Genomic DNA, 71,477 nt, shown 5'->3' on the forward strand with positions numbered 1-71,477 from the left:
TTGAAAAAAGCTTTGAGCATGATTAAGTGGCTGAGGATGGATGCATCAGGGTCTGAATAACATTCGACTGCTTCTCAGGAGTAAGGCTCTCAGGGGTGTCTGTCAGCAGGGGAATCCTGCCAAGGGTAACCTGCAACCAAATACCTTGATTATCTGTCACTTGGAGACAAAAGCAGCAACAAGAAAAATAGGAAATGTAAAAATGTGAAATGGGCTTGTCACTGCTGTCATCATACTCTGATAGGGGAAAGGAAGAAAAGCTCCAAGCAATGATGGCTTCAGGGAAAGCAGTACCTGGAATTCACTGTGGCGTGAGCTGGACCCGGCCACTTAGGATCGGGGACACAGTCCTCCATTCAGGCACTCAGAAGAGTATTGAATCAATTTGGCCTTGCTGGTGCTGTTCATTAGGGGATGCTCTCCTTTTCGGGCTGGAAAATCTTTGCTTCTGCTCGCAGGCTGTGGATTACTGCATGGGACCATTTCCCTTTGTTTCCACCCTGGTGTTTGCAAGACAGTCAAGGGTGGGGACACAGAACCTGTTTGCATCCAGTCTGCTGAGAAAAAAAGATAGAGAAATGGCCACCAACTTTCATTTTTCTGGGAAGAGACCGTTTTGCTTTTCTTTGCAATGCTGCTTGGAAAGAAAGCACATTTCTGTTAATAGCGCTGAGCAGCAATGTTGTCCTGCTGGATAAATGCACCTGGCTGAGTTAAGTCTCTCGCTGCCTTTGGGATGTGACAGATTCTTCTCACTCTGGCCAAGCTAGCTGGGGCCTCAGCCACCAGCTCTTCAAGGTCTGGCGCTGAGTTTGCTGAATGACATCCCCAGAGACCCCGACAGAAGGCGAATGCAGCTAAGTTAGCTTATACTGCAGCTAACCCATTCGTGTAACACGGTAATGTGTGAGCCTCGTGGCATGCTGGTGGCCCGGAAACGATCGTCGCAGTGATTCATCAATGAATTGGCACGTGAGTGCATCTCTCCCAGTGGGAGAGGCTTGGGTGTAAAAAGGTTTTCCGCACACGTTCACCCTTGAAACAGGCTGAGGAAGCTATCACTCTCTTTGACAGGCTTCAGTCTGGTGATGGAGACCTTACCCCCGTGTGGCCCTACTGAGGCTGCTCAGAAGCGGGATGGCTTATCCATGGTTGCGACTTTTCAGATCAGCGGGCAACAAAGAAGTTTGAATGAGTAACTGAGTCATTTGAGTCATTAAGCGTCTCTTACTGTCTTACCATAACTGGACTGTTACCCTTTAAAAGGGACTTTAAAGGTCATGTGGGCACTTTGCAACGTCACCGCTTAACAGGTCTCAGCTTTTGCTTGAAGACTGCAAGAGATGGGGAGCTCACCACCTAATGAGGCAGCCCCTGGGGGACTGGGGTTGCTCTAATTCAGGGGTTGGCAAACCGTTCTGCACTAAATCCGTTAGGCTTAGTAGGCCATTCGGTCTCTGCAGTAAATAGTCCATTCTGCTCTTCTGGCGTGAGAGCACTGTGGGCAAGACACGAAGGAACAGGCAGGCGACAGTCCAGCAGAACCTGGCTGACAGAAGTAATCAGCGGGCAGATTTCACGGATCGTTGCTCTTCTAAGTGCCATGCTCCCTGGTGGTCTAGATCAACCTTGTGGGGCCACACCTAAGAGTGGACAAAACCAGCTCCAATAAGGAATCCCTTCAGCTTTAGGATGTTGGTGACACCTTCTTCACAAGTTATCTCTTTCCTTGTCTCCAGTTGTCTGTCCTCAGGGGTCCTGAGCAAGTGTCTCCCTCCTTCTAAGTAGGGTGGCTTCAATGATCTCATTTTCATAACCACTCTAATATGGGTGTTGCAAAGGAAGAGTTCAGACTCCAAAGCCTCCTATCTACACAGAAATGATGCTAGAGACCTCTTGGTTTCATTTTACCTGTCCTTTGTGTAATCCGCTCCCCCACCCCACCCCAACACACACACACAGGCCCTGTCTCTCCCCCAGGCTGCCCTGTTCACAGAATGCAGATGATTCTGATCAGCCCCCTTGCTGACCAGGGGGCTGGCGTTTTCTTCCTTTGAGGCTAGAGACGCTAACACAGTCGGGACGAGGACCGCGGGAGGCAGGCATGCTTGGTGAACTGTTGGGAATCAGGTAAAATTATTAGGGATTCTCAGGACCAGACCACCCAGGAGGAAGGCCCAGGTTCAAGTTATGGGGTCTGCCAGGTATCAGCATTGAAGCTGAGGGCCCATCTTGACCAAACTCCCTTGTATGTGACAAGGGCCATTGAAACAGGTCGTGGAAGGCTCTGGAAAACCACAGAGTGCTGTGAATAACTGGGAAGTCATTAACAAGCAGAGATACCCATTCTTTTTATTTTATTTTATTTTTAAAGACTTTATGTATTTACTTGAGAAAGAGAGAGAGAGCATGAGCAGGGGAGGGGCAGAGGCACGGGCAGAGGCACGAGCAGAGGGATTGAGTCCCGCGTCCCTGAGATCACGACCTGAAGTCAGACACCTAACTGACTGAGCCGCCCACCCGCCCCAATACCCATTTTTTTTTTAAATGGTACATAATAATTTTTATTGGCTTTAAAGATTTTGAAATGCAATTTTATTCATAAGAAAATTTTATTTTTTTAATTTTTTTTTATTTTTTTTCAGCATAACAGTATTCATTATTTTTGCACCACACCCAGTGCTCCATGCAATCCGTGCCCTCTACAATACCCACCACCTGGTGCCCCCAACCTCCCACCCCCCACCCCTTCAAAATTCTCAGATCGTTTTTCAGAGTCCATAGTCTCTCATGGTTCACCTCCCCTTCCAATTTCCCTCAACTCCCTTCTCCTCTCCATCTCCCCTTGTCCTCCATGCTATTTGTTATGCTCCACAAATAAGTGAAACCATATGATAATTGACTCTCTCTGCTTGACTTATTTCACTCAGCATAATCTCTTCCAGTCCCGTCCATGTTGCTACAAAACTTGGGGATTCATCCTTTCTTTTTTTTTTTTTTTTTTTTTTACAGCTTTATAAACATATATTTTTATCCCCAGGGGTACAGGTCTGCGAATCGCCAGGTTTACACACTTCACAGCACTCACCATAGCACATACCCTCCCCGATATCCATAACCCCACCCCCTCTCCCAACCCCCTCCCCCCATCAACCCTCAGTTTGTTTTGTGAGATTAAGAGTCACTTATGGTTTGTCTCCCTCCCAATCCCATCTTGTTTCATTTACTCTTCTCCTACCCCCTCGACCCCCCATGTTGCATCTCCTCTCCCTCATATCAGGGAGATCATATGATAGTTGTCTTTCTCCGATTGACTTATTTCGCTAAGCATGATACCCTCTAGTTCCATCCACGTCGTCGCAAATGGCAAGATTTCATTTCTTTTGATGGCTGCATAGTATTCCATTGTGTATATATACCACATCTTCTTTATCCATTCGTCTGTAGATGGACATCTAGGTTCTTTCCATAGTTTGGCTATTGTAGACATTGCTGCTATAAACATTCGGGTGAACGTGCCCCTTCGGATCACTATGTTTGTATCTTTAGGGTAAATACCCAGCAGTGCAATTGCTGGGTCATAGGGTAGTTCTATTTTCAACATTTTGAGGAACCTCCATGCTGTTTTCCAGAGTGGTTGCACCAGCTTGCATTCCCACCAACAGTGTAGGAGGGTTCCCCTTTCTCCGCATCCTCGCCAGCATCTGTCATTTCCTGACTTGTTAATTTTAGCCATTCTGACTGGTGTGAGGTGATATCTCATGGTGGTTTTGATTTGTATTTCCCTGATGCCGAGTGATATGGAGCACTTTTTCATGTGTCTGTTGGCCATCTGGATGTCTTCTTTGCAGAAGTGTCTGTTCATGTCCTCTGCCCATTTCTTGATTGGATTATTTGTTCTTTGGGTGTTGAGTTTGCTAAGTTCTTTATAGATTTTGGACACTAGCCCTTTATCTGATATGTCATTTGCAAATATCTTCTCCCATTCTGTCAGTTGTCTTTTGGTTTTGTTCACTGTTTCCTTTGCTGTGCAAAAGCTTTTGATCTTGATAAAATCCCAAAAGTTCATTTTTGCCCTTGCTTCCCTTGCCTTTGGTGATGTTCCTAGGAAGATGTTGCTGCGGCTGAGGTCGAAGAGGTTGCTGCCTGTGTTCTCCTCGAGGATTTCGATGGATTCCTTTCTCACATTGAGATCCTTCATCCATTTTGAGTCTATTTTCGTGTGTGGTGTAAGGAAATGATCCAATTTCATTTTTCTGCATGTGGCTGTCCAATTTTCCCAACACCATTTATTGAAGAGGCTGTCTTTGTTCCATTGGACATTCTTTCCTGCTTTGTCGAAGATGAGTTGACCATAGAGTTGAGGGTCCATTTCTGGGCTCTCTATTCTGTTCCATTGATCTATGTGTCTGCTTTTGTGCCAGTACCATGCTGTCTTGATGATGACAGCTTTGTAATAGAGCTTGAAGTCCGGAATTGTGATGCCACCAACTTTGGCTTTCTTTTTCAATATTCCTTTGGCTATTCGAGGTCTTTTCTGGTTCCATATAAATTTTAGGATTATTTGTTCCATTTCTTTGAAAAAAATGGATGGTACTTTGATAGGAATTGCATTAAGTGTGTAGATTGCTTTAGGTAGCATAGACATTTTCACAATATTTATTCTTCCAATCCAGGAGCATGGAACATTTTTCCATTTCTTTGTGTCTTCCTCAATTTCTTTCATGAGTACTTTATAGTTTTCTGAGTATAGATTCTTAGTCTCTTTGGTTAGGTTTATTCCTAGGTATCTTATAGTTTTGGGTGCAATTGTAAATGGGATGGACTCCTTAATTTCTCTTTCTTCTGTCTTGTTGTTGGTGTAGAGAAATGCAACTGATTTCTGTGCATTGATTTTATATCCTGACACTTTACTGAATTCCTGTACAAGTTCTAGCAGTTTTGGAGTGGAGTCTTTTGGGTTTTCCACATAGAGTATCATATCATCTGCGAAGAGTGATAGTTTGACTTCTTCTTTGCCGATTTGGATGCCTTTAATTTCCTTTTGTTGTCTGATTGCTGAGGCTAGGACTTCTAGTACTATGTTGAATAGCAGTGGTGATAACGGACATCCCTGCCGTGTTCCTGACCTTAGCGGAAAAGCTTTCAGTTTTTCTCCATTGAGAATGATATTTGCGGTGAGTTTTTCATAGATGGCTTTGATAATATTGAGGTATGTGCCGTCTATCCCTACACTTTGAAGAGTTTTGATCAGGAAGGGATGCTGTACTTTGTCAAATGCTTTTTCAGCGTCTATGGAGAGTATCATATGGTTCTTGTTCTTTCTTTTATTAATGTGTTGTATCACATTGATTGATTTGCGGATGTTGAACTAGCCTTGCAGCCCTGGAATAAATCCCACTTGGTCGTGGTGAATAATCCTTTTAACGTACTGTTGAATCCTATTGGCTAGTATTTTGGCGAGAATTTTTGCATCTGTGTTCATCAAGGATATTGGTCTGTAGTTCTCTTTTTTGTTGGGATCCTTGTCTGGTTTTGGGATCAAGGTGATGCTGGCCTCATAAAATGAGTTTGGAAGTTTTCCTTCTATTGTTATTTTTTGGAACAGTTTCAGGAGAATAGGAATTAGTTCTTCTTTAAATGTTTGGTAGAATTCCCCCGGGAAGCCGTCTGGCCCTGGGCTTTTGTTTGTTTGGAGATTTTTGATGACTGTTTCAATCTCCTTACTGGTTATGGGTCTGTTCAGGCTTTCTATTTCTTCCTGGTTCAGTTGTGGTAGTTTATATGTCTCTAGGAATGCATCCATTTCTTCCAGATTGTCAAATTTGTTGGCGTAGAGTTGCTCATAGTATGTTCTTATAATTGTCTGTATTTCTTTGGTGTTCGTTCCCAATACCCATTTTTAAAGAGATATGCTTCTGGCTTTTCCCGAACGATTTTGGAGGAGTTCCTTCCTCCCTCCCTCCCAGACTCCACTCCCCCCACCCCCACATCAAATGCTTACTGGGCTGGACTACACATGGTTGCTCCCCACGAGTTACAGTGAGGTTTGACTTTCCTCAGTGGGCCGTACGTTTCAGTATTTGGGATGCCCCCACAGTTCCCTGCACGTGGAACATTCCCCTACCCATTGCCTTCCACTGGGCTGACTCCCACTCATCTTGGAAAATCTCTACCAGGAAGTCCTCCCCAACCTCTGAAATCTGGGGAAGAGCCCCTCTTACCACCACGCAGCCCACAGGTGCCATAGCACTGACCCCGGGTCCTGCCACACACCCCGCTGACTGCTGTCTCTCCCCATGAGACTGTGAGTGACGTGAGGGCGGGCAGCAGCAAGTTCAGGGCTGAACGCCTGGAGGCAAGAGGCGGGTTGGGTAGTAAGTAAGTGCTCAATACACATTTATCAGATGAATGAGTGCCCAGAGGAATGAATAAGGTGTGGGGAAAAACCTGAGTGCTGGTGAACTAGTCAGGCCTCCCACGTGTACAATGTACCTAGTCCAGGTGACCAAGTCCTGTCTCACACATGGTGAGCCTTGTGGTGGACTATGTCCCTCGCGATGGCCTTGCCAAGTGCTGAGGTTGGCATGTATTATGACTCTCTTGTCCCTGAGACCGGAGATCAGGCACAGCCGGTCATCTGGCCGCCTGCAGGCTGGGCACTGTCCTCTAGCTCCTAGCCTGCTGTCTGTCCCAACTTGCCACCGAAGAGACCACCCCAGTAGATGGCCTTGCCTGCACCTCCAGGGAGGGGACCGGCACTAACAGAGGCCGGTCCTGTCTTCTGCTTTCCTGTCTTGGGTCTCTCTCAGCTCCAGCCCAAGCAGGCTGCTGTTTGCAACTCTGTGCTTCTCCCATTTACATGCTGGATCAGCTCGTTCCTGCTCTCCACCACCTAACACTCACGTCTGGAGACCCCATTCAGATGCCACCTCCTCTATGAGCCCACAGAGTCCCTGCAACAGATAGAGTGGCTTTGGTCTATGCCACCCAAAGTATCACTTGGCAAAACTTATAAGATAGAGCTTATCACTTCAAAACAAAATGGAGGGCCTAATGACAACGACAGCTATCGTCTGTTGAGAGCCGAAGGCAGAGGCTTAACCACTGAGCCACCCAGGTGCCCCCTCAGTTTGTTTCCTATGATTTAGAGTCTCTTACAGTTTATCTCCCTCTCTTATTTCGTCTTGTTTTATTTTTCCCTCCCTTCCTCTATGCCCCTGTTTTGTTTCTTAAATTCCACATATGAATGAAATCGTATGATAATTGTCTTTCTCTGATCGAGTTATCTCGCTTAGTGTAACACCCACTAGTTCCATCCACGTCATTGTAAATGGCAAGATTTCATTTTCTGGTGGCTGAGTAATAGTCCATTGTATATATCCACCACTTCTTCTTTATCCATCCATCTGTCAATGTCAATGGACATCTGGGCTCTTTCCATAGTTTGGCCATTGTGGTCATTGTGGCTACAAACACTGGGGTGCACATGCCCCTTCGGATTCCTGCATTGGTGTCTTTGGCCTGAATACCCAGTAATGCAATGGCTGGGTCCTAGTGCAGCTCTAATCTCAATGTTTTGAGGACCCTCCATACTGTTTTCCAGAGTGGCCACACCAGCTCACATTCCCACCCACAGTGTAGGGAGGTTCCCCTCTCTCCGCATCCTGGCCGACACCTGTCCTTTCCTGACTTGCTGACTTCAGCCATTCTGACCTGCGTGAGGTGTTATCTCATTACGGTTTTGATTTGTGTGTCCCTGACAAGCTCTCCGGTTACTGAAGATGTGAAGTAACTAAAGGAGCATCCGACATACTACAGACAGTTGAAAAGGCCCAAATGTGAACCCCAGGCTGCAAGGCCCCAAACGCAGAAACAGGAAGGCACCCTAAGGCACGTTATAGGGTCCCCAGGGCAAGCTGGGGGACGCGGGAGTTGGGGTGGGGAGGCATCGCCAGGGGCTGGGGAAGGAAGGTGGTGGTTTGATCAGGACAAGGCAGTTGCCCCAACCTCTTGTTTTCAGAAAGTAGGAGGAGCTCAGAGCAGGGAGATGAGGGACCTGCGCTTCCATGACGAAGAGACAGTCGTCGCTGGAGCAGAATGTCTAGGAAGGAGGGAGGGAGGGAAACCAAGGAAGGAGGAGGCTCCTCCTTCACTCGCGTCCTCAGGTCCCCATGTATGCCACGTGGGTGGGAGGGTGTCACACACACCTACGCGTCCACAACCACACTCGCCGCGCTCCCGCCCGGGCCGGACCCGTCTCCACGCGCCTGTGGGCGCCGGGCCTCAACCGGCCACGCCGCCACCTGCTGCTGCGTCCCCAGTGAGGGAGGAGCATCTCTGCGCCTCCCCTATCCGCTCCCGCAGCCTCCCAATCCTCCCCGGCGGGGCTGAGGCCAAGTCTTTCCCCGGGGCCCCCTCCCCAGCGCTGAGGGGGAGGCGGAGGGAGGAGCTCCGGCCCCAGCCGCCCGCCCTCCCCCTCCCTCCCTCCCGCCGCTCCCCCTCCCCTCCCTTCCCCTCGGTTGCCGCAGCCCGGTTAGTCGCGCGCGTCAGCGTGGGCTCCCCGGAGCGAGTCGCTAGGTAACGGGACTGGCTCCGCAGACCCGCGGCCCAGGGAAGCCCGCGCGCGCTGTCAGCAGCCGCGCCGCGGGGCGCGGGCGAGGGCGCACGGACCCTCCCCTGGCGGGGCTGCAGACCCCGACCCTCACGCGGCCCCCTCCCAGGATGCCTTAACCCGCTCGGATCGCCACCGCCCAGGTGCCCCTCCCTCGCAGGGACCCCGACCCCGCCGGCCCCCTCCTCCTCCCCACCAGCCGGTGCGCACCGCTCTGCGCGCAGCCGGGTGGGCGCCCCACCGCCGTGGTCGCCCTCGCCGCCGGTAAGCTGGGCTCGCGGGGCGGGGGCCGGGACTGGGGCAGGGAGTGGGGGACGCGCGCGGAGCCCGGCACCTCCCGCGACCGCGGCCGCCGACCGGCCATGTGCTAAAGTTTCTGGGGCTCGGCGCCCCGCCTGGCTTGCAGCGCTGGGCTCAGCGGCGCGGTAGGTGGGGCGGCGCGGTCCTGCCCGGAGCCCGCCGCCCCCGGCCCCCGCGGGGTGCAGCTCTGCGCGCTCTCACGTTCTCTTTCTCTCTTTCCCTCCGCGCTGCCTCCCCGAGGTCCTCCTGCCGAGCCCCTGCGCGGGGCATGAGGAGCCCCGGGGCGCCGCCCGGAGACGACCCGGCTGCGCGCACACCTCGCCAGCGGTGGACGGGGACATGAGCGGCGCGCACGGGGTTCGGCGCCCGGCGGCCAGCCCCAGCCGGCGGCGGCCAGCGGGTCGGCGCTGCCCGGGAGAATGAGGCAGGAGCCCGCGGCAGCCTCCTCCTTCACCACCTTCTCCTTCTCCTCTTCGCCTTCCTTCGGCTACGGCGCCCGGGCCCCGGCCGGGCTGTGGCTCTGCTGCGTGCCCCGCGCGCCCCCCGCCCGCCTCCGGATGCGCTGCTGGGTAAGCCAGGCCCTCCGCCTCGGGAACAAAGCCCCTTCACCCGGCCAGGAGGCCTCCTCCGAGCCCCCTGCTCGGCCCCCACCGAGAGCCTGGAAGCCTGCGGGGCTCCCGATTGAACCCCTCCATTTCCTGTATCCCCAAACCCTGCCTGGGAGGCTAAACCTCCCAGGCGCCTTCGAGACCCGGGGCTTTCCTCTGCCACTGCCATCGGGGAGGCAGATGCGGGCTTGACACGCAGGCGGGAGACCTGTTTGGTCCAGATAAGGATATATGCATCTTGGCTCAGACTGGTCTGTGGGGTGGGGGAGATTCATTTGTGCAAGGAGACGACTCATATATAGTGACTACGTAATGGGTGTCCAAGCTGTGCTGGGTAGCGTGCCTGAAAACACCCAGGGAAGTAGGTCCCCCTTCTAACATGGCTCAGATTTGGAAACTGAGGCCCAGAGAGGTTGAATGACTTAATCAAGGTCACAAGGCCAGAGTGCGAGAGACCAGGATTGGAAACCAGGGTCTTCTTTCCACCAAGCTGACCCCTTTGTAACAAACACACTTGTCCCAATTCTACGAACTGCCTCCTGGAATCATTGCATATGTGTGCAAGCACCTGTGCCGGGGAGGATCTGCTAGGGGGAAATAAATTGCCCGTAGCATGTATTCTTCTTGTCCTTCCTCTCTACCATGTCTGCTAAGCCCTCATGTGAATTGTAAGCACAAGATTACTTCTCTTAGTTAAGGGGGGAGGTTAACATGGTCCCCTGGGTGCTCCCTTTCCTGCCATCCTATTTCTCTCAGGCCTCTTCAGGGATGCAAAGGGCAGAGTTGGGGTCCTCTTCCCAGCCCCTCCTAGGCTCTGTCTGCTGGCATGTGCTTAGCCCCAGAATCCATGTCCTAAACCTTTCCGTGGGGTGAGGGCTAATCCAGGCCACCTGCCCCTGGTTGTGTAAATCTTAGAGATGGTTACTTCGCAAGCACAGGGGGACTGAGCCCAGAGGGCCCCCATTTAGGAACCGACCCTGTCGGAAACATCATCTTGGCTCATACTTGCCCAGCGGTCCCTGTCAGCCCACTGCACACTTGCTAGCCCAGAAAAAAGGGGGAGGGGCTTGATGTAGACATGGGGCCTTCTGCTGGTGCCCATTTCTCCAGCTTGCAGCATTTCAAGCAAACTGGTCTGAGTGTCTCGTTTACTTGATCGAGTGTCCAAGTGCTGGGCTTGGCAGTTGTCTCCACGACATGTCTAGTGTTGGTATTGGTGCAGGGAGAGCCCTTAGCAGGAAGGGCCTCAGTTTCCTGACTCCCGGAGCCGGACTGGATGACCTCTTGGTTCCTTTCCAACTAAATAATCCTGGGATTGGGAGGAGAGTGGGTTGCTGGCCTGAGCCGGGGTGCGTGAGTTCATCAGACACATGCATTTGGACTAACAGCTCTGCCCTGAATATGCTGTTGATTTCCAAGAAGAAGCCATGGTTGAAGGGGGGAACTGCAAGATTTAGCTTCCACCCCAAGGAGGGTGAGGCTGAGCAGTGCCCTGGTGGATGGATTATTTATTGGTCTAAAGCATGGTGGCTGTAAATTGTCCCAAGGTGCCAGACTGGGGTTATGGGGTTAGGCTTTTCATTGGGGGAAATGACATTGGCCCCTAGGAACTGATCAAATACAGTGCATCAATTAGAGGTCTAGCTGGCTAGAAATTGGCAAGCTGGTGAGCCTGCCAGTCCCTTCTGGAAAGAATCCATCATAGTTGAATAGGTAAAGACTGCTCAGCTTAAACAATTAACCCTGTAAATAAAGTGGTTTTTAGAAATCTCTCCCCACCATGTTTGCCGGTTATATCAGTGGCAGGTACAACCCACCCAAGCCGGGACCCAGAGGGACTATGACAAAAAGTTGGCCACAGGAATGTTTAGACCCTGACTTGTTCTTTGCCTGTCGCAGCTAAATCCATCAACTTGACCTATGGGCCCTTAATGGGGTTGTCATAGGTCTTTTAAGATGTGGATTAATGAACCTTTTAAAGTGTTACTGAATCCCAAGTGAGATGGGCATGTCTCACCTTTTTCCCAGAAACTAAGCTCCCCGCGGGTTTTGTGACTGCTTGAAATTCACAAAACCAGAGCGAAGCTTTCATTTTGACAAGCTCGGAGGGTCTGGAAACAGCAAGTGATGCATCCCATGTGGGCATATTAATCTAATCTCCCCGCATCGTGGGTGCCGTGCTTCAGCTTGTCATGGCTAACCTGCCCAGTTTGGTGTAAAAACGAATGCAGAGAAACAATCTTTGTTGAATTACTTTTTGAAAATGGTAATTATGAAAAGACACTTTTTATGTCATAGATCATACGACTGATATCCAAAGCCAGATTACACGGTAAAACATTACTTCTGTGCCTGATAATCTAGTTTTTAGATTTCCCCTTCTTTTAGTTCTTTAGTTCTTTCCCCTTCTTTTGCCTCTCCCACCCCGAGCATGAGAATGTGTAATCAAGAATAAAACCTCCCTTTTCAGTTTTGGGTTTGTCTTAAACCCATCTCTTTTTGGAAGATCTCTAAGGCTGGGCTCATGGGTACCGTACATACAGTGGCCTCATGTACAAATACATTTGGGGTGCCTTCAGTTTCTTTTGGGAGGGCAGGACGGACTCGTATCACAAAGGCAAAAGAACAATGAGGTGTTACCTTGTTGGCATTCTGTCTCTGAACCGGGAGCCTAGATATGAAGCCTTGCTTAGAGCTGAGATGCCCGGCATCCCGGGAACCTAGGGGGTGCCAGGACTTTGTGTAACATTAAGGATGTGCGAAGGTACTTAATGGATTTGTCAATGAAAGGAACATCCCCAGAGGTAAGGAAGTGTGGGATTTGTCCCTGACTCTGTTGTTCCTTGGCTCTGGGACTTTGGACAAGTTATTCCTGTTCTCTAGGCATCTGTGGGTGTACCTGCGGCAAGTGTACCTGTGTTCCTGTGTCTGTGTGTGTGCCTGCACTTGTCTGTGTGTGTGTGTGTGTGTGTTAGAAAAGGTGATCTCTCCAAATCTAAGTGTCAGGAGTCCTTGGCTGGGGATACAGCTGGTTATTAATAGCTCGAGGATGCTCCCTATTGTAAGGTTACATAACATTTCCAATTAGACATCTGTATAAACAGTAAGGCAAACCAGTCGTTATAAAACATTCCCTTTAGTACCCTAAACAGGGACTCTCCCCTGAACGTGTGATGATGGGGCTTTCATTCTAAAGGCTATTATGCTGGCATCCCTGCACAGTGGAGAATTGGCACGCATCGGAGAGGGCTGGAGTGAGCCGTGACCCTTTCTAGGGTCCGTGTGGCCGGAGCCGCAGGAGCCTGTATGTAATTTGGGTCATTGGGGTAGGAAGAGCATGACGTTCTGTGTGTGTAACTTGAGGTCCTGGGGAAGCTGAGGCTCTGCCTCTGTCTCAGGCTGTTCCTGGAAGGTAAGGAGAAGAAGTATGTAATTACTGTTTGCCATTGTTTTGCAAATGGGAAGTACTTTAATTAGAGCCTAGAACTCAGCCGAAGCTGAAAGCTGGTGAGAAGTTTGGAGGTTTGGCAGTGGTGTTTTTGCTGGGTTCTCTGTGCGGGCTTCCCTGTAACACTTGAAGCAGGCTGGTGTCCGAGGTCAGGCTCCCTAGCAGAGCCGCAGTCCCTGGCAGATACGGAGGGGACAGCGGCGAGGAAGGGAACCAGCAGTCCTCAAACACACTTTGTCTTGTCTGCAGAGGAGATGTCACCAACCGCCCATTCTAGATGAGGAGCCTGGGGCTCGAGAGAGTGTCCCCTGGAGCGTGGTGCTCAGACCCGCGCAGTTAGTGAATTGGCAGAACCACAGAGGATTTAGAATTAAGTCACCCGTGCCACACCTCATTGCCACCATCCCTGCAATGTGCCTGGCAACCAGATTGTGTCCTTTCATCCCAAATTTCTCAACAGCACCGTGGCACCAAGAGAATAGGCAGGGGATTCTATGTGGGTGACCTGTGGGGCTGATCTGACTATCCTGAGAATTTTGAATTCGCTGGGGGTTTTGTAAGGATGTTGGATTTCTTTTAACTCCTGTGTCAGATGTATTAGATTCTGGACGTGTTCAGAAAGACGCCAAAGTTTCCCCCAAAAGGGTTAGTGTTGGTAGTTCTTCCGAGGAGGCTAAAATAACTTCTCCAGGTCCTGTGTCACCCTGGTGTTCTGTGGGATGTGAGCCCACCCTGGCACGTGGGACGTTTCGGGAGGCGTTGCCAGCCTACACCTCCGAGAAGGACCTCACAATTGAAGTTATGTAACAGAAGCTTCCCAAAGGAGCATGCCTGCACCTCCAAGATGCTGCACGGGTTAATCCTCCCTAAACAACGAGCTGGGAGGAAAGAGGAGGAACATAGACCAGAATCTCAAGGTTTAGCTGCAGCTTTTAAGAATGTCCAGGACTGGGGCACCTGGGTGGCTCAGTCGGTGAAGCATCTGCCTTCCGCTCAGGCCATATCTCCGGGTCCTGGGATCCAGCTCGAGTCAGACTCCCTGCTCAGTGGGGAGTCTGCTTCTCCCTCTCTCTGTCTCTCCCCCACCCCGGCTCTTTCTCTTTCTCTCTCAAATAAATGCATAAAATCTTAAAAAAAAAAAAAAGAATTTCCAGGACTTGGAGGAAATGCAGGTTTTGAAGAACGTTTCAAGCTACCGCCTAGAGATGCCATCACCACGGGCTCTTCCAGGGGCCATCGGAGTCCATGTGCCTTCGTTGAGCTCCTGCTGTTCTTTGCCGATCAGCCTGCAGATCTGGACAAGCAGCATCCAAACCTAGAACAGGAGATTCCAGACACACAGTTTACAGCCAGTAAGGGAGTCCCCGAAGTCACCTGTCCCTCCATTCTTTTTTTTTTTTTAAGATTTTATTTATTTATTTGGCAGACAGAGATCACAAGTAGGCAGAGAGACAGGCAGAGAGAGAGGAGGAAGCAGGCTCCCTGCTAAGCAGAGAGCCCGATGGAGGGCTCGATCCCAGGACCCTGGGATCATGACCTGAGCCGAAGGCAGAGGCTTAACCCACTGAGCCACCCAGGCGCTCCTGTCCCTCCATTCTTGTGACGACACTCAGGCTGGTTCTCCTTGCCGGCGGCTTAAAATCCTGTGGCCTCCAATGCTGGCCTTGCCGTGTCCTGCGAGCGAAGTCTTAACAAACCAAACCCTCCCTCTACCTCGCCTAGATTCCTAAACTGCTTATCTGCCAGAGCTTTAAGTTCCGTGATAGGTGATTAACGAGAAAAAGCGGACAGAAAGCGTTGGAAAACTCAACTGTGATTCATCTGTCATCTGCGAGATACCGAAACATCTTCCTGGCCGGCCCAATTTTTTGATTCGGTGAATTAGAAAGAACATTGCACGGCTCCCGTGAGACCCATTGAGTGCACCTTTTGCCCCCGAACCTTGAGAGAACAGATGCCCAGGCTTTGCAGCTCCGGGCCAGATTTCTAGTACATATGGCCGTTAAGTGGCAGGAAATGCAAAAGTGGCCGTACAGAGGTATCGGGCGTAAGGCAAGAGGGCACCGACGTTTGTGATCTGTGGTTTTGATGAACGGTATTTAGGACACGATCGTAGAAATGATTTAATGTCTGCTTACAGCCCCAAGAGTCCTGGCATACATTCACTAAAGGATTTTAGAAGTTTTCGTGCCGTCTGTGCGTGTGGCTTACGATGAGCGTGGACAAGAGGGGTGCTGTACGCGGGGCTAAACCTCCCCCTTCATAGGCTCTCCTGGTGGGCAGAGGGTGGTGCGTCTCCAAATTTGCGAGGCTTTGTGCACGGGAGGCTCAACATAGCCCTTGTTGGTTCCTGTTCTTGATAATCTGTGATGAGCCGACGTGTGCCCCACTCAGCATCCTGAAGCAGACCAGCAAATAGGGAATGTCCACGACCTTGGTCACCCCAGTGTCTCAGCCTCTACCTGCTCATGTCGTCCCAGATCCTGGCCAACACACTGCTCCATTCCGCCACGGGTAAACCGTCCTAGTTCCTAGTGGCCTTGACGTGACCCCCAAAGGATCCTCGATTCCTTTTAATTCAGGAAGCGGATGATAACAGCAATTGGTATCGGCGTCATGATCAATATTGACAAGTCTTCTATTTTTTGATAAAATGAATGTGGCTTGAGAGCACAATGCGCAGCTGAAGATGATTTATGAATGCGTACAGCTAACTTGCTGAGAGGGCTTTATCGAGTACTTCGAGAAAAGTAAGCCTGGCCGTTGCAATGTGAAGTCTAACGAGAGAAATGGAAGTCTGCACCCCATATCCGCCCCCCAGAAAGCAGGTGGGGAACAGTACACCTGGCTTCTAGAAGGGACTGTCGAGACCGTCCTCGGTCCGTTTGGCTGACAGTATTGACGTTGCCTGGGTCAGTCCCGAAATTCCCTCTAGAGGAGGCAGTGTCCCTGCTTGTCCACAGGCCTGCCCCAGGACATGGCTGTGGGCTGGGATGGCGGCTCCATCCATGGGCGCAGGCTGGTGCCATCTCCTCCTGGCATCGGGTGTGCCTGCCCCCGCTCCTGCCTGAGCCCTGGGAGCCGCCCCCTCACTCCGCCGTCCCGTGGGTGCTGTCCGCGGTTCATCACAAACACGCTGAGCCCCAGCTCTCGGTGCGGCTGGGCTGGGGGCTGTGCTGGGAGACAGCGGGCAGCGGCAGAGTGTCCATTACCTGCTCCTGCTCCCTGAGGCCTGGGATGCTGCCCCCTAGCCCCGCCCTTCAGAAGTCCATTCAAAATCTGGGAGACGTGGCTGATGCAGCGGAGCAAAGAGCCCAGCGGGGAGAGCCTCGGGGGGAGTTAGGCACCTGTCCCTCAGGCCTGCATTCTCTCTGTCTCACCTGGGTTCCTGGGGCAAGCCTCTGCCACACTCTGTCCTCGCCCCAAGCTTCCTGGGCCGTCAGGTGGAAGGACTGGGTCGTGCAAGGTTTATCCCCAGTGTGGTCCGGGCGACCACTTCCATGAACGTGCCTGGGAGCTTACTAAAATACAGGTGCCCTGAGCCCCTTTGCAGACCTGTTGTATCAGAACCAGGTATATTTTTAACACCTGCCCTGTAATTCCTCTCTCAGGCATGACGAGATTCCAGACCAACGGGTTCTCACGGCTGGCTGATCACTAATGACCCTTCCTGCTGCAGAATCCCCAGAATAAGGCACCCCCCCACCAGGCTGGCCACTCTCATCGGCTCCACCCAGGCCCCCCTCCTCTCTCCCAGCCACTCTTCCCGGCTTCCCTCCTGCCCTCTACAGTTTGCTTTCCAGTGGGTCTCACCGCCCTCCTCTGTTCAGAGCTCTCAGGGGCTTGCTGTCTCCCCAAAAGCAGTGGCCAGCGGCTTTGGGAAGGTGCCAGGCCCTGCACGCACTGGTCCTGGGTCTCTCTCCTGCCTCCCGCCCCTTGCTTCTGCCCTTCAAGCCACACTGGCTTCTGTGCCATTCCTGAAACTGTGCAGCTGCCCAGCGTTCCCTCTGGCCTGTGGGGGCCAGGGACTGACGAGGCTGGATGCTCCGAGGGCAGTGAACGGTGCTTTCTGAAACCCCATTCGGGGGAATACACTTAAGTGGGCTGGGGCAGAGCTCAGTTTCCGGGCCCTCCACCAGATACATGTTGTTTTAGGTGAAGCCCTTTAACCGGGCACTGTAGTTTAGGGTGACTTATCCCTGGACGGGGTTATCAAAGTGGATCTAGAAATCTCTTTCAGAAGAACTTTCTAGAAATAGGCCAGATCTCTCCTGACCTTGGGCTTCACAATTTCCTCAGCTGCCATTAATCCTAGTGGTCCTGCTGTCCTCCCTGTTCTGCCTTCCACAAATGCTCCCAGAACCCCAGCTATGTCCAGGCACTGTTCTGGGCCCCAGGATGTTCTGAAGGAACGATGGTTCTAGAGGAGCAGAGTCTGTCTGGTTTCCTGTCTGACTCCTGCTCTGGCTTTCCTACAGATGGGACAGTGAGGCCCAGACATTATTCCTCGGGCCCTTATCTTCTCCCACCAGGGAAGAGAAGCTCTGGCCTTTTTATCAGGAGCGGCCCTCCTGGGTTTAAGCACAGCAAACCTCACTCAGAAATAATGATTGCACGGTGAGTAGGAGGGAGAGAGGGACCACCTTGTGCATTTGCCTCCACAGCCAGCTGAGTGAGTGACTGGGTGCAGTTATGTAAGATATAAGGAGTCTCGCAGGTGGGATAAGTGATTAATACAGGGCCCTGGTTCAGGTCCCCGTGAAGCCAGCCTGCCCCGCTGTATATCAACATGGAAAAGGCCGAGAGCATTCAGACTCTTCCTGGCGCCGCTCATTGCAGATGCTTCTCCTCGAATCTTACAGGAGGAGGAATTTTCACTGTCACCGCTGGTGTTCTTGCCGATCCCTGTCACAGTAACATTGACCAAACCTCTACTGATAGTAGACGAGTTGTCCCTTGTCTTCGACAGACTCCTGAGATCCTTGGGAAACGTGTTATGTAACCCCCGTAGCTCATTACAGTGGTTGCTGTGAGCGAGCAGGCAGAGGTGGGAAGGGTGGGTTTGGATGCGGGACGTGGGGCCATCTGATGTCAGCCTTGAGAGACGGGCCGCAACTTGTCAGGCAGAGATGAGGGGGGCAGGGCATCCCAGGGCATTGCAGTATGAGCAGACGTGCAGAGGCTGGACCGCTTGGGATGGGTGAACAGGGGGGCATATGGCTGGCTGTAGGGTCAGGCCGCAGAAGCAGGTGCTTCCGTCTTGGCCTGATCGGATTGGGTCTTGGATGCCAACAGAAGGAGCGTTCCATGTCTTATAGGCGATGGGGAGCCATGGAAGGTGTTTGAGTGAGGGTGCAGGTTTGACAAAGCTAGCTGGTGGTCCTATTTCATGCTCCCTCCGTAACTTCTGTATCACAGTGAAGATGTAGAAGGCGCTCACGGGGACACACGGTGTGAATGTAAGCATGACTGTCTGGGGACAGTCTGGGAGTGACCTCCAGACCTCTTCCCTTGTGCTCCACTTGCTTGCAGTTCCTGAGTGTTTTTCCGGGCACTGCTGCCCAGACCCCAGCTCTGCCGACCCTGTGGGGGCTCGGAGGGAAGGGGAGGGAGCTGCTGGCTCAGGCACTTGCTGCGCAGACATGGTGGACTCTGGCCAACAGGAAATGGAGCGGGCAGTGTCCCAGCTGATTCCAGTGATCCCAGCCTGATTCACCGAGCCGTGGGTCTCCCTGCGCCTCTGCAAGCACGTTCAGGCTGCTCCTGGCCTCAAATAATGCTCCTAGACCTACATCCACAGCTGAGAGAATCCAGGGCACGCATCCGCCGGCTACCTTCCCCAAGCGTCCCCCCAGCAGCGGGCTTAATGGGTGGGAGATGAAGTCAGTGTCAGGAGCCAAAGCCTGGACTGCTCTTTGCCCGTTTGCTTTGAGATCACCGTGCTTGGTCGGGCACTGACCTCTGCAGAGTGGACAGGGTAGCTGGGACACAAGGAAGAAGGTTCTAGGGGTCACTGGTGCTTATCCCACCTCTGTCTTCCACCTCCACCTTCTCATTGTTACAGGGCGGAGGAAGAGAAGGAAGAAAAGCATGGTCCACAGGCCAGTGGGTAAATTCTTAACTGTTTCTGGGTAGTTGGGACCTGGCCAAGAGCCTTTCCTCGGTCCAGGCTGACTGCCAGATCATGCCAAGGGCAAAGCATCCCGGGCAGGGAGAGGAGCTGCTGTGGGCTGGAGAGCTCACTGCCCCAGAATGTGGGCCCAGCAAGGGAATGCTCCTCCACCCTCACACTGGCCCCATTTATAGGTGAGCAAACCAAGGCCCAGAGAGGGGAGGCCACTGATCCAAGGTTGTACAGTGGGCTTGTCTCCGAGCAGGGCATCAAATCATTCTGGAGTCAGTGATCTTTGAGGCTGGCCAATGCCCAGTGTTGGCAGGCGTCCACGTGGCGGTGGACAGTTTGTACTCATACTGCCTTGCTGCCAACCAGGCACGGAGGACATGGCTTCCTCCTCGTTCCTCTGCCTGTCCTCTTGGAAGCCAGCGCCGGAGCCAGGGTCCTGGGCAACCAGCATTGGAGGGGGCTGGGCACCCTGCCTACATCTCCGGCCCTTTCTTCACTCCTTTGGTTTCTGGAAGCTTGTGTGGATGTTTAATGCAAGAAAAGGGGAATAAGGGAGCAAATTAGAATGCTTCTCAGGGTCTGGGCAGAGAAAGAAATGAGGCTGAGATCTCCGGAGCTCTGGGTATCATGAAAAGCCCCATCAAATGTCCCAGGAAAGCCTTTCATATTGGTTCTCCAAGCCCCATGGAAGTCCACGGCATAGCACAAACCACTCTTTGGCCTCCGCATCCATGCCCCTTGTCTCCTCAAAGCTGTATGTTCCCTGGATCCCCAGCACCGGGGACAGAGCTGGCTCAGCGCAGGCTGCTCCCGGCATCTCAGTGGCTGCATGAGGGGTGCCACGTGGGAAGGGCTTTGTCCATTGCCAACCCTGGCTCCTCTGGCTGCTTCTCGCCTTTGTCAAGAGGGTTCCTCCAGATGTGAGTGTGAAGCCGATGACAGTCTTGCTGGCTGCCCCCAACACAGTAAAACCTTCCAGGCTTTAGTAGATAGATCTAGAAATACAGTTCCTGCCCCTAAACTGTGTCTGTCACCGTCCCGCCGAGCATGGCAGGATTGTTTGCACACTTCCCCAGGTTATTACCCCCAAACTCAGGAGGTACTTGCATTAGGTGAGTAATCTCGGGAGGCGCGCACGTTACTGCAACTGGGGACAAAAGAAATCTGCCTGCCGGCCCATTTCGTAGACGTCCCCCCCTTACTGACTCTTGATGAAAGCGGGGAGCGGAGTTGTGACAGGTGGCAGGGTGCTGCTGATGAAGACTCTAGGAGCGCCTGACCTCAGTCCCTCTTGTTTTTCTGGTCAAGGACCGAGCACCTCACAGACTGGAGTGACCTTTCTTCGGGGACATTGTGGTGATGGTGATGGCCACTGCCCGGGGCATGCACTTTTATTTGAAGCTGTTCTCAGGGTCAGACTGTGGGCGATCTCACTCACCATGCGATTCTGCATGATTTGCAATCATCATTTTGCGTTGGTCTTTCTGAGTCCCGTTCTTTCTTATGGACGATGGCCAGGGTGATAACAGCGAGTGATAATCTCAGCTTTTATATACTGGATGCTTCCTCTGGGTGGAGATTGTGCTAAATAAGGGCTTTCCGGGTATCCCTGCATTGGATCTGAGCAATAGCACAGTAGAGTAGTTGCTCTTATTCCCATTTTACAAACGTGCAAGCTAAAGATTCAGAGAGTATTTCTTGCTGCATGTAAAATATTTTCAAATAGTGGCTTCAACCACTGGTCACCCTTTATTTTGCTCATGAGTCCAGTGGCTGCCTGGGCTCAGGTAGGTGGTTCTTGTGGGAGGCCTCACGGGGGATTGCATTCAGACTGGGGCTGGGACTGGAATCATCTGGAAGGCTTCCTCACTCACATGTCTGCCCCCTGCCCCCCTGGGGGGGGGGGCTCTGGGAAGATCCACACAGCCTGGGGGCATGGAGAGGCTCCTTGATCTCTGTGTGGCCTGTCTGTGGGGTCTTTCCTGCCTGGCTGTGGCCAGATGAGCCCGACTTCCTATGTCATGGCACAGGCTCCAATGCACATGTTCTGGGAAAGAGCAACCTAGGGGGTCTGTCTGTACCTCCTTCCATGGCCCAGCCTCCCGAATCACACAGTGTCCCTTCTGGCATACTCTGCTCCTTAGAAGCAAGTTCTTGCAGCTCTCACCTTGCGGGGAGGGCAGTGGCACTCAGTCTCCAGATGGAGGATCATCAGGGTGTTTTCACCGAGTTCTTTCTTTTTTTTTTTTTTTAAATATTTTTATTCTTATTTATTTGACAGACAGAGATCACAAGTAGGCAGAGAGAGAGAGAGAGAGAGAGGAGGAACAGGCTCCCCGCTGAGCAGAGAGCCCAATGCGGGGCTCGATCCCAGGACCCTGAGATCATGACCTGAGCTGAAGGCAGAGGCTTTAACCCACTGAGCCACCCAGGTGCCCCTCACCGATTTATTTCTAAGCGGGCACAGAGCACATGGTTGGGTTGCACTGGTAGGCAATGGCAGTAGAGTGGGCTGTGACTCTGGAGGTTGGAGCACATCTTGTCACCCTCAGACATAAACACCTTGACCACCTGGCCCTGGCGGAAACCCCTGCACTTCTCCTGTTCACCTGCCGGACACCCTCCCTGAAGAAACAGGCAAGAGTATGTAAGAGCACAGGTGTCTCCTCCTTTGGTTCAAAGAGGCACTAGTACAGACCCTACAGCAGCCCCTCCCATCCCCTCCACTTCTCCCCTCCCCTCCCATCCTCTCCATCTCCTTGCCCTTCACCAGGCCTGTGAGCTCACTTTCTTGTGCCTTAGCCTCTGTGGGCCCCTTCCTCCACAAAAAAGTATTGAAAATTATTATCTTATGACTGAGTTGATATAAAGATGAGTATTTTAATAGTATGTGTTCAAACATTTTCTTCTAACTAAAATTACTTTTAGATGGCAGGATTGCTTAAACCTCCTCTCCCTGCCTCCTCTCTCTCCCCTTCCCCCACCCCCCCTACCCACTTTCTTCCTCTTCCCCTGTCTCCTCCCACTCCTCTCTCTGCCTGTCCTCCCCACCCTGCACTATTTCAGTCTTTATCCTGGTCCCCACTACACAGGGCCCTCTCCCCTCCCGGACTATGAACCCCAGGTTCCTGTCTGTGTCTGTTAAGCTGGTTTCCACACTGGGCATGGAGTGTCCTCCCTCTGGGCCTCTTCTGTCCTGGCCCTTTCCTAGGGGGTGGACCCTCCTTGTGGGAAGGGACTTCAGCAGAGGCATCTCTATCTGGTTTCTGGCTTGTCTCTGAAAGCTGAACCCAGGGAGCACCTCCCTTTTTTCCCTGCAGCTCAAGAGAGAAGTCTTGCCCCCCCCACCCGGCTTCTGCAGCCATGCAGGGTGGCCAGCCTCAGAGGCCCCCGGCCAGCTTGTAATGAGCCTCCCATCCATCTAGAAGCTTTACTGAGCTCCTGTGCCAGCAAGACCTCCCGGGTTTCTATCCTCATGGAACTTAGAGAGGTACGGAGACAGAAAAATCAACACATGAATTTTATAAACAATAGGAGATTTTTGAGAAGGAGTCAGCATTTCATGAGAACCAAAGTGAGCACGGTCACTGGAGACTCTGCGGCAGCAGCCAGGATGCCTGCCTTCCTCTCCATTGGGGGCTCCTTGTCTCACCACCTGGCACTGCCCACCCCCACCCTCCCCCTCACCACTGGCTGTCTCCTCCTGCTCCTCTGAGCACAAAGACAACTGAGACCCGCCCCCACATGACAGCCTCAACTGGACTTGCTCTCTCTGCTGGGGTCCTGGGTTCCTGACAGGGAAGCAGAGTGGCCTGGCTTGGGTTGGGGGGTGCCCTCCAGGCTGAGCAGCTGTGGCTGGGCACCACCCTGTGGTGGGGTGAGCTGCCTGTCCTCAGATACCTTTGGGACAATTGCTCATGGAGGGTGTGTGGGGTGGGGGAGCCTCAAAACCGGCTCATGTTAAGGTTGTGTTTGCGAGCCTTTTGATGTACAGAGACGAGGAAGTATGTTGAATCAAGGAATTGTACAGGATTGTGAAACTTTCACTTGCCTAGTGTAACCACCGTGATATAATAAATAATTAGAAAAATGGGGTTGGGGTTGGGGTGCCTGGCTGGCTCAGTCGACAGAACATCGGAGTCTTGATCTCGAGGCCGTGCACTGAAGCCCTGCATTAGGCAATCTTTAAAAAAAAAAAATCTTTAAGAGAAAGAAAAATAGGAAGACCCTAGCATTAGAATTTTCAAAATAATTTTTTTTAAAGATTCTATTTATTTATTTGAAAGAGGGAGAGAGGGAGCACCAGCAGAAGGGAGAGGCAGAGGGAGAGGGAGAAGCAGGGTCCCAGGGCCCTGGGATCATGACCTGAGCTGAAGTCATCCTCTTAACAGCGTGAGCCACCCAGGCGCCCTCCAGATTAGCTATTTTTAATTAATTCATTTAACGAAGTTCAACTAATTCACCATTCAGCGTGCCTTGTTCTTGGCTTTTTCATTTTGCCGAGTGCATTTAAGACTTTGTTCACAGACCTGGTGTGCTCTGGGGACACACACTGGGGACCCATGGACAAGAAGGGGTCCTCAAAGGTGACTTAGCAATAGTACCAGGCCCCTTAGCAGCAGGAAGGGCAGACACCTGTCAGCACTGGGCTCTGAGCCTCTCGGGCTCCATGCTGTCCTGAGTCCCCCGTGGGCCGCGGCTCTTTGGAAGCTGGAGATGACGCAGCTCAGGGAGGCTGCGGGCCTTGCCCGGAGTGCACAGTCCGTGAGAGCAGGAGCGAGATTTGCTTCCAAGTTGTTGGCTGCTCTAAGTGTGTCCTTTTAGGGGAGGGAGAGGAGTGGGGTCCTGTCAGCTAGAGCAGAGGCAAGCTGTGATGTGGGGGTGCACACAGCAGAATGAACCAACTGTTCAGAGACTGTGAGGGGTGGGGGGTGGGGGAGACTTGGGAAATTTCCCTGAGGAGGTGTTGGCTTAGGCAGACCTGGACCAGGATGGAAGCATCCAAGCCAGGGATGGACACAGAAGCACGGACTCAGGTGTGAGCGAGCGTGGAGAGCCCAGCCTGGACATTCCTGTCCTGGCCGAGTAGGGCTGGGGTACGGGAAAGGGATGTGATCCAGTCTGGAATTTAGGAAGATAGTCCTATGGCAACACAGAGGTTGAACCAACATTTGCAAATTAGAAAACGGTTCTGGCAAACACGTTTAAAAGAGCAAATGTTTGGCATATGCAGATACGGTCAAACTGATTTCTGAAAACGCATTCCCATTTGGAAGCGACACCAAGGTCCCCCCTCCTTCGAGCCTTCTGTGGAACTCGAGGGAAGCCCCGTTTGCGACCTGCCTTCCCGTCTGCAAAGACACGGGCAGGGGGCAGACATGACAGTGCCCTGGACTTTGGAATGTTGATGCTTTTTTCAGAGAAAACACCGGCCTTTAATTTTTTTTTTGAGATTTTATTTATTCATTTGAGAGAGAGAGAGAGAGAGAGAGAGCGTGCACATGTGCAGGGAGGAGGGGCAGAGGGAGGGGGGGACGCAGACTCCCCGCTAGGCAGGGAGCCCAATGCAGGGCTCCATACCAGGATCCTGAGATCTCGACCTGAGCCGAAGGCAGACACTTAACCCACTGAGCCACCCAGGCGCCCTAAACACTGGTTTTTAGTTAACTTCCACCCTCTTCCACAGAGTCTCCCGACTCGAGCGACTGGTTTTCTGTATGCAGCCGTATCACGGGCACAGTCGAGTTTGCAACTCTGGGGCGTGGGGCAGGACCTCATGTCCCTAAATGACAGATGAGAAAGGCTCAGGTGGCCTTGGCAGAAACCCCAAGGTCACACAGATGGAGAAGGAAAGTGGACCAGGGTCTCCCGGCCACCAAGTGTCAACCCCGAGGACTTCCTACCCTGTTATTATGCAGGACACACTGTGGGAGGGTTTTTCCGGTCTCTGCTCTGTGTCATCATGTGTCCTTGCCGAGCCCTTAGTTCTGGGCTGCGGAACCGTGCTGCAAGCTGGGTGGCTGAAAACAAGGGAAACGGCTTCTCTTGTTGTTCTCAGGGGCAGAAGTCCGAAATCCTGGTGCTGGCAGGGCTTGACCTTCCGCAAGATTCTAAGGAGATCCTGTTCCACGCCTCTTCCTGGCTTGGGCATGCGGCGAGCAAATCCTTGGTGTTCCTGGGCCCGTAGCGGCAACCCCTTGTTGTACTCCCGCCAGCCTCCTGTGGCCTCCCCTGTGTCTGTGTGCCTGCCTCTGTGTACAGACCGCTGGGTTTAGGGCCCACCTTCACCCGCTATGACCTCGTTTTAACTTGATCGTCTCTGCAGAGGCTGGATCTCCCTATGAGTCACAGGAGAGCAGCAGTTAGGACTTGAACTTACCTGATGAGAAGGCACAGTTCAGCCCATCGCAGCCCGAGAGACTGACCGCCCGGGGGCGGGTCTGTCCTGGACCACACCCTCATCTAGAAGGTTCTGGGAGCAGTCAGTGCTGCTGGGCTATAGGGATCTCACCTGTCGCCCGCGCAGGCTGGCTTGGCACATGCCCCCAGTGGGCTCCTGTGGCTTCTGGCCCCTCCCGAAGGAGGGGCGTGAAGTCAGCAGCTGCCAGCTCCGCGCTCCGGGGATGGGCTGTGATGTGTTGTCGTCTGTTTGGGACACTGCCAGCATCTGGGTGCAGCGAGTAGGCGGCGGCTTGGGCACACTGTGTGTCCTGGGGAGCAGGGCCGCCCCTGGCTGGATGTGGCAGCCTTCCGTGGGCTCCTGACAGTACCTGGCACGAGTCTCGGTCAGCGGCTGCTCCAACGGCAGGGCGGCCAGGGGACAGCTGTGTCCGGGGAGGCAGCGCAGGGCTGAGACATTGGAGCGAGGCTGGTTCCTTTCCTCCCCTCACCCCAGACTGCAGACCTCTCTAGGGCAGAGCTGTCTGTCGCTCCTGCACAGGTTCGGATGTGTGGCAATGGTCCCGTGTTCTCTGATCCAGTCACCATGTGGCTGCTGCTTGGAGACTCTGAGATTCCCCTGGGCGAGTCTCTGTGCCCATGGCAGGGCTGCTGTGGGATTCAGTGAGATGGTGGATATTAATTTAAAAAACTATGCACATGAGAGATGCCAACTCCAGGTATCATCTGGAAGGTGGCTTAGGGAATAAGGGTCAGTGTGTGGTGGAGAAACAGAGCAGAGTCCAAGACGGCACCTGGCTGGTTGGCCGTAGGGATGGGTGGTCGGGGGGACCCCAGTGGGGACAGCTCATGGGAGGAGTGGGCACTGGGTTTGGGCCAGAAATGTGTTCCCCTGTGAAAAAGGTATTGCTGCTGCAAGTGAAAGCATGACCTGTCAGGTCTACAGGGACTGTGGCCTCTGCAGTGGGAAAAACGTTCTCACCCCTGGATCCCAGAGAGAGGGAAACAGGGACCCTCTTGAGAGTCTTGTTAGGGGGTCTTCTGCTGAGGGTGGGAGGAGACCAGGGGGGGCAGCAGGAGGGTCGGAGGCCACAGGGAGCTTGGGCAGGGGCGTCCAGCCTGTGGGTAGCACCGAAGCCACCCTAGAAGGTGAGGTTTGGAGGATGGGGAGTTGGGGTCTCAGGAGACGGGAGTCAGGAGCAGCCCATGTGGGCAGGGGGTCAGCAGACCTGAAAACAGCGTCTACTTGGCCCTTTAAGGGAATTCTTGCTGCCAAGAAGAATCGGAAGTTGTGGGCAGACAAGGGCCCTCCTCGAGGATCCCCTAAGGCTTGAGGGTGTGGGTCGGCTCTCACCTGTGCAGGGCCCTGGTTTCTCAAACTGCATGAATGCCCCGTGGGGGGGGCAGAGATTGCTCTGGAGAGACCGCAGGACATCGGGTGCATAGTAGGTGTGTGGTTAAAACTAGAAGACCCTCTTGTTGCCTAAGGCCTTGTGCTCAAGGGCTGGGATTCGGGGAGCCCCCTGGAAAATGCTGACGCCCACCCCACCCCCCACGGCGCCTTATGTTGCAGTTGCTCTGAGGTGGGGCCTGGGCACCAGCACTTTTAAAAGCTCTCGCCGACACAGCACCCCGTCGGCGCCACCCCTGGTCCCCCTTCCTGCCTTGCTGGACGGGGCTCCTCATCCGAACATGGCCCGAAGGCACCGCCTTGCAGGCCTGAGGCACGAGGCGGGTCTAGCACAGTGCCTGGCACACTTGATTCAGACACCCCCGCTACTCTTGATTCAAAGTGGAAAGAGGACATTGCCGTGTGTTGAGCGAAACGAGTCTCCTTTGGGTAAAACCAGTGTCATCTTTGTCATTATCTCTCTGCTCGGGGATGAGGTCGTGCCACTCCCGTTAGGGAACCGTGCCTGAATGAGGGACTGGGGACCCCTAAATGAATTAGTTGGAGCCCAGCGCACTGGGACTCCCTCCCGCCACCTCCCCTGAACCCGGGGTGGCAGGAAAGCTGGGGAGGGGCTGTGCAGGGGGGTCGTGGAGGCCGCGGGCAGCCATCTCGTGCCTATCGAAACTTTTTTTTTTCTGGGTGTAAACGGTTGCCAGTCGAGTGAGAGAGGAGATTTGGAATCAAGCCGGTGAGCTTCTGCAGGTGCTGAGCCGCGGGTCTATGGATTCTTCGGTTTTTTACATTAAAAAAAAAAAATCCTTAAGACCATGCCTGAAAGAACACGGCAGGCTCTCCAGCTGACCTGCTTCCCTTTGCACCATTGCAGAGCCTCAGGACATCTCCAGAGACGAGCAGCCGGCCCCTTCGGCAAGCCGCAGATGGGCTCCGTGCGACGTGAGGCCCTGGTGTAGACTGAGTTAGGGCGTAGGGTGGCCGGAGGACCCGGACTCGCGGGGTCGCCTCATTCGGAGCAGGTGCTCTCGGACGAATGTGGGGGGCTGGGAGGCGTCCCCGTCGGGTGGACTGTTCAATCACATGTGGCTCTGCTGAGCGCCTTCTCTCTGCTGGCAGCTGGGGGGCAGCTGGGCCCCTGAGATGGATCGTGCGGGCCGTCCCCACCCTCCGGAGTCAGGTCAGACAGCAATATCTCTGGGGATTCATGACAAATCCTGGGAGCCCAGAGCCAGACCTGAGAGCAGGTGAGGGTCAGACAAGCCTTCCTGGGGAGGAGGGGACCTCCGAGCTGTGTCCTGAGAAGGGGTAGCCATCAGTCCCTGGAAGGAGGGTGGTCCAGGTGCAGAGAACGGCTCCTGTGTCTTAATGGGGAAGAGAGAACCAGGGAAGACGCACCGGGACTTAACCACAGGCTGGTGGGAGGAGGGACGCTAAGCCTGGGACGAGAAAGAGAGATTCTCACGCAGGTTTGCTTTGGTGGGAGAAGTGATGGGACTCCCCCAGTCTAGCTCCGTGTCCAGAGAGCTTAGTTCCAGCAGAGCGCACCTGTGCCTGCATCTGGTGTGTGTGCACCTGTGCATGCGTTCGTATGTGCTTGCGTGCAGGGGTCGGGTAGAGAGCTGTTAAGCCCAAATCCAGGCTGTCAGATGGTCAGGTCACCTAGTCAGCGTGCTTCCGTGATACGTACCCATACTAGGTCCTAAGGCTCCGTTCCCCGCCCCAGGTCCTGGTTCCCTAAACCTCACATTTCTGCAAAGTGGGAACGGTTGTCTGCATTTACCGATGCTTGAGATTCCTTATAAGGAAGCCTCAGGGGCTGACAGAACCTCAGATCTTCCTGGCAGGGTTTTCTGAAATCTGGCCCACTCTGTGCCCCAAAGCTTCAGAACTTCCTTCAGATCCTTTTGCCTTTATTTGAGCCATTGTACCTACCGTTTGTGCCTCCGGACTGTTTTTCTGCTTCTGCTCCTCCTTCCTATCTGAGCTTGGGTATCCCCTTCTCCCTCCCCTCAGCCCCCCACCACAGCTCTTGCTCCCATCTCTCTGCACAGAGCGCTTGCCCTTTGGAGCACGCACTGCACTGTGGCTTTTTATTTGCCGAGTTCTTTGCAAACATGCCACACGCGTTGTGCACCTGGCATGGTACCTGGGCCCAGGGAGGGTGGTTCGTGAAGTATTTGCTAAGTAAATTAGTGAATCCTGGAGAAGGCCAGAGCTCAGTGAGGTTCAGAAATGTTCCCAAGGTCACCCTGCCAGCAAGTGGCAGAGTTGGGATTCAGCTGTCTTTTCTCTGCCCCCACACCTGTGTGGGTCCCACTGCACACCCAGGCTCCGCTTCCCCTGCCAGCCTGAACAGTCCCGCAGCCAGCGGTGGGAGGAAAGGGGGCTCAGTGAGACCGGGCCGGTGGTGGGAGGGCACTGGGAGAGCCAGGTGGAGTGTCAGGGCCTCTGTATTTGGGCTTCATTGGGGAGCTAAGGCAGAAGCCCAGAAATAGACATTGGGCTGATCCAGCCAACTGGGGAGACGTCGGGTCTTAACTCCGGGCCCGCCGAAGATGGAATCTCTGGCAGCAAGCTTCATTCCAGCCCCAGCTCCAGGGACGAGGTATCCCCTACCTCGTTTGGCTCAGAATAAAGCTGGAACTTTGGGGAAAGGTCTGGGGGGGGCAGAGTCAAACCAAAAGCTGCTGCATCACACCCTCTGGCCATCGTTTTGAGCCTCTGTTGTTTCTCTTTTCCCTGGAAACTTAGCGAAAGTTTCTGCATGCAGCATTTGCTTTTTCTGCAATATAATGTAAGTAGTAGGGTGGCAGTTTGGACCTGCTGTTTAAAAAGTCCCCAGGTTCCCCCAAAAGTATAGAGACTTGTGATTGCAAAAAAAAAAAAAAAAAAAGTAATAGCAATCATACTCCATCGTGTCCGTATTATGCAACTGTAGAGATGTTTGCAAACACTTGGGACTCTCAAAGAACGGAATCTCTGTCCAGGCTGTCTCTGGGAAGCCTTCTTCACCAAAGGCCCCTCCCCCCATTTTCTGGGTCACCTGGTAGCCCAGTGTAAGTTGCCTTGTCTTTACTTAGCAGACTTGAAAAGTGTTGTCGTACTTTACATCCTGATTTGGGTTCGCTTTTGCATAGATTTCTTCAAATTGCTCTGCTTGACATACCTTTTTACTTCAACCCTTAAAGCTCTTTTCTGGTCAATATTTGCACATCGTAAGGCAGGGGTAGGCACAGTAAAATACCTGATGTATTTCGAGCCCCGCAGATATTACACGTCTAAACTCGTTTAATCCCCAACGGGACCCTTTTCCATTTTTTTACATAAGCCACGATTCCCACCCAGGGATTGAATTGGTCACCTTCAGGCCGTAGCTGTGAGTGTTCTAAAGTCAAAAAGGAAGGTGTGACTCCTCCTCTGCCTGTTCTTATTTTTATTCAAGTGCTTCTATCAGTTCCTTTTAAAAAAAGATTTAATTATTATTTTAGAGAGAGAGCACGCTTATGGTGGGGAGAGGCAGCGGGGAGAGAGAGAATCTCAAGCAGACTCCCCACTGAGCAGAGAGCACGATGTGGGGCTCGATCCCATATTCCTGAGATCATGCCCTGAGCCAAAGTCAAGAGTTGGACATGGACCGAGAGACCCCAGTGCCCTTACTCTTTAATCTTTAAATAAATGCCTTTCCGCGTCACCTTCTTACACTGCTTCTGTCTCTTCTTTTTATAAGAAGAGGTGATTAGCGCCCCGCTCTATATCCGACCTTCCCTCTTGCCTTCGGCTTCATGCACCTGAAGCATCGGGGTTGACCTTACAGCAGAGTGGCTTCTATTGACATCCTGTACTGTGCTTTCCACCATGTGTTTTGTCTTGAGCCTGACTGTAGGACTCAATACAGGTACTGCTGTATCAGAAGTACCTAATGCTTCATGAAACCCTATGCTGGGATTATTTTTCCTTCTCCAGAGATCAGCTTCTCCGCCCCTGGATCACTCAAGACAGAATGCCCCAGAACAGAGTCAAATGCATTGTATTTGTTTGCATTCTGTCCATTGCCTCACATCATGCTTTTTGTTAGTTTCCTTTGTGTTTGGATCATGACTTAATTATGTAGGATTTTGTGTTTGTGTGTTTCCTGGAATTTCTAATTGCCTTTCTTTTTCTTTTTCTTTTCCTTTTTTTTTTTTTTTCTTTTGCTTCATCTATCTCTGTCATATTTCCCTTTCTTCATACCCCCTGCTCTGTTGAGCTCCTCCCTGGTGTGTGTGTGTGTGTGTGTTGGTTTTGAGTTTTTGTCCTCCCAGGACCCTCCTTGTCCTGTACCAAGTTGTGTACCTCTCCTGCACACCTGCTCCGCAGTGGTCATCCTGGGCCCATCCTTCCTCGCTTCCCTGGGTTGGAGCTTCCTAGGAAAAGATACATGGATCGTAAGCTCTCAGAAAATGTCTTTATTTCATACTCACACTGAGGGTAGATCTCCAGGTTCAAAATCATTTTCCTTCAGAATTTTGAAGGCTTTGGAGCTTTCCAGGTTGCTGCTGAGAAGTCTGATTCTACGTCCCTTGTAGATTTTCTGTTTTCTTTTTTTGGCAGATTTTAGGAATTTTTCTTCATCCTTGGCATTCATATATCACTTGAAGATTCTCTGTGGGGGTCTTCCTCCACTCTTCTGGATACTTAGTGTAATCTGAAGGTGAATCCTTATGGTCTGGGAGATCCTAAAGCATTTCTTTTTTTAAAATCTCCATCTTTTTCCCATTGTGAATTTCTGAACCTCTTATTTGTTGGCTCTTTCCCCTTCCAGAATGGGCTTATTTACTTCTGCATTTTTCTTCTATTTCCTTGTTTCATTGCTATTTTGCTCTTTATTCTAGATTTCGCCAGTGTCATCTTCCAGTCTTTTTCTTTTGTTTACTTTTAAAAGACATTTTGGCACTAGTTCTTTTTTTTTAATTTCTAAGGGCTTTTTCTTTCTTGCTTAAAAAGATTTATTTATTTATTTGAGAGAGAGTGTGTGTGTGTGTGCACAAGCAGGCAGAGGGACAGAGGGAGAGGGAGAAGCAGACTCCCTGCTGAGCAGGGAGCCCAGGACTCGATCCTGGGACCCTGGGACCATGACTTGAGCTGGAGGCAGAGGCTTAACCCACTGAGCCACCCAGGCATCCCGAGAGCTTTTTTCTTATTCCCTGCTTGCTCCTTTTCTTAGAATCTCATTTTGTTTTATAGCTGTTAATATCCTGAGTAGTGAAATATTGGAGTTTTTTTTTTGTTTGCTTTCATCCATGAATTATTTCCCTCTTCTCAAAGGTCAGTTCTGTGTGCGTCTCTCTTGATCATTCCCTTTATGGTGCTCATTTCCTCGTGTGCCTGCTCATCTGGGGTTGGGATAGTCTAGCTGCTCTTGAGTTTCTTCATTGGCCAATAAGTCATTAGACTCAGAAGGACTGAATCATCAGCCAAGGTCACACAGTAGAAATGGCACAGCAGTTGGACCCCAACTTTTGGATTTCTGACCTGCCTCTTTTACCTGAGAGTTCTGCTTCTCCATAGCCCTATGATATTTTCTCCTTAAACATGGCGAACCCCTCCCGCTGATACCCTGAGCACCCTTGGGGGCAGGCCTCCATCTTTCATGCCTAAGTGCCCTTGCTTTGGCATCCATACATTCTGGAGGTTTCTGGGACTCTGCATGTCAGTTTTTCTGTTCTGCTGCCTCTGACCTGTGCTTCCCAGACCATGTAGCCTGATTTTAAGGTTACGAAAAACAGACAGCAAATTTAGGGCATCCAGCCCAGTGCTTTCTAGCTAGTAGGCCCTCCGTGTCTGTGTTCTGCCCCAAAGACTTGACTGATTTGAGGTAGATTTTAGGCCCAGATTCATCTGCTTTGCTGAGTGTGTAAAGACTGGAATTTTCTGCAAATACTAGGTCATAGGACAGCTGTGGCACGTGTGTATCAGTAGGAGGACATGAGATCTGATCCCCTAAACCCTCGAAACACCAGTTCCAAAGGAAAAATGGCAACTACGTTAAGCTTTTTAACCACCCTCCCCTTTCAAAATGCAGTCATTTTCTTTTTAATGTTTATTTATTTATTTATTTATTTATTTATTAAAGATTTTATTTATTTACTTAACAGAGAGACACAGCGAGAGAGGGAACACAAGCAGGGGGAGGGGGAGAGGGAGAAGCAGGCTCCCCGCAGAGCAAGGAGCCCGATTTGGGGCCTGATCCCACGACCCTGGGACCATGACTTGAGCTGAAGGCAGATGCCCAATGCCTGAGCCACCCAGGCACCCCTCTTTTTAACGTTTTAAAGGGTAGAACTAACGTATTCATAAGAGCAAGCAATGTAACCGTCAGACACATCCCCGAGATGTACTGGCTCCAACACCGTGGGGGTTTATTACTAACGTGTGAATAGTCTTGGTGGGTGTCACTGGTTGGGGGACGGCTGTGCTCTGGGCAGTGATGCAGGACTTGGCTTCCCCACGTGGGCTCCACCATGCTCCGGGTCCTCTGACATCCTTGTCATCTGTTCTAGGCTGGAGGGAAGGCAGAGAGAGAGACTGGCCACTTGCCCACCCGGAGCATTTTGCTCACATTCCTCTGTCAAGACCTGAACAGCTGCACCTCACTGCAGGGCCGATGGGGAGTGTAGCCCGGCTGTGCCCCAGGTGAAGGCGGCTTGTGGATTTGGTGGGACAGCTAGCGGTCTCTACCCAGGAGGGTGTCTGAAGCCATCCTGGGCAATCCGTCCCAGCCTCAGCCCGCCAGCCAGCATTTAGGGTATGCCCATGGCATGCCAACCCCTGGGCCAAGTGCGGGGCTGCAGAAAGACGCACCTCTAGAGTGCAGCTGGAGAGGGGGAGGGGAGGCCAGAGAGTGTCGCCAAGATGCTGCGTGCTCTGTGCGGTATCCGCTGAGAGCACCTGGCTTGGCATGTCTGCAAAGGAGGACGAGTCCATCTATTCTTCTTTCCTTCCTTCTTTATTTATTTTTTTTTTTTAGATTTTTATTTATGGGGACAAGCAGGCAGAGGGAGAAGCAGACTCCCTGCTGAGCAGAGAGCCTGAACCAGGGCTTGATCCCAGGACCCCAGGATCATGACCTGAGCCAAAGGCAGATGCTTCACTGACTGATCCCTCCAGTCACGCTGGAAGAGTTCTTTCTGGTGGTGGATCCTGGTTGCTCCAGTAGATGCCTGGCTTTCTGACCCCTTCTACTCTCACAGAACTTTCTCAACTTATGCTATTGGATAATGGGATGTAGGAGCAGTCAGCAAACCCAGAGATTGTCTGGTAGTCTCTCTACTCCAGTCCAATGGAAAGATTGGGACAGAGACCCACAAGGAGGAGGGGCCGGCTGGGAGTCCCACAGCTGAGTGCTCTTTCCATGCACCCTGCAGGGACAGACCCTTGTTCTTCTCCTTTTCTCCAACTTCCTTTTTGACTAGTTTCAGATTTCCCATCCACCTGTCTCCACTGCCCTGGCAGGAGGCAATGCTGGAGTTCCTTCTGAGTCCTGTGGTTGTCAGGGGGCACGCAGACTCTTCCTGAGACGGATGCTTCTCCCCTGCCCAGTGGCCTTTCCAAGGGCTCTCCACAGCTCCCAGTAAAGACATGGGCTTGTCCCTTGCAGGCAGGAGAGCCTCCAGATCCTGGGGGGCTGTTACGGGGGGAGGCTGGTGTACTCACTGGCTCTGGGGCAGCGCTCCCCAAGAGGGACTCCTGAGTCTGGAGGCGAGGGGGGCTACATATGGAATTCAAGCAGACAGGTGCCAAACAGAAAAATGTGGAATAAACATTCACGTCGGTCCTCTAGCTCACTTACCCTCATCTTCTGCTCCTGAAAACTTTCTCCTTTGAACATTCCAACTTGCAGGGAGGAAACATAAAACCACTTAAGAGCATTAGAGCGTCCCGGGCTTCAGGGAGCCCCTCCGACCCCCAGGATCTGAGATGGACACATTCACCGGGAGCCATTATTTTTCTTTCATTTTTTTCCTGTGCTCAGCTAACCTATATGAAATCTTCCTGTAATACATCTGCTCAGGGCTGGGGGTGTGGAGGAGGCTGACGGGTTAAGACCTAGTTGCTGCTCTTGGCTGAGTCTTTGTCCCCATGTCCCCGTCCCCGCAGCAGTAGGAGTTGGTGTTTCTGGGGTTCTGCGAGGGGGCGGGGTGGGGCCCACGTGGTCGGAGCCCGGGCAGCAGGGGGTTGCCACTAGAAGGGAGATGGGTTTCTTGTCTGGGGCAGGGTACACACACTTCCTGCCTCGTGCACAGAGCCGTGCTGGGGAGTAAAGGAGCCGACCAGGACAGGTGGCGGGCACAGGGACAAGGACACAGTAAATGAGTGGGCAGTTACCACGTGTGACAAGGTGGCTAAGGACCCCAGGCAGTGAGTGATTCGGAGGGTGAGTGCTGCTGGATTGCGCTGCTGGCATTGACAGACAGTAGCAAAAGGGAGGGAAGCAGCTCGCCCTTAGAAAGAGTGAGACCACCGGGCCTGAATCCCCGTTTTATGGACAGGCAAACAGAGGATCATGGAGGGAAAACATGGCCTGTTTTTGTGTAGTTAGACAAGAATGCAGACATAGGCTTTATACATGCTTTGTGATTCCCTTTCTTTCTTTCTTTTTGGCATTCTTTACCTGTCTTTAAAGAGCGTATTTTTCCCTTTTTATTTCAGTGATCACTTATTGATTCTCTCTTCTATTCTCTTGACATAACGTTTGAGAAGGTGGGAGGTGATCCAAGAAATCACTCCAGAAGGCTTGTGCTTAGTGGACAAATAAGCACGCACTGTCGTCTGGTTGGGCTGAGAACCTGCCTGCTGCCGGCGCTGACCAGAGCCTGCTTTGCGGGAGGTGGGGACCCAAGCAGCCCCCTGAGGTACCCCAGCCGAAATCTGGGCAGTCTCGTGACAGGACTGTCACAGGACGGGCTGAGTGTTCTGCGAGGGGTCAAATGGAAAGAGCAGGGGCGAGGGGTTCTGCTCATGCATGCAGACCTCCTTCCTCAAGCATTCTCTGAGCGTCTTCTGGGCACCAGGTCCCTGGGGGATGGCAGGAGAGACAAGGGAAGAGCCAGAGTGGTTGGATGGAGTCAGAAAAGGTAAATTAGGCAAGTGTAGAATGTAGGAGTTAATCTGATTGATTTGAGCTTATGACAACCCAGGAATTGACGCCCCCAGCTCCTGGCTGTGTCATCGTGAACAAATCACTTGCCCTCAGGGAACCACGACTTCCTCTTCTGGAAAATGGGCAGTTACACACTCTCTCAAAAACAGTTTACTGTCTCTGCAGCACTGGGTCTGGGTCTGGCACTGGGTCTCCCACGGAGGACAAGATTGCTATCATGTGACTTATCTTCAAATGGAAGAAGAATGGTGAAAAAATAATATAGCTTTGAGTTGTGACCAGCACTTTGATGAAAGTAAGGTAGGGCATGTGGATGGAGTGAGAAGAGGGGGACCTTTATCAACAGAGCGACCAGCAGAGCTTTCTGATGTATGATGTCTGAGCAAAGCCTGATATGCCAGGAAAGAGCACGTCAGCACAAAAGCTGGAGCAACGTGTATTCTGATAGTGAATAGAGCAAGTGCAAAGGCCCTGGGGTGATAGTGGGGACAGCAAGTGCAAAGGCCCTGGGGTGGTATTTTCCAAAAAGATAGAGGGTACCAGTCTAGTTGGTACGGGAGGGACTGAGAAGGGAAATAGGAACGTGGATAGGTAGGTGGCAGATGAATCATGTATATTTTTTCAGAGATGACACCTTACAGCAAAACCCATTTAAAACGATTTTCCCCCTTGTTCGTTTTGGGCAAGCATTGGCTCAAAATTGTAACCCTGATTCTTCTCTGGACGTCAGTAGCAGTTTCTTCAAAAATGCTGTCGTTCGGATGGATGCAGTTTCCAGCCTGGACACAAACAAACTTGGAGAGATCCGCATGCAGAGATGAGATTTTGGGGTCTCGGGAGATGGGGAAACCCACCCAGCTGTCCAGTTGTGTCGAAAAAAATCATTTTAAAACGCAGAAGCTCCCGAGTCAGTGAAATGTTGATGGGTACAGCCCTCCAAAGAAAAATATTCATGAAATACAGACTGTTGGTGCTCAGCTAGCTGGCTGAGCCGTTTGTTCAGCAAGACACGGGGGCCGAGAAGTCTCAATTAGAGAAGCTGTTCCAGAACCCTGGGATCTCCCCAGGAGTGCTTAGAAACGGGGACGCCACGCATACTGGGAAATCATGGGCCGGGCTTCTTGGAAGGACTTTCTGGCCACATCCCTTCCATATTCTAGTTGGACCTCTCACCATGGAGCTTGGGGGGAAGGAATAAAAATTGATGCCACCATGTTGCTAAGGGGAGGTCCACCTCCCTTCACCCTTGTTCAGCTTCTGGTTCTGGTCTGAGCAAGGTCTTCAAGTTGGATGTCCTTAAAAAAGATGATCCTTTACCTTGTGGGACTTTGGAAATTAAAAAAAGGTGGGGAGCATACATTTTCTTAGTAAATATGCTTCCTTTGCAACTCTGAGCCATAAAGAGCGCAGGTGGAGAGAGAGGGAGAAACATGCCGCAGGAACCGTGAATATCTCAAGGGGTCCATACCTCAGTTATCAGGTACGTGTTACCATCCCACTTTGCAGACAAGGAAATAGGCTCAGGGATGAAAGAAGGGACCTCTGTGGCCGCTTGCCAGGAAGCCATACACCAGTGTCCCTGGGGGCGTGGGCCTGGTCCAGATGTGCAGGTTCGTTCCAGCTCTCTTGCACCTGCCAGCTGTGGGGCCTGCCAGGGGACGTCCCTCAGCAAGGACATCCGCCTTGCTGGCCCCACTTTGCTCGTTTATCAATGTGATGAGAGCACCATCCCCTCCTCATCTGCTGTGCAGATTCAAATGGCCTGTGCGTATGAAGTGCTCAGAGCACTGCCTGTCCCCCGGGAAGTGTCTGGGAGCCCAGAGGGTCCTCGGACCACCTCCTCTGTGGCCCAGATCACTGGCGGGCAGGAAGAGAGGGATGATGGCACAGCCACGCCGGGTCGTCCATGTGAGGGGCGACCAGACCCGGAATCCAGAGACCTTGCTTGTTTCTTGGGATCTGTGACTACTGGGAACACAGGTGCATGACCCCCTTCCCATGCACACACGCAGTGACACACGGGGACATAATCACAGACACAGCCAGCTCCATCCACGGCCCGGCTCACACAGGGCTCATGCTATTCCTCAGGGAGTCACGACCCCCATTCTACAGATGAGAATGTTCCTGATCTTCATTGCTCCCCCAAAAGGGTTTGTCCGCTTGTTTATCTATCAGATTCTGCTGGAAGCGCTTGCTTCTGCTTGAAGAAGAAAAGCGTTTCCTTCAGCATCTCCCACAAAAGAGCTCTTTCCTGTTACCTCTTGTTAACAAGCCTACCTAAAACTCCATGGTTTAGGACAAAAGTCATTATCCTCTCTCCTAGTCCTGGAGGCAGATGGGCCCATCCGGGCAGCTTGGACTTCAGACCGTCCTGCCCTGAGGTGGCTGGTGGCCAGGACAGGAGTGCCAAAGGCTCCCCTGTGGGGACATCTCTCTCTCCAGGCTCCTGTCCCAGTGACCAGCTTGGGCTTCTTCTTAGCAGGTGGTCCCAGGGAGGTAGGACTTCTGATGCACTGACTGGCTTCCTCTGGAGTGGAGCGCTCCAAGAGACAGGCTATGAAAGTTGCCAGCCTCTTCGGGCTGGATCCAGAACTGTCCCTGTATGCTGTCACCTGAGGGGAGGGGACTCTGATGTTTGCCTCTCTATGGTGGAGAGTGTCAGAAGATTTGTTGTCCTCTGTAATCACTGCAGCTGGGGAGGAGGGGTCTGGCAGGCTCTGTGGGGTCCAAATGTGTTTGACAGCTCCCTCCCACGCAATGTAGATTCCTCTAAGTCTGTCAGAACAGATCTGGGGCCTTGTCTGACGTACCTGGAGACAGACCACCTTGGCTTCGGCTGGGACCCGCCTCTTTTGGAAGCTGGAAGAAAGTCCAGCACAGAGATGGAGGCCAGTCAAGCAGTTGAGGTTTAGGGAATGGGGACAACATGCTAAGGGGCAGAGGAGTGGGAGAGGTGAGGTGGACACGGGCAGGACTCGGGAAGGCTCAGCCTGAACCCCCAGCCTCGGGAGCAGAGCAGGCTTCTGGAGTAGAACACGTGTCCCTGGAGGGTAGGGGACAGGCATAAGAGTCAACAGCCCAGACCCAGGGCTGCCAAGCAGAGGATAGGAACTCACAGAGCCTGTGCGGCCAGAGGCCTGGTCCTAGGAGGAAAGCCACAGATGTGTGCTGGCCAAGCCTGGGTATTAGCCCCAAAACACAGAATCTGAAATGACTCCCAGGACCCTTGAGACTCAGCTCCTGAAAGACAGTGGCCTCAGATCCTGATTGCTTCTGAAAACCAGGGTGGGCAGTGTCTGCAGAAGGGTCCGGGAATTGGGAGAACCCCACAGGGCCTAACTATAGACCCCTCTCCCTCAGGACGGCTGAGAACATTAGGCAGAATATTCCAGAAGCTCCCTTCAGTTCTGGGGATCTTTGTAACCAAGGAGTGACCTGGAGCCTGTGACCTAAGGCCCTGGAAACTCTGGTTCAAAGCTCGGACCCCTTCCCCTCTGTCTCCCGACCACCGCCACGAAGGATTCACAATGAAGCAAATCCCAAGTAGGGCCTGGCAAAGGCCAGCTGGGTTGGCATAAGTGTTTCTGAAATGACCCCTACCTCTCTTTTCTTAACCAACAGACTCACTTAGACTTGAAAGTCGCAGAAACAGTTCAGGAAGTTCCCCTCACCCAGCTTGTCTGCGGGTCCTCAGCATGCATGACCAGCGTGAGGTCAGCAGACACAGAGAGGGAGCCCCATACAACCCTACGCCTTGTTCAGACGTCACCGCGTTTTCTACTCGTGTCCTTTCCCATCAGGCCCCACATCGTTTTACCCGGGTCTCCTGGTTCCCTCCTGTCCGGAAGCCTTGCTTGTTCTTTCCTTGTCTTTCATGACCCCTGACACTGCTGGAAAGTTCTCACCAGTTATAGTGTATAGACCGTCCCTCAGTTTGGGTCTGTCTCACATTTCGTGCAGAGTGGGTTGAGGGTGTGCATTTTTGGCAAGAACTCCACAGAGGGGATGTTGTGTCCCGCTCATGCTGCCTGTCAGGGGGTCATGTTGTCCATGTCCTGTCGCTGGTGATGTTGACCTTGCTCACCGTGACATCTGCCAGACTTCTCCACCATAAAGCTTCCATCTTTCCCTGGTGAAATTCCTTACGGAACGTACTTTGAGACCATGCAAATCCTGTTTCTCCTTAAACATCCCCCCATTCGTTTTAGCATCTTTGGTGAATCTTGCCTCCAACAGTTATTGCTGTCAAGTTTGCCTGGTGGTGATTTTCTTATTTCCTGCTCTCCTTCTACATTTATTGCTTAGAATTATATGGTAAGAAAGAACTAGCCCTTCTCCCCCATTTATGTATTTATGATCATTTATTTTTGTCAATATAAACTCTTGGGTATTTACTTTATTCTATGAATTACAAGCTGATTCAATGGCTATTTATTTTCTGGCTCAGATTATTCCCAGCTTGGCCTAATATAAGGGGCTCCTTCACTTTTGTGCTTGTAGATTTGGCCAGCCCATGCCCCCTTGTCTTTTGGGAGGGGCACTTTTTTGCTTTCTCAAATCACAAGGTGTACAAGGCTCATCTGGTCTTTCCCCAGCCCCTCAGTCAGCTGCTTCTACAAGGAGTCCTGGGTCCTATCACTGGGGTATTGTGCATAGAAACCAAAGTCTGAGAGCTGGGTGTGCTCATTGCTTCTGGGGCATTGCTGCTCTCAGGCCCTTTCAGGGGACAGAGCTGGGTGTGTATTGACACATCATGTGTGTCTCTATGCCTACTTGTATGTACATTGAAAACCTCAAGTCTGCTCTGAGACTGTGAATTCCAGTATCAACAGCAGGAGCTCCATGTTAGACTTCTCCCCTTTCCACATGTGTAACTTCCTTGGCCAACGGGGAGAGACCAGCTCCCAATAGCTAAAACAAATTCACTTAATTCAAGTATGCCTGAGTTCCAAATGGCTAACACACACCCTTGGGAGAAACACTTGCTCTATCGGTGACTGCATCTGTGTCCCATGTTTTATCTTTGGCCTTCCACCATTTGATCAGGATACCATTTCCAGAGTATCTGAAGTGAGTACTTTTCTTTTCCACCTCCTCCTGTGTGGGTATGCCATATATTTGTAATGGTTTGGTCCATTTGTTGGTGTTTATCCTTGACTTTGGGTCTCCATCACATTTGGTTGGTGATGATCATCTTGTGTGGAGTGCGGGGGGCGGGGGGGAATCTATGAAGGTCACATGAACATTGCGATGCTTCTAAATCAGGTCTTAGAAGATCTCAGACACTCCGAAAATTGTCACTCCCTTTGTCCTTCCCATCCCAGTCCCTGCCCCCTCATTCCACCCCTTATCACTCACCTCCGCTAGGGAGCCAGTCTGTTCTATATCCAGTTGACTCTTGCTGGACACAAAGTGGTTGTATATTTTGTCACCCTTTCTTATGTGAATGGTAGCGTACTATAAATACTCTTCATTCTTTGCTTTTTGAACGGAATGGTGTGTTCTGAAATTTTCTCCAAATCTGTTCATATCATGCCTGCCTTCTTTACAGCTGCAGAGTGCTCCATTGTGTGGGACCAGAATTGATTCAGCTGCTCCCCTATGTCTGGGCACTGATGTTGCTTCCCGTGTTGTGTTCACAGATGATGCTTTGGTGAATAAGCTTGCATGTGCATTGTTGTAGAGCTGGGGGTTGTGTTCATGGTAGAGTACAAGGAGTGGGGTTGCTATGTTGGCAGACCAACACATATGTAGTTTTGTGAGGTACTGTCCAGTTGCCTTCCAGTAAGTTTTTTGCTCAGCTGTTGGAAAATATTTGCCTCTTGTTGAAAGTCAACAATTTGTGTCCATCCTGAGTCAATTACAGGTGAGGACTGGGGGTGGGGGGGCGTGGATCATGTGTTTCAGTGACACAGCTCCCTAGGTCCCAGCAAGACCGAAATCTGGCTCTCCAGAGTCACAGGCTCCTTCTCTCCTTCCTGCTGGTCCTGGGAATTGGGGGTGGAGCCTACTGGCAAGTGGAGTCCATGGCCAAGTGGGAGTACAGCAGATGGGTGTGACATTGCTGGTGGGGCTGGAGGACCAGACCACGGGCCAGAGCCTTATTTTCACTGGTTGGTTTCAGCAGCCTTACCACAGAGCTACCTTGAGGAAGACTAGGCTAATATAAGTCAGTTTTCCAGAAACTGAAAAATGTGTTCTCATCTGAGCAAGGGAAATACTGATTCATTTACTCTTAAGTGTTAGCACAGGGAGCTGTTTTCTTCGGTTTGTATCAGTGTTTAAACTTTTCTTACTCCACATGCAGTAAACTAAGCCTCCTTTCCATCAGACTTCAAGGTGAAGGAGAATGAAGCAAGTCTGGCGAGGGTCCTTGTACCTTACCAGGTGGGTGCCCCCTCTCCTTGGTCACATGGACAAATGGAATCCAAGGAAGTTTACTGAGGCTCTTTCGCATGTAAGAGCAGAGCGGGAAGGCAGATCCCACTCCGTCCACACTGGTGCTCCAGAGAAGGAAGAGGCAGGAGCTGTTGGTGTGGGAGCGGTCCTTCTGACCTGGCCTCAGAGCTGATGACCCACCATGCATCCCCACCCCCACACTCACCAGCCCAGCTTCCCGGCCCCGGCTGACCCCTGCTTGGAGAGTCGGGAAAGAGGGCATACTCATTTGACACCGGTTTCCCTCACTTCTTGTTCCTTTCTGGTGAGGTCCAACTGGGTGGGCTGGGCTGGAGTGTTCCTGCCATGCACTCTGCTGCCTCCCACGACTTTCCCTCCCCTGACCTGGAAGCTGGGTTCCCCAGGCTCACTTCAGGCCCCTCTTTTCATTTATTCACTTACTACACTGAGCACCACTGGTATTCCAGGCACGGGGGCAGGGGGACATGGAGACGACTCAGACCCAGGCCTGCCCCTCCTGAGGAGATCACAGTTCTGTGGCGAAGACCCTAGATAAAGAGATAGTTACAGAATCGGGCAGGAGGTGCTCAGATGCAGCCTGGGGCAGGCCTCCCAACATCAAGGAGGTGGGGTCCCTGGAGACGCTGCCAACAGAGCTGGTCTGGCAAGATGAGCAGCAGTTGTCCAAGCCAAGAAGAGAGTGTGAGCAAAGGTCCTGTGGCAGAAGCTCTGTGGAGGTGGGGGCTGGTAGGGTGGTAGGACAGGGTGTGGGGAGCACTCGAGGGCGGGCAGGAGATAGGTCATGTCAGATAGCAGAATCGACTCCTGAATTCAATCCTGACTCCGTTTTTGATGAATTCTTTATTTTATTCACTGCTCTGTCCCTGCTGCCTGCAACACTGCTGGTGTCTTATGGGTGTTCAGTCATTATTTTGAGTCTCGATTCCTTATCTCTCAAGCAGGAAAAGCATTTATTTTTGTCTATGTCCCAATATTCTCTGATAGGACCTAGAGTAAACTGGGTAAACACCTGGTGAGTGGCTGACTGGTGGAATGGTCTGGGGCTTGGCCCACCCTGTGCTTACTCATTAGCGGCCACAGGCGCTAGAGTCACTTGTGGCTGGAGAAGCAGCCACAGGCCACAGTGTGATGGAGATCAGCCTCGTGTGCCCATGTAGATCCAGCAACCTCTTGGCAATTCATGACTTCTTAACAAGCACTCTACTTGTTAAGAAGAAGAATCATGAACTTCTGCTGAGCAAATTAAATGCTTTACCAATGTCCTTTGTCTTCAGTGACTCATTGGGACTTGTGGGAGTAAATCCCGATCCCTGGGGCTGTCCTGGCTGATGTCTCCTTCGTAGCCTTCAGGGGCACCCAGGCCTTGTGGCCACCCAAAATGGGCATGGGGACATGTGGAGGAGTTTGTCCTCTGAAGACAAGCCCAGAGCCTGCCCAGGACCTACCCACCGGGGCAGGGCACCTGTTCCTTGGAGGGAGGCTTGCAGTGGATTTCCCGAGGCCCTGAAAGGCGAGGTGCTCCTCCCTGTGGAATGGTGGGTAGAGCTAGAGGTCCCCGAGCGCTATGTTCCGTCGGGGAGAGGAGGTCACCAGCCCGATCTTGTGCAGACTGATGGAGCTCTTAGGAGCTAGATGGGTTTTTTAAATTCAGGACAAGGTATCTCGGGCATACTTAAGAGGCTGCATGTGTACAGGTACCATTGAAGAAATAAGCATGAGGTGGGCATCACAGATGCATCACGCCAACTGAATAAATTCCAAAGTCTTCTGTGTCATTTGCAAGAGCCCCGTTCCGGCCTCCTCTTCCACCCGCAGCCTCCGCTCTGCCCACGCTCTCTGGGATCCTTCATCAACCCAGCTTGCAGCCTCCTTCCACACTTCTCCTTTTCCTTTGCACTTGCTCGCCTCCTGACTGAGCACTCCTCCCCTGCCACCATCGCAGAGTGAGTCCCCCTAGACTTCCACATCTCAGCCTCAATGCCGCCCATCTTCCAGGGACAGTGCGGGACTCCTGCATTCTCTGAGCCCCCCAGTGGCCAGAATGATGGGGCCGAGGTGTCCTGGAGGGCCAAAGACGTAGCATGGAGCTTGGGTCAGCACAAGGGCTCTGGGGATATTTGATTCATACCCGGGCCTCGGGTTCCCGAGAGGTGCTGTGTTTTAGGTGATCACTGAGGTCTCTTCTCTGGGAAGACATTCTTGTTGCATCCACTCGACTGGTCACCCAGGGTTTCTGAATTTCTAGGCAGGAGCTCATCCTCAAAAAGTGGATCAGAGTACATCCTTCTTATCCCCGAATGTGGATGTGCTCTTGAGATGGAGAAACACGTGGAGTTGCAGCTCAGCCTGACCCGCTCCTGAAAAAGAACACAGTCAGCGAGCGGTGGGAGGAATTTGGACGGCGTGATCCCTTCCCTTGTCTTGCCTGTGTGGTACCTTTCAGCACAGATGTCGTCCCCAGACTGGCATTATTTTTTGTCTAAGATTTATATTAGAGAGATAGCATGAGCAGGAAGGGCAGAGGAAGAGAGAATGTCAAGCCAACTCTCCTCTGAGCGAGGAGCCCGACGCAGGACTTGACTTCACGACCTGAGATCACGACGTGAGCCGAAATCGAGTCAGGCGCTTCACCCACTGAACCCCACCCATTCCCACCCCCCCGCCCCCCGCAGAGTGGCATCATTTGGAAAAAGAAGAATTCTACTAGAATTAAGCGAAACCAAAGTTGACTCCTTTCTGCCTGAAGGTCTCTGCTCAGTCACGGAAAGGCTGTTGGAAACTTCTCCATGGCAACAGCCCCTCTCTGGCTGGAATTCCCACTTCTCGAGCAGCGGGAGGTGACTGGCTAGCGCGCTGACATCGGGATGTGTTTTTGCTTGGCTCCTAGTCATTCCCATGGTGCCAAGGGGTCCAGGGGGCCGCAAGGCTGTGCCGTTTTAAAGTGGAAATGTAGGGCGCCTGGGTGGCTCAGTGGGTTAAGCCGCTGCCTTCAGCTCAGGTCATGATCTCGGGGTCCTGGGATCGAGTCCCGCATCGGGCTCTCTGCTCAGCAGGGAGCCTGCTTCCCTCTCTCTCTCTCTCTCTCTCTCTGCCTGCCTCTCCGTCTACTTGTGATCTCTCTCTGTCAAATAAATAAATAAAATCTTTAAAAAAAATAAATAAAAAATAAAGTGGAACTGTCGGCAGGTGGAGTGAGCTGTCCCAACGGGACAAAGTCCCAGAGCCACGGGAGGTGTCTGGGAACCATGTAGTGGCGTGCTAAGTCCAGAGGGAACTCAAAGGTCAAGTGAGGAAGCAAACAAGATACAACCGGGATGTGTCTTCTGCGCAAGTGGAAGTTCCTTGGTTGTAAGCGGCAGATATCATAGGAACCGGGTTCTGACTGCCTTCAGCGAAACCACGCTCTTTTTTGTCATAAAAGGTTGTAGAAGGTCATTCATGGGATAGAAGGAATGGTGAACAGAATCTGAAAAAGGCCAAGAGTCAGGTTGCCCAGGTGGCAGCAGCTCACAGAGGCTCATTCTAGAGCTGCAACCGCGAAGACCCAGCATTTACAGCCACTCCAGCACCCCCCCCCCCCGCAGCGCCTTCCCCCAGGTGGGGCTCCCTGAGTGTCTGATGGGCTTCACCTGGGTGGAGGTGTTGTTTCCAAAAGAAGGGCGTGGACTCCGGACAGCCCTAATGGCCAGCGACTGCAGCACCTACTGGCCCTGACTGGCTGAAGCTACTGTCCAGGCTCCCCTCTGCCCTGCAGCCCTGACTCCCAACCCACACCCAGCCCTGTATCCTCACCTAGCTTTTCTTCCAAGGCCCTGCGTCCCAACGAGGAAAACTTTGCCTACCCTTCAGCTGCGTTATCCAGAAGCAGCCCAGCAGAGGACTGGTTTGCAGGAAACCGTGCTTGAAACTGAGCTGTCCATCCCTTTGGCGATGCTGGGGGGCGCTCTCTCTCTGCAGCGAGGGTGCCCCCTTCGTGGTTACAGAGCACACTGCTGCATGGGGCACAGAGCATGGTACTCAGTGCCCCCCGTCTTTAGGCTCCTGTTGTTATTAAGTCTTAATCTGTCTTCATGAGTATTGTTTTACTATGAATCAGTTATTCCATTGTCATGCTCCTGATTTCATTAATTGATTTATAGGTTGTTAGAGAACAGAAGCATCTTTTAAAGATATAAAGTATGCAGACAAACTCCCATGTAGCCACTGTCCTGCTTAAGAACTATTACCAGTAGTTCTGGGGTTCCCTTAGCACCTCTTCCTGACCCGTCCACTGCCCCTCTCTGCTCCCTAGGACGGGCTGCCCTGCCTTTGTGCTTATGATTGTCTTGCTTTTCCTAGTGATTTTATCACATTTGTATCTCTGGACAACATACTGCTAGATTTTCCATGTTTCTGAACTTCCTATAAAGGGAAACACCCTCTGTGTGGTCTTTGGCTGCACGCTTTGTCATGCAGTGTTACGTTAAGGATCCACGCATGCATGTTCTGACATTTTCACTGAGGTACGTAATTCCTATGCATGAGATAGGACATGAGGATCCCAGACCGCTGGGAAACACAACATGTTTGTGTTGTCTCCAGCATGTTGCTCACGCTGTCCGTGAATGTTCTGGGTCACATAACTCGGTATGTAGGTGCTGGTGGGTGCCCAGAGGTGGGTTGGTGGGACACCAGGGTCTGAGTATGTTCACCTTTGTAAGATGATGTCATCCTTTTGTCCAGAGTGACAGCGATCAGCCTGTTCTTTTGCCTCAGGGTCTTAGTGTTGTTAGCATTGGGTGTTTTGTTGGATCTTTTAATCTCTTGCCAATCTGATGGCTGTTGGGTGGTAGTTCCTTATATTTTAATTTGAATTTCTCTGATTACTGAGAGAGAGAGGGAGGGAGAGCACAAGCAGGGGGAGTCGCAGGCAGAGGGACAAGCAGACTTCCCACTGAGCAAGGAGCCCGATGTGGGACTTGATCTCAGGACCCTGGGATCATGACCTGAGCTGAAGACAGATGCTTAACCGACTGAGCCACCCAGGCGTCCCTAAAGTTATTTACTCTTTTGAGAGGTTCATCAACATGGTTTTTGCCCAGTTTTCTACTGGAAATTTAGCATTTTTTCACTGACTTGACACTAACATGACACATATGATATACCCAGTATATGTGATATATATAGGATATGTGTATATCCAGGTTTGAGATTTCTTCACTTTTTTATGTTATTTTTTGATAGACATTAAGTTTAATGTTATTGACTTTATCAACATTTTCCCTTACAGCTTGAGCCTTTTTGTCTTATTAAGGTAACCTCTACCACAGCATCCTAAAGATAGTCACTTACATTGTCTTCTAAAAGTTCTTCCGTTTTCCTTTTCACAGTTGTCTGTAATCCACCGGGAATGGAAGAACTATTAGTACGAGCTTCCATTTCCCCCCTTTCTGGATACTTAGTTATTCCAGCACTTTTTATCCAAAGACCCATTTCCTCCCACTGACTAGTACTGTCCATGCACATGAAGCTCTGTTTCTGTTCTTTAGCCTGTTTGTCTAAGATGTCATTACTAAGGCGGCATCATAATTCTTGTGGCCTCTGGAGGCCCATCCCCCCGCCTTATTCTTCTTTAGTCCCTTTGCACTTTGATACACATTTTAGAATAAGGCCAGCAAATAGCAGGAAAAACCTTGAAGAAGCTGACTGGAACTGCAAGAAATCTGTAGATCAATCACACTGGGAAGAACTTGTGGTTTCAGAATATGGACTTTTATACTCCATGAAGATGGTATAGATCCCCCCCCCTTTTTTTAAGATTTTTTTTTAAATTTTATTTTTTATAAACATATTTTTATCCCCAGGGGTACAGGTCTGCGAATCGCCAGGTTTACACACTTCACAGCACTCACCATAGCACATACCCTCCCCAATATCCATAACCCCACCCCCTCTCCCAACCCCCCTCCCCCCATCAACCCTCAGTTTGTTTTGTGAGATTAAGAGTCACTTATGGTTTGTCTCCCTCCCAATCCCATCTTGTTTCATTTACTCTTCTCCTACCCCCTTAACCCCCCATGTTGCATCTCCTCTCCCTCATATCAGGGAGATCATATGAGAGTTGTCTTTCTCCGATTAACTTATTTTGCTAAGCATGATACCCTCTAGTTCCATCCACGTCGTCGCAAATGGCAAGATTTCATTTCTTTTGATGGCTGCATATAAGATTTTGTTTTTAAGTGATGTCTACGCCCAGCACAGGGCTCAAACTCACACCTCTGAGATCAAGAGTTGCAGGCTCCACTGACTGAGCCGGCCAGGCGCCACTGTCTCCCTTTTTCTGTTGATCTAATTTTATGTCCATTAGTAAAGTTTCTGATATTCTTTATAAAGATGTTACACATTTTTTATTATATTTATTTCTAGATACTTTGTCTTTCAGATACTATCATAAATGCTAACCTTTTGAAATAGACTTTTGGCGGTCCCCTGGGTGGCTCAGTCGGTTGAACATCTAACACTTTATTTCAGCTCAGGTCATGATCTCAGGGTAGCGAGATCGAGACCCACCTCAGGTTCCATGCTGAACGGGGAGTCTGCTTGAGATTCTCCCCCTCTCCTTCTGACCCTCTGTGTGTGTGTGTGTGTGTGTGTGTGTGTGTGCACATGCACTCTGTCTCTCCCTTCTTTCTGTCTCTCTAGAACATAAAGAAATAAAGAAATCTTAAATAAAATAGACTTTTGAAATATCTTTACATTTTCATAAATAATTTTAAATAAATCTTCAATAAAATATAATCTGCAAACCACAAAATTCACCTGTTTAAAGTATATGACTCAGTGGTCTTAGTATTTACAGAGTTATGGAACCATCACTGCAAATCTGTTTTGGAACATTTTTATTACCCCCAGAAGAAATGCCTTCCCCTTCAGCAGTCACTCCCCATTTCCCTTGCACCCAGTCCCTGCAGGAAGGGTCCAGTGACCGAGGGAGGGAGGTAGGGTAGGGAGGGAGCGTATACTGGAGCAGCAAGCTTCGTGTCACACATCGCCCAGCCCCAGCCTTTGCTTTCTGTCTTATTTCAGTTTTGTTTCCCCTCCCACCTCTAACACTCCTATAGCTTCCAAGCTCATCTCTCGTTCTCTATCCTCACACTCTGTCCAGACAACCTTTTCCAAGGAAAAGAATGTTCCAACCACTTCTCTCCTGGGAAGCCCTCCATAGCTCCCTTGGCAATCCAGCTACGCAGCTGACATGGTTCCTCTGGGGAACTGGAGGCTGATGAGTCAAGTGCTGTAGAAACAGGCTTTGGGGTGTAACTTCCTTGGGGTGGAGAAAGCCTCTCCCGGGCACTTGGTCTGCTGCAGAGTCCTCAGAAAGTAAACACAGTCGACCTGATTATATTCCCCGCACTTCCTCCTGAGTCAGAGCTATCTCGGGTTAAGTCAGGGAAGAGGCTAAATTAAGCCTTGAAACCAAGCTGCCTCGGTGACAGGCACTTTGTTTTGCTTGAGTGACTGTGATGATGGGTCTTTGGTTTTAAGGACAGCACTAATTGCGTCCCTTTAGACCAACCGTGGCGATCATTCCCTGCCCTACAGAGACAGGGAGATGCCGGATCACTCCACAGTACCCGCTCATTCATTCCACATGCTTCTCCCAGCCCCTGTCCCGTGCCGGGCCCTGAGCTGGGGGGCCGATGTCAGCAGCTTGCCCTCTCAGGGCTCGACATCTAGCTAAAGAGACTATAAGAAACGAGATCCACGAGATCACTGGTACTTGGTTAGAGGTCTGTCCAGAGCAGAGGAAGCTGTGGATCTGGAAGTACCTGTACTTTCTGGTGACTTCCCACCAGAGGAAAAGAGGAGATCTTTCTAGCACTCTCAAACAAGCCAGCCGATCCAACCCCTTTGAGAAACTGTTTAAAGCTGTCCAGTAAATGTACACGTACACCCACTGTCGCTCAGTGGTTCCCCTCCTGGGTGTAGGTAGCCAATAGGAAATTGCACGCTAGAAGCTTTATGTCAAAAGAAAAAATTGCAGACAGAGATTGAACTCTGGTTAATATATGCATGCTGTAGTACATAAGGGGACGTGTAATAATATTTGCAATTTACTTGGAAATACACCCAAGAAAGGAGATGGATGCAAAGACACACGGATAGAGAGTTGATAAAGCAAGTAGAGTAGCATGTTTATGGTGGAATACAGGTGCTCCCTGTAAATATTTTTTTGTATGTTGAAAATTTTTATATAAAACATAGGGAAAAATGCAAACGTAGATTTGCCAGCAGACACATGCAAGAATGTTTGGAGCAGCATAATGGCTCAAACTGGAAGCAATCCAAATGTCCATCAGCAGTAGGTAGAGATCTAAATTGTGGGTCTGTTTGTATCATGGGATACTGTTCTCAGTAAGAATGAATGAGCCACAGATCCACAACACAGATCCACTCAAGCAGGTGAATTTCACCCATGGAACACTGAGGGGGGAAAAAAAAACGAGACTCAAAAGATAACATGCTGTATGATTCTATTTGTATAAAATTCACAAGCACTCAAAGTCAGGATAATGGTTTGGGGGGCGAAGGGTGGGAAGAAAGGAGAAAGGATAGTAAGTGCATTCGGGTGCCATGGGGGCTTCCTGGGGTACTGGAAGGTTCTTTTTCTTGATCTCAATGCTGGCTAAACAGATGTGAATATTGATCAAGCTGTGCATTTAAGGTCTGTGAATTTTTCTCTCTGTGTACTATGCATCATTAAAAACTATACTAGGAGAAAGGAAACCAAGTAGAACCACCTGGAAGCTTTGCTTAGCTGAGCTGCAGGGTTAGGATCCCACTCTGAGCCTGTCTAGCATACCGAAGCTGTGAACGAAATGAAACTTTGCTTTAAGACATTCATTCATTCCTTTGTGCTTATCTTCATGCTGCATTAATTCCCCGGCTTCCACTGATTGTCTCTTCTTTACACAGACGTCTACCTGCATATGTTGTGTTCCAAATCTAGACTTGATCCACACGTCCTGACCTAGCCCTTTCAGGGGCTCAATGCCCAGAGGAAGGGGCATGCAGACATTTCAGTTTGCAGCCATACCCCCCACCTTCCTGGATTTCTGTTTGTGATCTTTCCTGGATATTGGCCCCCAGATATCTTCACCCCTCTATTGGTCAGTTCTCCAGAGAAAACAGAAACAGTAAGAAAGATGATAGACTGATGATAGATAGGTACAGATAAAAAGAGATTTATTCCAAGGAACGGGCTCATGTCATTGTGGAGGCTGTCCGGTCTCAAGACCTGCAGGGTGAGTCAGCAACCCGGAGACTCAGGAGAGCCTCTGGGTTTAGTTTCAATATGAAGGCAAGCAAGCTCAAGACCCAGGAAGAACCAGAGTGATTCAATCCGAATTCAAAGGCAGGGGAAAGCTGATGTCCCAGATCAAAGGCAGTCAGGCAAGAGAAATTCCTCCTACTGGGCCCTTTTGTTGTATTTAGGTTTTCAACTGATTAGATGAGGCCCACCCACGTTAGGAAGAGCCGCCTGCTTTATTCAGTCTACTGATTGAAATGCTAATCTCATCCAGAAACACCCGCACAGAGACACCTAAATAGTGTTTGACAAATGCAAGGGGGCCCTGTGACCCAGTAAGGATGACACACAAAATGAACCATCACAACCGCAGAGCATGAAACACTTTCTGGCTCTGAGAGAGGAAGGGCAGAAGCCTCCAGCTGCCCACCAGTTCCCTGGATGAAGATGTTTATTATCTTAGAGAAAGAAAAAAAAAAAAGAAAGGATGTTAGTGACTGCAAAATGTGTCATGCAAACAAGTCTGAAAACTACAAATATGGTTCAAAGGGTAGTGATAATAATGAACACCCAAGACCTCCCCACCCATCGTAACAGATGGAAACGGCCAGTGCATCGAAGGCTCTCAGTGCTTCCTCCAAATGGCCTCCCACTGTCCTTACCTGTGAGACACCTGTCTCCTGAATTTGATCATTAATCATTCCCCTGCTTTCTGTAAAAACCAAATATATGTCTGTAAACAGGACATTGTTTGGTTTTGCCCGTTTTAAGCCTTTGTGCATTGACACTTGCTGTATAAAGTCGTCTGTATCGCACCTTTCATTCTCCATTATGTGTTGGGGTTTTAGCCACGTTGTCACTTGTACCCTCAGCTCATTCCTTTCACTGCTGCATAATATTCCATTCTGTCTAGCCATGTCTCATGCCTGGACCACCACGTGTCCATCTGTTTTATACTTGGTGCATGTTTGGGTAGTTTCTGGTCCTCTGCTATCACAAAGCTTGTAGGCTTGTCCCATCCACATCCCCAGATAAAGGAATTTCCCTAGGGTCTATGCCTGGGGCAACCGGTGGCCCGCCTAGTTGTGCAACATGTCTCTTCGCTTTTCTAGATAATCCCAAGGAATTTTCCAGAAGGGCTATACCAGTTTATACTCCTGCTAGAGGCTATGCAAGTTTCTTAGGGGGGTCTTCTCATCCCCTCTGGTCCCAGGATATCACCTATCTCTATCACCCCCGTCCTCTCTGGTCCCAGGATATCACCTTCCCCAGGTCCCAGCCACCCTGTCCACACTGCCACCAGTGTTCCCATAATGTGTCTTGTATATCGTGCCTTCTTTGTACAGATGCAGGGCAGTGCATACCTGGGTGGGATCTCATACATGAATGCGTGGAAAATTCCCGCTGCCCAACTGCTATGCAGTGGCCTCTGTTTCTGCTTCAAGGAAACAGGGAGAGAACAGGGTCAGAAGAGTAGGTGGCCCCTGGCTGCCCCCACCCCCGGGTGATCTCTTCCTGCCAGTGTCAGGACAGTTAAGCCGTCCTTGAAATTGACAGGCCACGTGCTCTGCTCCTTCTCTGCGGCCCAGAGCCGTGTGTTCCAAGATTGGATCCACAGGGGATTTTTCCGCTCCCAGGCACGCTCTAGTGCCCGGGCATGGAATCGCCCCCTGCGCCGGGTCTCCCTGCTACGAAGAGGAGGTCTCCCTGCTAACTGATCGTCTCTTGTGCTGCCTCTTTCCCATTACAGGTTAGCCTGGGGCGGAAGATAAAGACATTTGCCACCAAGATGGTAATCACGAGTGGAAACGAGGAGGACAGAGAAGGCCAGGAGAGAGAGAATAAGGAAGAGAGTATCTTGGCGATGCTGGGGATTATCGGGACCATTCTGAACCTGATTGTTATCATATTTGTATACATCTACACCACTCTGTGAATGGCCCGGAGGGTGCTTGGAGCCCACGGGGGTGGCCGGAGGACGGGAGCCCTGTGTGTCAACACAGCCATGATCAGACGCTGTGCAAACAAGCGGGCTTGACCTACACACGCTGCTGGAGCAAATGCACCTTCGAACTTTATAAAAGAGTCACACAAACCAATCCTGCCGCCAGGAGCAGACACTAAAGCACAATGAATCCAACAAGACTCATTCACACAACAAGGAACTCAGCGTCTTTGGCCCAGCGCCCGCGAGACGGCTCGGAAGTCCAGCCTTTGACGCCGTTGGTGAGCAGATGGGGGCAGAAATCCACGGTCCCAGATCTCTGATGGCTCTCACGCCTCGGGAAAGGGCAACAGGGCAGCGTGGCTCGGGGTGCATCACCCGGGACATGCGCTCAGCCTCCACTCCACGGACCGTTGGGAACGAAACCCTTTGACACACATCCCACCCATCAAAAGTGTCTAACTATTTGATACTGGGGAGATAACTTATTTTTCTTTTTTCATTGGCTTGACGTGTGTATCTGTTCATATCAAGGTTTATAAATATATATTTTTAATAAATGTGCTCTATTTTTTAGCATGAACCAAATATTTGGAGAGGCGCTCCTGGAGTCCTAGAGCCTTCTTTGGTTTTATCTGCTTTGCCCCGTAGACTCGCAGGTGTTCTGTGGTATTGCCATTCTTGTCCTGCTTTGAACATCTTCAGTCTTTTACCTTCTCTCTCTCTCTCTTTCTCTCCCTCGCCCCCCACCCACTTTTGGTCTGAAGGGCATTTCCCATAATACCAGCCATGGTCCTGGTCAATGCATGTTTTAAGATTGTCCATTGAGCGGCTTTTTGTTGTTATAGGGGAGATCTAAAACGATCGTGGGCATGGGGTCCTTAGTTGCACCGTATCCTTATTGAGAATTTTGCATGAACAAGGGCTGAGTGATAGATCAGCTTCTGAGAGATGTAAAAAGGACTGTCATGGAAGGAGAGAGAGCAGCCGTGTCCACGGATCATCTCTAGGATGGAACATTCTGCTTCTTCTTGCCAGCATTATTATTTCATGCTTGTGACCACTTGTCGATCCGATTTTTATCTTAATGGCCACATGCCGTGTAAGATAGGGGAGACCGAAGGGGTAGAGGCCAGTGTGAGCGCATAATCCCTTCCTTAGTGAGCTGCCTGGGACCTTTATCAAAGTAGGTGGGATGTAAAGGGCGTGTGGGTTCAGTCCCTGCAGTGAGAGATCTGGGTGTTTCAGGCTGCAAGGATACCCCTGTGACAGGTGACCTTTTAAGGGCACAAGAAGGGGACAGAATGATCACCCCCAAAAGACTGCTGTGCTTCCTTAAAGCTCCTGGTTTATACCCCCGCAAAGCCACTTCCTCCCCGGTAGGGTTGGGTGAATATATATGAATTTGCCCGGTTCTCCCAGCTCCCTGAGACGGGTCTTTGCCTGGCTGTGACAAAGAGGGTCACACTTCCTTTTGCCAGTGCCAGACTTGTTCATGGACGAAAGAAGCAGCAACTTGCCTTGTTGGGTTCAGATGACGCGCGGCAGGTCTCTACCGCCAGATCTCTCCCTCCCCTTGTTGTGGTATCTGAAATTCCACCATTAGAGAGTCATTTCTTGTGCTCTTCTAAGGGACCAGGTTCTTTTATAAAGCAGATGCCCTTGAGCACCTGGCTCTGACATTATTCATCAGGTGTCTTCTCTTCCCTACCGGAAGGAAGTAGACATGCATTTAGGGCACGCGGTGTGCCAGATACAGTGCCGGACACTTTATATTCCTTAGGTCATTGAATTCTCCCTGTAACCCTGTGAGATGGGGAGGTCTTTTCCCAGCATTGTAGAAGAAAGGCAGGCTCAGAGAGATCATGTGGCTGAAACGCCTCCTCCCCGATCTGATCCTTTCCTTAGCCCAGCCAGGACTGGGTTTCTGGAGAGAGAGGAAATGCTCAGGAGGGGAAGGCACTGCAAAGAGCCCTTGAGGTCAGGTCAGAGACCTGATAGCTTTGCTAAGGGCCAGCTCTGCACACCTCCCTCTCCCCTCCTCCGTAAAAATAAAGAAGCCTTGGGAACTCCTTGGACACTGACAGAATATCATACAAATAAGGACGAGGGACCAGAGGAGGCTGGTTAGAAATAAAACGAGATATCGGGCAGCCGGGAGTTATCTACCAGGTTCTTTGTGATTCTAGAAAGACTGTATGAAAATTCTGAACAGTGAACAGAGTAAACAATAAAGGTGCAATGGATTAAAAAAAAATCGATGTCTTCTCTTCTTTAACATCAGGGTATTTTTAAACTTCTCTGTCATTCCTTCCTCTGTACTTTTATTATATTCAAAAAACACACTAAAGAAAACCCGGAGTGTAACTCTTTTCAACAGAGATTGTTTGGGCCCTAGAAGCCCCAGTGCTTTTTCAAGTATACTAGTTCAAAATTTATTGAGGGAAAAACTTCCTTTCCAACCCTCTGAACCGCCTCCTGATGGTTCTTCTAGACTGTCTTAATCCACAGCCTGGAAAGAAAGCTGCCCGGTCAGTGCATGCTGGACGCAGGAGCGGCACTCTCCTGGGTGTCTGGCATGCATGGTCTGATCCCCACTCTCACTTAGCAGAACCCAAGAACGCATATGGGGCACACTCACAGCTCCCCCGACAATCTGGAGGCGTCTTCTGAGAACAGTGAAGGGAGATGCTGCCTTCAGCCCTGGGTCCTCAGAGTCTTATTAAGTGTAGGGAGCCCAGCCTCGGGGAGCGTAGCAATAATCCCGACCACAGAGAGCCTGTGCCCTCCCCAGCACTTTGCACCCACCCTGCAGGGCCCTCCCAACCACCACCCCTTCCCCCCAGCCATGAGATGTGTCTGCTTATTCCAGTTTGACAAGCTAAAAGAAAAGGCTCTTAAGAAGGCAGTTGGATCATTCCAAGTTTGCAGGGTGAGGAACCGGCAGAATCAGACCTTCTGATTCCGGATTCCGCGCGCTGTCAGCAGCTTGCGTGGCCCAGGCTATGGGGGTCAGCTCCGTGGGCATCCGGCTGATGCCGGCTCAGAGCACACTGCTTCCCACCACTCCTGGTGCTCCCTGATCTCCACGCAGCTGGCCCGGGCAGCACGGCTGAATAGACACTTCTCACTTCAGCCCCAGGGGAGAAACTCGGAAAGCTCAGTCCAGGAAGCAGAGGTTTGGGGCTGCAGAGTGCTCGCCTGTGGTCCGAACCGCATTTGGGGCTCCTATGCATGGGTATCCCACCCCAACTCTGGGATCCCTGGTGTTCCTCACCTGGAAACCGGAGAGATAATGGCCCCCAAATTCCATCAGGTGGATACATTTACTGCATTCAACTGAGGCAGAAAGTGTGACCAGCAAGGTGAGTTACTTGTCAGGGGCCCAAGGACTGTGAATTCATGCAGCAAGGCACCGGGCCGAAGTTCTGGGGACCGCTGCCTTCCCCTGTGCAGCCCAAGTATGAGATGGAGGCCCCCAAAGAGCGAGCCCCGGGGAGCCTGAGGTCCAGTGGAGGGAACAGGATGCCTCAAAGACCTTCACGTTCAGTGTGAATGACCCAGACCCTGTGAAGGCGAGGAGGAGCTTGGGGTCCCACTGACTCTACCCGATAGGGGAGGGGCAGGACCAAGAGACGCTTTCCCTAAGACTTTTTTTCCCTTTCTTTTTTTTTTTTTTTTTTTTTTAACTCATAAGCCAACTGAAATCTAGACAGGAGCAAGTCCCCAAGTCACATAGCTCAGGAGTCCAGAGACGTCAAAGGAAGTCTGGGGAAAGAAATTTTATAGACTTTTTTCTTTTTATTTATTTATTTTTAATTTTATTTATTTATTTGACACAGAGGGAGAGAGAGAGTGAGAGAGGAAAATAGGCAAGGGGAGTGAGAGAGGGAGAAGCAGACTTGCCGCAGAACGGGGAGCCCGATGTGAGGCTTAATCCCAGGACCCCGGGATCATGACCTGAGCTGAAGGCAGATGCTTAATGGCTGAGCCAACCAGGTGATCTGAGACTTTTTCTTTTAAAAAGAGCTTCCTGAATTTTAGTTTTGGACTAGAGGGTATTATGCTGAGCAAAATAAGTCAACCAGAGAAAGACAACTATCTTATGGTTTCACTTCTTTTTTTTTTTTTTTTTAAAGATTTTATTTATTTGACAGAGATCACAAGTAGAGAGACAGGCAGAGAGAGGCAGGGGAAGCAGGCTCCCCGATGAAGAGAGAGCCCGATGCGGAACTCGATCCCAGGACCCTGAGATCATGACCTGAGCTGAAGGCAGAGGCTTAACCCACTGAGCCACCCAGGTGCCCCTTATGGTTTCACTTCTATGTGGAGCATCAGAAACAATATAGAGGATCCTAGGGGAGGGGCGGGAAACTGAAGGGGAAGTCATCAGGGAGGGAGACTAACCATGAGAGACTCTTAATTACAGGAAACAAACTGAGAGTTGCTGGAGGGGAGGTGAGTAGGGGAGTGGGGGTAACTGGGTGATGGGCATTAAGGAGGGGACGTGATGTAATGAGCACTGGTGTGATATGCACCTGACGAATTACTAAACGTTACATCGGAAAAATAAAGAGCTTCCTGGATATTGGCTGCACCACAAGGCCTTTTTCCAGTGCACATTGCTGTGATTTCTATGCAAAATCTAAGGCTGAGAAATGCCTCTTTATGCCGCAACAGAAGGGGCCTTTCATTCTTATTTGTCTTTTCATGAATCACACACACATGGTCACAGTTGAAAAGAACGAATACATTCTAAAAAACTCTTTACAATTTTTTTAAAAATTAAAATAATCTCAAGATACCGCCACCCAGAATCAAGTTGATATTTAGTGCCTACATTCTAGACCCAGGTGGCAAGCACATCAGTTTGGTGAGACCGTTTTCCTTGAAATATCAAAATGTTGTTGCCTTGAGGCAAGGCACACTCTTGGTCATTGGGGATGTTGGGGAGTCATTGTCCCCACATTAGATGTTCTAAAAGACAGCTTCCCTTGTTTCTCTTACTTGCTGGGTCCAAAGGCATCCTAGATGGCCATCCTCAACAACCACCCAGACACTTCAGCACGAGCAGTTGGAATATTATAATTTACACGAACGGCGCCACGCTGTGAAGACTGCTCCCAGATATTTTGTCTTTAACAATCAGGAATATGCTTGCCTATCGATGAATCTTGGGATTCTGTTGCTTAGACGTACCATCACTGATGACCCTGTTTTCTTACTGTTGGACCTTGAGGCTGTTGGCAACATTTGCTCTAAAGCACCCGGCCCAAGCACCCTGGGATGCTCCAGTGGTATCAGTGGGTTCCTTCACAACAGCATGGGAGAAGTCACTTTCCCAAACTAAAATGATGGTGGGAATCCCGTGGGTGCAGGAAACACACTCTCCTTCTCAGATCTCAGCTGCAGAGGGCAGCCTGGCCTGAGTCTTTAGAGAGGCTCCCAGCTGACCAGGTGTATTTGTAGGTGGGGATGAAGGTGGAACGCAGGATGATGACCTGAGCCAGGACCCCGGGTCGCAGGTGGTTGTGCTGGTCTTAGACAGACCTCCCAGATCTCCAGGTCATTAGGAAAGCCTAATGAGACAATGCAGATAGAGCTCCCTGCAGAATGCCTGGAGAACAGGTGTGCTGTCATACATTGCTGGATGGCAAATCACAGGAAGTCTTTCAGTTAGAGTGTCTGTCTCTCACTATCTCCCTCACCACCTCCTGCCTCTCTCTGTCCTTATTTCTCTTCCTCCCTCTCCCCTTCCCTCCCTCTCCTCTTAGCACCTGGACCTCAGCCCACTTTCCTGTGAACACTGACATGTGCCACACTTGGTCTTAGGGCATCTCTCTCCCCCTCAGGAGCCTACAGAGCATCAGAATGCCCACCGGACTACTTGTGTCCTGTTCTCTGCAGAAACAATCCCATCTGCCATGCAAGCACTTTCCCGATAGCAACTTCAGGAGCCCAGACTGGTTTCCGCAATGTCACACGTTGGGAAGAGAAAGTTCCAGAGGCCAAATTCCCAATTCTGCCTCTGAGAGCGGTCTCCTAGAAGACCCTGTGTCTTCTGCTTCACTAAAGGCAGGATTTCTACGATGGGACAACCTGAGAAAGACCCATTGTGGGCCAGGGGACTGTCTGACATCACTACATAATGATTCTTCCCTCTCACAGGAAGCAGATGGAATGAACAGACAGCTGATATTTTCTGTTGTTTGTAAACAAGTTACACAAAATGGTGCATGCTTCTGGAAGAAAAAGGGCAACATATTGCTGTGAGAAACAAGATCACAAAATAGATGAACTTTTCCCTCTAAGACTCTGTTAAGAGGCGTGCTTGTGAGACAATAATGGGGGAATTCTGCAGAACAGGAGTCAGATCGGACGCCTCTACTGCAGACTAATCAAGGGTCAGTGCACCTCACTGCCTAGGATAGCAGCCTGCCAGGTACATACCCTCGGCCTTAGAGCCTGGAGTTCAACTCTGTTGCCTGTCCTGGTCACTGAGAGGACAGCACAACTCAATGTCCTGTTTGGACAGTAGGAGCATCCCACTTCCCAGCCAAGGGCAGGAGGCTGTGGGGTAATAGCCGAACAGTCTTAAGCATTACAGTTAGTAAGGAAACAAAAGGACAATGTCTTTAACTAGTACCGGTCTCACTGGAACTAAAGGAATCAAAGTTAGAACAAGCAAAGAGGTGGGTCAGCCTTAATTCTGGCAAAAGCCAAAGTTCACTCCTCCAATCTTCCCTACCCATAAGCTGCCATCTTTCTCTTCATCAGAAAGTGGTCACTTCTGTCATGAAAGGCCAAAGGCATAGACCGATGATGACCCATTGCTATGGACCAGCTATACATCCAAGCTTCTGGGATGCTTGCGTGTCACTTAATCTGTGGGACCTCCAGCCCAGGAAAGGTCACTTCAGGCCTTTCTTCACAAACTTGCATATTCCAGAAGAAACTCGTGGGTTCCTCTGGGAGTCCATACACGGTTAGCTTACCTAACCCTTGAGTCAGCTCCCAAGGAGACTTGTGTTGATAATTCATAGAACAGGAGTCAGACGACACCCCCAAACGCTCTTGTCTCCCTGTGTGTTATCACCCTCCTCCCTTCTTGCCCTCTGAGACTCCATTGTCCCAGGGTCTGAGGTCATTATCTGACCCAGGTTGACCATGTTTTTTTCTTTGGTAACTTTGTATTTAGTTCTGAGGAGTCCACGTTAATGTTTTTGATTCTGAAGACTCTGGTGTAGAACTTCGGATTCCGAAGTTCTAAGACTCTGCCTCAGCGTTAGAGAGGCGTGAATTCAGCTTCGGTGCGGTGGTCTGGTTGGACGTTGGCTTGGCCACCAGAACTGGGCAACAGTTCTTTCCTATCTCACTTCCCTCTGGAAAACTCACTGGGCAAGTCCTCTGCTTTGGGTATTTGAGCAAATAACATGAGCAGGAAGCCCATCTCTCAGTCCTTGCCAGTGACTATCCCCAGCTCTTCCTGAGAGCCAGGAAGTCATTCAGAAATGAGGGTGGGGTTTGGAACCTGACACGTCTTCTGTTCCAGTCCCCAGTCTGCTCCTGATCAGTCATAGATCTTGGACCAGAATCTTGATGTTTTTGAACTTTGATTCTCTTACCATGAATTTAATAAATCCATTCCCTCAGTGTAATTGTGTAGATTACATTTTTATGTTGGGAAACTAAAGAAAATAGGCTTCTATTAACTATTAACAGCAACTAAATGTGTGTGTATGTATTTAAGACATGTTTCCTACTAAGGAATAATGATAAGGATACAAGAATCAGATTCAATGTTTCAGAATCTTCTTAGGGACAAAATTAACTGTGTAGCTTCACCTGAGATGGTGGCAAAGGTCTATTCAATTGAAGAAACTAAGTATTAGGGACTTGGAAGTCACTGCATATTGAAATGTGAGTATAGTGAGCTCCTCATAAGTCATTTGATATTTTAGTTCTGTCTTCTACCCACAAAGAAAATGAACACAGAAAAATGTTTAGGAATACAAAGATGTGTGAGTTGTAAAGAACATGACAGGATGGGAAAATGTGTAAGTTTTCTGTATAGATAGAACTTATCAAGAACCTTAACCCTCAGAAGAATCTTTGTGGAGTGGATGGGGCAGAAGGAGACCAACTGTCAGTCTCAATCAAGAATTAATGACATCATTCTTGAATCCCCAGACCAGTCCTTATGTCCCCCATGCTATCTTTCTCACTGTTGCAGGAGAAGACAGAACCTTAGTCATGGCTTCTAGAAGGGGTCACCATAGTGCTCTCCATCTGTGATAGTAGATGGCACTTCTCTTCCTGAGGTATGTCATTTCTCTGAGCCTCAGCTCATCTGGAAAATTGGATGATGCTTTGCAAAGATCCGGTGAGGATTTACAGATCATGCTTGTCCAGTGCCTAGCAGGTGCTTGGCATGTAGAAGGTACTTTCTGAGTGAAAGTTATTACCATTATTTCCCTAAGATAAAGAGTAAAGAACTTGATTCATCTCCTTGGAGGTCAGCCTTAAAAACCACCTCTTCCGGGTGCCTGGGTGGCTCAGTGGGTTAAGCCGCTGCTTTCGGCTCAGGTCATGATCTCAGGGTCCTGGGATCGAGTCCCACATCGGGCTCTCTGCTCGGCAGGGAGCCTGCTTCCCTCCCTCTCTCTGCCTGCCTCTCTGTCTACTTGTGATCTCTCTCTGTCAAATAAATAAATAAAATCTTTAAAAAAAAAAAAAAAAACACCTCTTCCAACACAGCATCCCAGACTCTCTTTCTAAGTGATTTCACCTTGGAAAATAGAAGGAGTTGAAAGTTTCTACTACTTACTAGCTGTATGACCTTGAGACAAATGACTTGTATGGGCACTTTTTTTCTTAGAGTGATGGATAGGGACACACCAAGATTTAATGTTGGTAGCCCATTCTCGTTAGCCAGTTCCCATACCGTATAGGTTAGGAGAAATTTTAAATTATCACTTTGCCTCCCCCTGTAACCTTATCCCCAGGCTTCCCACAAAGGATCAGTACACTCTTCTCTTTGCTTTATCCTCTGCCACTATCCCCCAACCTCTGTCAGCCTCCACCACCTGCTTCCTCCCAGGTAAAGAATATTTGAGAAAAATCTGCAAAACTTCTCATGATTTACCCCATGCTGATCCCTATCACAAGATATGTCAGTCATGATGCTGTCCTTGCCCCATCTTCCCCTTCTGACTGAGGCTGCCTCACCAATTGTACCCTGCAGAAAGCAATACCAGATTCTTCCATGCTCAGGGATAGCCACCAAAGGTCCAGGAATAGGAGCACCTGGGTGGCTCAGTGGGTTAAGCCTCTGCCTTTGGCTCAGGTCATGATCAGCATCCTGGGATCAAGCCCCACATTGGACTCCCTGCTCAACAGGGAGCCTGTTTTCCCTTCTCTCTCTGCCTGCCTCTCTGTGTACTTGTGATCTCTCTCTCTGTCAAAAAAATAAATAAAATCTATTTTTTTAAAAAAAGAAGAAAGAAAAAGGTCCAGGAATGGATGACTGACCCAAAGGTGGCCTTTCCACTGACAGGACACTTGATATACGTAGCCTGACTCAGAAAGATGGATTCGGCCAATGAAATTCCCAAGAGATATAGATAGAAGTTTCCAGGAAAGATCTAGTCAGAAGGATAAATATACTGAAAGCTTCCATGATGTAGAGAGGGTGGGAATATCTAGGGACCGTGTCCACAGCCTGAAATCTTGAAGACAATGATCAGAAGAGGCAAATGAAACATATAGACAGTGTGATCAATGGAATTACTGGTTCTGATTCTTCACTACTAGATGGTAATATCACATGCTGTCTTTTCTCTTCCCACCTCCCATTGTTAATTCTCCAGTCTTTACTTTGGGTTTGGCTATATAACTTGCTTTGGCTAAAGGAATACTAGGGAGCGTGGTCCAAGTTGAGGTTAGAATTTGCTTTTGTATTTGGCATTTTCTCCTTAGAGCTTGTGACACAGTCACAAGAGAATATGCCCTGGGTATCTGGGGCCACAGTAGCCTGAGTCTGAAAATGAGCCACCAGGATCAGAACTTCCCCAGCCACCCAGGGCCTGAGTCAGTCTCGTCAACCTGAGGACATGCAATGGGAAATAAGTCGTTACTGTCGTTACCCCTCAACTTCTGTGGTCGTCTCTCATCAACAGCTGACTGAAACAGGCAGAGCAAGGTGGATATACCACGGCAGGGAGAAGCTTCTATTTCTGACACTTCCAACTGGGAATCTTCCCAAAACTGACAGTGCCCTCATCCCTCCTCTGGGTTTTCATGGAGCTCTTTGTAGTCGTGCAATAAACCCTTTTTTCATTTTTTAACAGTTTCATTAATGCAAATGTGACATGCACGTAAGCTGTCTATTCATTTTCTTCATGAACAATCTGGCATTGGGATTGGCCACTCTGCTGGCCAGCTGTGTTGCTCTCTCCAGGATGGTTCTGTGGTCCTTGGAGGAGACACCGTGAGCAATCTCACAATGAGATTTGTTCCACAACAGCAGCACTTCAAGCTCCTTGACATTGTGACTAGGAACTTCCTGAAGCCCCTGGGCAGCATGGGCTTTGTTTCCTTGTTGTTCCTGTAACTAACGCTGGGCGTCAAGACCTGGTCCTTGGATCTTCTGCATACCCTCCTGGGTTTCTGCCAGTTGCATTTGATTTTATTTATTATTAGTATTAATTATTAATTTAATTTAATTTAATTAATTTTGACATATCTGTCCGACTGGTGCCAGATGAATTTCTTAGTCCTCTTTTTAATGATCTTGGGCTTCACCAGAGGTCTGAGGGTGGCCGTGATGCCCAGTGGCAGATGGTTGCCACCTTCGCGGGCAGCGCCAAAGAAGAGAGTATAAACTCTTATCTTTATTCGAGAAAATAGTCTTAGCTCTTAATCTCACAAAACAAACTGAGGTTTGCCAGGGGGAGGGGCGTGGGGAGAGGGTGGTTGGGTTATGGACATTTGGGAGGGTATGTGCTATGGTTAGTGCTGTGAAGTGTGTAAACCTGACAATTCACAGACCTGTACCCTGGGGCTAATAATACATTATATGTTAACAAAAAAATAAAATAAATTAAAATTTTAAAAAAGGAAAAAAAAGAAAGTAGTCAGGAGAGACAGATTTGGGGGAGTCTACAGTTTCTACAATGCACAGGCCTCCTTAAGAAAAAGCACACAGAATTACAAACACAAAATGAGGAGCTAAAGTGAACCCTTATTTATAATGACAAATAGGTCACAACAAATATTTTAAAAATTTGAACAGACTTCTTATTTCTGGCCAGATGGAATAACTGGTACCAAACCAGCCTTCCTGCCATAAATAACTAAAAACTAGACAAAATACATGGACCTACTGTCTCCAACATCATCAGGCAACAAGCAACACAGGACTGATCCCCAAGAGAAAGGAAATAAATGAGATGAGTCACCACACACCGTTATCTCTCAAGAACATAGATGCAAAAATCCTTCTAAAGTTCACAAATCACATTGAGCAATATATTTTAAAAATATGCTGTGACAAAGTAAATGTAATTTTTCTCAGAAATGAAAGGTTGAATGAAACAAGACAAAACCAGAGAGGGAGATAAACCATAAGAGACTCTTAATCTCAGGAAATAAACTGAGGTTTGCTGGGGTGGTGGGGTATGTGGAGGGTTGGCGTGGCTGGATGATGGACACTGGGGAGGGTATGGGTTGTAGTGAGCTGGATGTTATGTAGGACTGATGAATCACAGACCTGCACCCCTGAAACAAATAATACATTATATGTTAATACTAGAAAAAAATCAGTCAGTGTCATTCACCACATTAGCAGGATAAAGGTTGAAAAGCATACAATGATCACCTCATCCCAATAGATACAGAAAAAGCAGTTAGCAAAATTCAACACCCCTTCATGATTTTTTTAAAATCTTAGAAAATTAGGAGCATAAGCAAACTTTCTTTTTTTTTTTTTTAAGGAAAAGTTTTATTTATTTGAGAGAGAGAGCATGCAGAGGGAGGGGTTTAGGGAGAGAGAGGGAGAAACTCAAGCAGACTCCCCGCTGAGCTCAGAGCCCAACATGGAGCTTGATCTCATGATCTTGAGATCATTACCTGAGATCATGACAGCTAAAATCAAGAGTTGGATGCTTAACAGACTGAGCCTCTCCGGTGCCCCATAAGCAAATTTTATTAAAGTGTTAAAGGATGTATAATAAGAAAATCTATAGATAAAATTACAATTAACGGCCAAAAATTGAATGCTTTCCCCCTAAACTTGGGAGAAAAATGCTAATGCAAAAAATATGAAGTAATGAAGAATAAATTCAAAAATATAGGGGCGCCTGGGTGGCTCAGTGGGTTAAGCCGCTGCCTTCGGCTCAGGTCGTGATCCCGGGTCCTGGGTTCGAGCCCCGCGTCGGGCTTTCTGCTCAGCAGGGAGCCTGCTTCCTCCTCTCTCTCTGCCTGCCTCTCTGCCTACTTGTGATTTCTCTCTGTCAAATAAATAAATAAAATCTTTAAAAAAAAAAAAACTCAAAAATATAGGCAACATCTAATCATTGAAATACAGATTTTTGCTAATACACATTTTAAAAGATTCAAATAAATAGAGAGATATTCCACATTCATGAATTCAAAGACTAACATTGGTAAGGTTTCAGTTTTCCCTAAGTTTGAACCATGCATTCCACAAAATCCCTATCAAATTGCAGCAGCCTCTTTGGGTGGTACCTGACAAACTGATTCTAAAATATATATGGATATGCAAAGGACATATAAAAGCCTGAATAATTTTTAAAAGAACAATTCTGAGGATTTACATCACTTAATTTTAAGATCACTCAAATTTACAATTAATGAAATGTGTGGTCTTGGTATAAAGCATGACAAAGGGATCAACAGAACAGAGTAGAAAATCTAGAAAGAAACCCGCACTTAATAGGCCAACTGATTTTTAGCAAAGGTGCCAATACAGATTAATGGGGAAATTAAAATCCTTTCATCAAGAACTGCTCGATCAATTGAAAATATATATGGGGGGGACGCCTGGGCACCTGGGTGGCTCAGTGGGTTAAGCCTCTGCCTTTGGCTCAGGTCATGATCTCAGGGTCCTGGGACCGAGCCCCACATCAGGCTCTCTGCTCAGCGGGGAGCCTGCTTACCCCTCTCTCTCTGCCTGCCTCTCTGCCTACTTGTGATCTCTGTCTGTCAAATAAATAAATAAAATCTTAAAAAAAAAAAGAATTTAAAAAAAAGAAAGAAAATATATATGGGGGGAAAATTGAACCCTGACTTCCTATCTCATACAAATAATATAAAATTCACGTGATGCGAATCAAAGGACAACGTAGAAGCCAAATTTATAATGCTTCTACAAGAAACCACAAGGGAATATCTATTCAACCTTAGGATAAGCAAAGATTTCCCAGGGAGGACACAGAATGCACCTACTAATAAACAGTAAATTGATAAATTATACTTCATAAAATTTAAACCTTTTGCTCATCAAAAAACACCATTAGACAAGGAATAGTCAAGATACAGACTAAAAGGAAATACTGATGATATATTTATCTGACAAAAAACTTGTAATCAGAATACATGAAGACCTTATACAACTCAATAGTAAAGAGGGAGACAACCCACTTTTTAAAAAATGAGTAAGAGGCTTGAACAAACATCTCACAAAGGAAGACATGCAAATGACCAATCATTATGAAAACTTCATTAATCATTAGGGAAATACAAATTTAAAATACCAACTACACACTCACATTTTGGATAGTTTTCCCATCTTGTTTATGTCTTCTGAGCCTCCAAAAATATTCACCAGGCTCTCTGAGATATCACTCACCAAGCAAGGCATATACGGTTTCATACAGTATGAGGGGTTGTTTGTTGTTGTTTGTTGTTGTTTTGTTTTGTTTTGTTTTTGCTCCTAAATCCAAGTTGTCATATGCACTTAAAACCATCCAACTATGAGACTCTGGGCTCTTGAAAGAATCAGAAATTCTGCAGAGAAGCTTCTTTCTTATTATATTCCAAACCATATTCCTCCTCCATTATTAACCACACACTTCTGGTGCACTTTTGGTCATAATGCCCGTTAAGTCAGTTAAATGAGAGACAGTTTTCCTGGAAGCTCTTCTTGCACTGGGCGAGCTAGTAATAGCTTAACTAAATATGGAAGTAGCTGAGAATGACATACATTTATTTCACAAAAACTAAAAATAAATGTGTCCCTAGCTCAACATACTTTTAGTCAGATACCAAAAATGTTCACTGCCCCTCCAGTGTCACCTCGTCCAGAAAGGGACGTGACCAAGGGGAGGTCAGATGGGAAGGAGACAGCAGGATTAACCAATTGTGGTTAAAATATTTTACTTTTATAAAAACATATGACCCTCTGGACATATTGTTGGTACCGCACCAAGGGCCTTGTAAAAAGCCTGCTCAGGTCTGAGAGGTCCTGAAATGTTGGCTTTGTTAGTTCATGGGGAATCTGCTCCTAGGATCTTACAGCGACACCTACAATCTTGTTTGTAAAAACAACCCATTCTCCTCAACAGTGCTCTTCTCTTATTTGATGTGGTTCTAGCAGGACTTACCTCCCACAGGCCCAGCATGAATGGTCTGGGGATAGTCAGCTGACCCAACTGGGCACAATTAGAACTAAAGACTGGGAACACAGCAGTCCCTTTGATGGCAAAGCCGTGAGATGCCAGTGGACATCATTGTCATCATCATCACCAAAATTTGCTGACCACCCCATAGCATTTGCAATACTATGTCTATTTTAGGCGGTAGGCTCCAATATCATCCACATTTATACAGATGGGAACACCGAGGCTTGAAGCGGTTAATAGACTGCTGATGGAACAGATTTGGTAAGTAGAAAAGCTGCAATTTGGGCCCAGGCAGACTGACCTGAGGGCCCCCATGCTTCACTACTCTATATGGCCTATTTGATTTCTGCTGTGGGAGGAAGCCTTTCTGAGAGAGTGGAGCCCACATGCGACAGGACACAAAGATGAGTAGAAGGTGTTCATCATTCCCTTCCTGGGCTGGGGTCCAGGGAACTTAGAAAAATTTTGTGTTTCCTGTCACCGGCAATCAAATCTCTTCTCACACTCTGTCAGGGTAACAGGATAGGAGGAAGAGAAGATAGGACACTGTCCTGAGATCCTGATCACCCAAACATTGCCTTTCCTCCCAACCATCCTTTACTTAACACATCTGATTATAAAATTTGCTAGCACCCTAGGGACCTTCTTCAGCATCTGAGCCCCTGGCTGTCCAGCATGCAGAGACCCACGAGTTAAGAATTATACAGACACAGCCAAGGGATCTTCGGTGTCCTCTAGTGCACCTCTTCTGTTTTACAGCTGGGGATACAGGCTCAGGCATGGGAGGGGATGAGCCCAAAGTCACACTCTGAGTGGGTGGCATGACCAGAAGAGAACTACCTACCCGCCTAATGACACCAGGAGGAAGGGCCAGGCCTGGTGTGACTCGTACTGTGCAGGCTGTTTTCGGCTACAGGCTGGCTACCTCTGTAGAGGTTGTGGCTGCCAGGGGTGGAAAGAAGGCACAACCCATTTTCCTGATGTCCCTTGGAAATGTGCCACTCCTTCCTGCCAAGGAATGTGAAATATTTATTTTCTTTGTTAACAGCTGGCCACTAGGTTTTATGCCCTGGAATCCTGATCCAAGTGGAGAATATATATTGGCATCCTAAGTCTGGGATGCAGACAGTCAGGTAGATAAAAAGCTAGATTTGTTCCAAAACCCAGACTTGTTCAAACACCACTAAATATCCATCCATGGACTAGAACTCCAAATTTTTGGCACAGTCAACCTCACAGCGCTGTGTAGCTTGTCAAGCAACGATGAAGGGGGAGCCAGGTGTAGAGAATATGGAAGGGAGGTCTGGGCAAAGCCAGCTGACCTCAATTCAAGATGCCCGCGAACGGAGTTGTGACTGATCAAGAGACTGTAGAGGACAGTGATTAAGACAGTGTCTTAGAGTTCAACTACTTGGTTCAGAGTCTGTCTTTACTATTTACTAGCCAGAAAACTTTGGCAAGTTACTCAACCTCTTTGTGTTTTAATGGTCTTGCTTGTGAGGTGGGAGTATTCATAATAGAGCCTTTGTTGTAAGCATTAAATGAGTTTTTGTGCATGTGAATAACCAAGAACAGTGATTTGCTGTTATGATGAAAGCCGGCTATGACTCTGCAATTCATGGCCTCCTTGAACTTTAATCACACCCGCATGAAGTGCTTCTGAAATCATATTAATGAGAACACAAGGACTTGCCTGCAGTCCCATGGGCAGACCTTCCAAATCTCCATCATTCACTCTGATCCTTTCAAAGATATCTTAGCTTTAAGATCAAGCTATCTTAAAGTTGGCTTGCCTTTCCAACTTTCTCCTGCAGCTATTACACAAAAATTATATAATGGGTGTCTCATAGCTTTGACTAAGGCACCAAGGTACAACAGATATTAGATGTCAAAGTGGGTTTTGAGATAACCTCTTACTCATGCTGGGGTATTAAAGGGTCAAGCATGGAGCTTGGGAAAGAGCTTGCAGGGAGTATGTCTTTGGAAAGGATGAGGGTAGTGAAGCCCATTTTTTTGGATAGGCAATGTCTCCTCTTTCACTTCTAAAGAGGGGCTTCAAGAAGATAACTCAGAGAGTAATGGGGGCTCCTGTAGGTTGAGAGTGGGTAACATAGGGGACTAATGTCTTTTGTTTTCATTTTTTTTTAATTTAAATTCAACTGGTCAACATATAGTACACCATTAGTTTCAGATGTAGAGTTCAATAATTCATCAGTTGCAGAGAACACCCAGTGCTCATCACATCACATGCCCTCCTTAATACCCATCACCTAGTTATCCCATACACCCACCCCCGCCCCTCAAGCAGCCCTCAGTTTGTTTCCTATAGTTAAGAGTCTCTTATGGTTTGTGTCCCTCTCTGATTTCTTTCCATTCCATTTTCCCTCCCTTCCCCTATGATCCTCTGTTTTGTTTCTTATAGTCCACATATGAGTGAAAGCATATGATAATTGTCTTTCTCTGATTGAGTTAGTTAGCTCAGCGTAATACCCTCTAGTTCCATCCACATGGATGTAAATGGTAAGTATTCATCCTTTCTGATGGATGGCTGAGTAATATTCCATTATATATACATATGTATATATCTACCACATCTCTTTATCCACTCATCTGTTGATGGACATCTTGGCTCTTTCCATAGTTTGGTTATTGTGGACATTGCTACTATAAACACTGGGGTGCAGGTGCCCCTTTGGATCATTATATTTGTATCTTTGGGGTAAATACCCAGTAGTGCAATTGCTGGGTCATAAGGTAGCTCTACCTTTAACTTCTTGAGGAACTCTGTACAGAGTGGCAATACCAGCTTGTATTCCCACCAAGAGTATAAGAGGGTTCCCCTTTCTCTGCATCATTGCCAACATTTGTTGTTTGCTGACTTGTTAATCTTAGTTATTCTGACTCGTATGAGGTGGTATCTCAGCATGGTTTTGATCTGTACTTCCCTGATGCCAAGTGATGTTGATCAGTAATCAAAAATCTCCCAACACACAGGAGTCCAAGGCCAGATGGCTTCCCAGGGGAATTCTACCAAACATCTAAAGAACTAATACTTATCCTTCTGAAGCTGTTTCAAAAAATAGAAATGGAAGGAAAACTTCTAAACTCTTTCTATGAGGCCAGAATTACTTTGATCTC

The 71,477-nt window shown here is 49.7% G+C and overlaps 1 long non-coding RNA gene across 1 annotated transcript; it reads left to right on the plus strand.

Annotated features, from left to right (window-relative positions):
* The first annotated feature begins 8,247 nt into the window (after nucleotides 1–8,247).
* Nucleotides 8,248–55,936, plus strand: LOC125103657 (uncharacterized). The gene is made up of 3 exons (XR_007128465.1): nucleotides 8,248–8,878; nucleotides 9,155–9,483; nucleotides 53,503–55,936. It is a non-coding gene; the product is annotated as an uncharacterized LOC125103657 (long non-coding RNA).
* Nucleotides 55,937–71,477: the final 15,541 nt, after the last annotated feature.

The sequence above is a fragment of the Lutra lutra genome, chromosome 7, assembly GCF_902655055.1.
Source record: "Lutra lutra chromosome 7, mLutLut1.2, whole genome shotgun sequence".
In the NCBI taxonomy this organism is placed as follows: Eukaryota; Metazoa; Chordata; class Mammalia; order Carnivora; family Mustelidae; genus Lutra; species Lutra lutra.